Raw genomic sequence first — 72,089 nt, 5'->3', positions numbered from 1 at the left:
TAGTTTTTCTTTTTTTTAATTGACTCTGACAAATTCAAGAAAAAAGAACATGTGCACCAAAGTATTAAAGATGAGAGAGAACAAGCTCAAATTCAAGGAAAGAGGGCATAGCTGAGGAAAGACCTAGTGATTTAGACAGGAGAGTTAAAAAATATTGTCATAGGCCACCTCTGGGGTTTATCATAGGTCTTTCCCATCCTTGTGTGTTATTAGATATTGTATAGCGAACTGCAAAATTTGTGCCTTAAAACAAAAATATTTGTGTATCATGATATTTCAGGGTAACAGGTTGGGCTGGACGAGGCTAAAATTTCCTGCAGTTATGGGACAGGTATTGTTGGTCTCAGTTGGCCTCATTCACACATCATCTTCCATTAGTTGCCATGCAAATTGGGGACTGATCCATCTAAGATGGTCTAATTGGAGGATTTGTTGCTTGTCTATATGATTTCTCATCATCCAATAGGCTACCAAAAATTTGCATACATGACAATTGAGCAGGGATCCAAGAGTGGTGTAGAAGAATACCTGGTCTCTTGAGTTCCATGCTCAGGAACTGCACAGTGTCACTACTGCCAAATTCTATTGACCAAAGCAAGTTACAAGGCCAGCCCAGATTCAGTGGGTGTGAAATAGGCCTGTTGCACCATGTGGGTTAGCTCCCTTGCTGGGGGTCAAACTCATGGGACAGTGGCTTTTGATAGCTTGATAGACCTGAACCTTTAACCCTTGTGCTACCCAGAAGGGCCTAGATTCCAACTTTTGATGAGAGGAGCTGCACCATTCATATTTTAAAACAGCATGTGGGGGGCCTCCCCAACCGCTCAGCGGTTGAGCGCTGAGTTGCGAAGCTGCCTGCGGCCTCTGCGGCGCCGGTTCTATCCCCGGCTGCTCTCCGGCCACTGGAGGAGGGTCCCACATGGCGCGCAGACCTCTCCTGCCGCCCGCTGCTCCCCTCAGCAGTGTACCTCAGTCCTTCTGCCTGCTCTGCTCCCCGCTCTGGCTCTGGTGAATTCTCTCACCCTCCTCCACTTCTGACTGTACCCAGTGCTTGTATAAACAAAAAACAAACAAATAAATAAATAAATAAAACATGCCTCTATTAAAAAAAAAAGATATATTTAAAAATAAATAAATAAATAAATAAAACAGCATGTGGGGAAAAAGATTGTGACCATTTTTGTAGTTCACAAAAACTTGCTAGGAACATATCTACTTCTTGGGTAGAAGAAGGAAGTTCAATTTCATACTCTTCCAAAGAGTGAACACAATGTGGGAGAAGCTAGTTCCAAAAAAGAAATTAGAATGAAAAGGAGGGCACCTGAAAATTGACAGATGTGGTTTGAAACTCACTATATGAGCTAAATATGTGACCTCAGCAAAATATAGAATCTTTTGGAGACTACTTTCTCCCAAAGTGGATTTAGGAATACTTACAAAATTGAGTATTAGGTTTATAAAGTAAGGTACCCCTACCACATTTATATGTAGGAGGCAACTAGTAACTTTTCTAGTTTTCACTTTGAATTGACCTAGTGGAATGAAAGGGAAATTTTCATAGTCAGTTTTTCCTTTTGGTGCTTCAGAAAGTAATACATGAACATTTTTAGACCACAACTCAACCTATTTTTGTGTTAATACAATAGTTAGATGCATTAATCATTACGATCTTTTCACCATTCTCAGGAATGGCACTCAAGGATTGCTTTCAGCTGCTAAATAGTACAGTAGCTACATCATATTCTTCAGTTTCATCTTTTCTTATTAGTTAAATAATGGGGGAGCAGAAGGGGGTATGTCTCAGTATGTTTAGGCTGCTATAACAGAAATGCCATAGACTGGGAAGCTTGAACAATTCTGGAATCCAGGAATTCCAAGATAAAATCACCTGCTATTTCAATGTCTGGTGAGTTTCCACTACCTAGTTTATAATGGGCTATCTTGTAGAAGGGGTAAGGGGACTCCCTGGGGTCTCTGTTATAAAGCACTGATCTCATACATAATAGATCCACATTGATGACCTAATCATCTGTCAAAGTCCCCACCTCCAGACATCATCATATTGGGGATTAGGTTTCATCATATAAATTTTGAGATTCACACATACTGTATATAGAAGGGTGTCATTGTGATTTGTTGATGCCCATTCTATAACATTGTTAAATATTGTGAACTTCCTCTTGGGAATATTTAAGGAATAGCTCACGGGTTTAACAAACAGGCAATACATATAACCCATTTTCCTCTATTGGAAAAATACTGTGACTTTAAAGAGCCTGAAGTGCCATTTGTTTCCAAATGTGTGTTGAAAGATTATTTTAATTAATTGATAGGTAAATGAATGATTTGGTGAAATCTAGTTTCCTGGTGCCAGTTTTAAGAATAAGAAATACCTTAATTAAATTCATGCTCTGCATCTGAAAGATGCTAGAAGAGATATTTTAGGTACAGAATTGCAGATGTAAACTACAGCAAAATTGCATGCTTGCTTTAGATCTTTTTCTTGAATCTGTTATCTGTTTATCTCCTCAGTTTAAATGAGCTCTTAAGAGAAATAATACCAGGCTTTAGCTTTCCTATCTGGAATATAAATCTGAATTTCATTAACTTGTCCTAAAACTAGCCATTTCAAGCTTTTGAGATTGTGTGCAGTGAATGTACCTTATAGGTTTTTTTTAAAAATTTATTTATTTATACAAGCACTGGGTACAGTCAGAAGTACGGGAGCGTGAGAGAATTCGCCAGAACCAGAGTGGGGAACAGAACAGGCAGACTGACGAAACACACTACTGAGGGGAGCAGCGGGCGGCAGGAGAGGTCTGCACGCCATGTGGGACCCTCGCCTGCTGCTGGGGATCGAACCAGCACTGCAGAGGCTGTGGGCAGCTTCGCAGCCCAGCGCTCACACCTCTGTGCCACCGGGGAGGCCTTACCTTACAGTTTTTTAAACTGCAATTTGGTGAACAGGTGTTGAGTGACTTTGTCTTGGAAGTCCGCACTACAAATAGAATACAGGTAGATACTGCATTTGTGATGTTTGACCCTTCCCTGTCCCTGCTGCCACGCCTGCTAGCCTCATACTTCATGAATGCTTAAACAGCATTCATTACCCCTCTCACTTTGTTTTTCCAGACTAGAGGGCTCTGGTAGATTTTAGCCTGTTTATGTGTCTCTGTGTCCACTACTTTTCTCTTAGAATTTGGTGCTAACACCAGCTCTGGGAAAGGCAATGAATGGTCAGCAAAGGGCTCTCTGAGATTAAAGCAACTGAGGTTTAATCAGGGCACAGTAGATTCTGGATATATTCCTTTGATCTTCCTGAGGAAAGCTCCAAGAAGTTGTAACTATGAAAGGGCACAAAAGCAGAATGACTGTATTTACATATAAAATAGTTTCCAGTGGCATTTCTGCTTTATACCTGTAGTTATGTCATCTATACAGATTAACATTTGTCCCTGACATTTTCTTTTAGGTGAAGAATTATTATCAATATTTGTATCAAAACAATCTAGGACAGACCTATAAGATCTCTACATTATGCTTTCACTGATCCGATAGTCTGGCCTCCCAGTTTGTGAGGTGCATGTGGAGTAAAGAGGGTTCCATTTCAACAAGCAGTCAAATCTGAAAAGGAAGAGAACATCTCCCTTTCAAGGTCAGCATTCACAGTGCCTTCTGACAATACTCATGTCCTCTGGACATGGCAGTGGGAGAACTCAAGACTCTGCCCCTGCTGGACACTTGGTGTACTGCCTTCTTTAGCCATGGCCCTTGGGGTAGGCAGCAAGAACTTTCCAAAAGGATTCAGGAAGGAGATTTTGTTGATGGTTTGCATTTTTCCTCATTCAGTGCATGAATTTTTTTTTAAGGTATAACCATGGGTTTTATTAATTTTTTTTAAAGATTTGTTATTTTTTTTAATGCATAGAAGAACTGTGGTGTAGGCCAGAGGTGCAGGAGTAGGGTGGGGGAGGTTGGGAGGGGAGAGGAGGTGAGAGGATTCACCAGAGACAGAGTAGGTAGGGAGCAGAACAGGCAGATCTACTGAAATACACGGCTGAGGGGAGCAGTGGGCGAGACAGGAGAGGTCTGCTGCGCCATGTGGGTTAGCTCCTTGGTGGGGGGCTCATAATAGTGCTCGTGCTGAGATTTAACCCCTGTGCCACTAAGGAGGCCCATTCTAGTGAAGGTGAACTATATTTGCTTGTAAATGAGTTTTCTAATTTGGCTGCATCTTTTTCAAAACTAGTTGGAAATATTTAAATCAAAGTATTTAAAATTTTTATTTAAAGATTTCCAAATGAATGGCAGGTCTAGAAAATTTCAGCAGTTGAAACATCTGAGACCTGGAAATTATGGACAACAAGATTTGGCTGGGAGATATTTGCGTTTATTTCTACATCTTATATATGTTAAACAATGAGAGCTGAAATGGTGTGTGAAACTTCCATTTGTAACTCTGTAATTATGCTATGGGAAAACTCTTGTGGGAAGGGTCTGTTTATAAAGTTCCTATTTTTAACCAGATAAAGTTGTATTCTATGTGCTGAAATAAAAATGAAATTGAGAAGATTCTTGATCCTATAGCATCTAAGCTGGGCAAAACATTAAAAAATATCACAAATAAAATTAAGATTTTTAAAAATGTTTTCTTATAAAAATATTTGCTTGAGAAAAATACTTTGAAGAGAGCCAAAAAGTCAATACTTGTGGAAATATTTTGGCTGAAATAGTTGTATATTTTAACATACAAATGATGATGGCCTTTGCTAAAACTAAATTGTGTCTTCCCCTACTCCCCATTCATAAGTTGAAGTCCTATCGTCCAGCATGCGTGTATTTGGAGATAGGATCTATAAGGAGATAATTATGGTTAAATGAGGTCTTAAGGATCATAATAAATTTTATGTTTTTTAAAAAGAAAACAGATATGAATATACCATATGTTAAAATTTACAATATTTTTTCAAAAGTAGTTTTGACTAGAACTGTTATATTATTCTACCAATAAATTAAAATCAATATGTTGGTAAATTTAAAAACAAATCAAACATTATTTATTTAAATATTTGTATTTATATATTTTACATCATTATTCATTTTTGTGCAATGTTTGATTTCTCCACTCAGATGTAGTCCCCGTAAAATTCTCACTATCAGGGCCTCCCTGGTGGTGCAAGGGGTTAAGCATCAGCACTCTGAAACTATTTGTAACTACTACAGCATGAGTTCCATCCCCAGCCAGGGAGGTGACCCACTGGCACAGCAGACCTCTCCTGTCTCACGCACTGCTCCCCTTAGCAGTGTATTTCAGTCAGTCTGCCTGTTCTGCTCCCCACCCACTCTGTCTCTGGTGAATCTTCTCACCCCTCCCCCACCACCTCTGGCCTACACCTCAGTTCTTGTATGCAAAAATAAATAACTCTTTAAAAAAATAAATAAAAAAAATCCCCACTACCAAGTCACCTGTGACACAAGAGTCTATTCCCTTTATTTAATATCTTTTCTCCCTCTCCAAATGTCTCAGGTAGAATAACAAAACATGTTAATCCTTTGCAAATATGAAATATTCAATCTGGATAAGGCATTTTCAAAGACATTTGTAGCTGTTGTCCTTTCATTATTACACTGAGTTGATAGATATACAGTAAGTTTCTCTTACCCGAGGCAAAGATAGTGATACCCAAGTCTCTGAACACCAAGGACAACTACAGTTCTCAAAACCCTTCAAAGTAAATGTCAAGATAGCTAATTCTATCCAGTGGAATAGAGTTAGTGATTTATTTCATATTCAGAACTGGCCCCTAAAATCTTGCATCATCCTCCAATATTGTCTCTTTCCTTCTTATTGGTTGCATTGGAAATAGTCCAACTGAGGAATTGGGAGCCCTAACAGATGGTAAAGCCAGTTGACAGGTAAACCCTGGCCCCTGAATGACTGGAGGCAACTCCCTGTGGGTTTGCGTTGACTAACGACGTAAGCAATAACTATATTTTGTGTTAAGCCACTATGATATTTGTTACAACTGCAGAAGTGCTTTCTTTCATTAATATGCCAACTTTCTCCTGGGTCACTTCAACTCAGGCTTAGTTTCTCTGGCTGATTGGCTCAACTTCTATGTGACTTGGTAATGTCTTAGTCTAAAAGATCCCTAGTACTTAAAGAATGTGCTTATTCTCAAACCAATAAATGATGAAGATAATTTGTATCTTTACAAAGGTATAGACATTATTCCATTGGGCTAATTTTGGGTTATGTCCTTATAATAAAATTATATAGACAAGTAGTATTAATAATTCCTACCATATGATATGTAAAATATATATTGATACATAAGCACTGTTCTAAATGCACATGTAAGCACAATCCTCATATAATCCTTAATGCATTATTAAGATAGATCATTTATTAGCTCACTTTTACAGATGGGGCCAGCAGAAAACCTACAGAGGTTACAAATATGGAAACAGCAGGAAAGAGACTTGTAGGCAGATGTGCTTGACTCTGAAAGCTGGGCTCTGGATCATTACATTAGCCATAATGGAGACATTCATTGTTGTCCCTAAACCTCTTAAATCTCACCATGACTCATGATTTGTGATGGTGATAATGATGACTGACATTTCTGCACAGACTCTGTCAGACTTGGTGCTCTGTGCTTTACTTGTAAAATTTTATTAATCTTCACAGCCATCATATGAGACAGATATTATTACTGTCTGTTATGTGAATACCAAGTGTATCTAATAGCTACAGTAAACACTCAATAAATAGAAATCAATCTTTAGCTTACAGAAGAGAAAACTGCAGCTTAGACACTAAGTCACTAGCCACAGCAACTTGTGGGAACATTCTTTTAGTGAAAATGCCTTGGGCATCTTGTCTTTCTGCTTCAATTTTAACAGGTTGCCACCCTTCAGAGAAAAAAAAACTGGAAGAGTAGGGAAGAAAGTAAGGTGGAATCCTGTGACCCTCCAAGTTAATGCAACCCCCAAATTAAAGGGGAATGAGGACACTAAAGTTTCCTATGTTGGATGTTTTCCTTGCTTTAAGAAAGAGAGGTTTTAGGGCCTCCCCTGGTGGCGCAGCAGTTGAGCGCTGGGTTGCGAGGCTGCCCGCAGCATCTGTAGCGCCAGTTGGATCCCCGGCCACCGGCGAGGGTCCCACAAAAAAAAAAAAAAAAAAAGAAAGGTTTTCTATCCCCTCAACACCACCAACACACACATACGACCTTCACTTTCGTGAATCAACAGAAAACACAGTTCTACTTAAAAGGAGGTACACCCACTGTTAGCCTTTGTAAAACTGGTCACAGGAGGGGAAAAGCAGCAGACACAAGAATGGAGAGTTTGTAGTTACATAGTCTGGCCCTGCCTTCTCTAACACTGAAAATGATGGGGGAAAAATAAAGAAAGAAAAAGAAGCAGAAAAAACAAAACTGGAGACCGAACGTAGGAGGAGACACGGGTCGCTCCAGTGCCCAGCAAGCCGGCTCTGTTGCACTTCCTTTTGATTGTCCAGGAAGGCTAAGAAAAGGCAATGCAGGGCCCTGAGTGCGTGAAGGCAGCCCTGTGGAAACGTTATGTTAAACAATCGGTCTGTGGGTCAATTGTGAAGGGCGTTAATGTGCGAGACCCCGATAAAGAGATTTGCACGAATGGCCACAAAGCATTTCATATTGAAGTACAGATCCAAGTTTGTTCTTTACAACAGTATAAATATAACTAAGGTGGGGTGGAGAATGAGATTTGGAAATCAGCCGATTTGAAGAAAGCCAACACAAACACTCCAACGAAAGCGGTGTTTCGCACAGGGGTTTTGTGCTGGTTCCTAGCGGTTGACATGAGCTCATAAAAACAGAAAGACCATGAAACACAGTGGTTGAGATATTGCATGCCCTGGTGGCAATAAAGTATCCTGTTTATCTGAAAGCAACCTTGTCATGTACATTGCCTTTCCTGGAAGGTCTCCTATTATTTTGTTTTTGTTTGACGGTGGTAGTGAAAAGCTGGACAAGTGTACAGTATTTTGGGAGGGCTTCAGTTTCTTTGCAGTGGCTGACTTCTCATGAGATAAGCCAGAGGCCGAAAGTCCCTAACCTCGAAGCATTTTTAAATGAGCTTTTTAATATGAAGGAGTATATTTTCGCCTATTTTGCAAATTCATACTACTTGAAAGGGCATTTTATAATTGACTAAGCAGGTCATGTAAAATTAAGTAAAGCTGGATCTGGTGCCTAAAAATATTTGGCAGAATTCCCTGGAAAGCCACATTTGAGCATTTTTAATATATATTATGAGGCAGAAAAGAATAATTATCTTCTATTGAAGTTCCCAAGTGGGAGAAATGTATTTGTAAAGCCCTTTCAAAGAAAACCGTCTGTATTGCAACACCGTTGTGTTTTGGACATGTGCTCTCTGCCTTGGCTCCTAGCTATGGCTTGTGTCTCAAAGAAGAAGCAGCCCCAACCCAAACATTACTATTTCCTGACACTGCTACCTTGAGGTGTTTTTGCCAAGGGCCTTGAAATACTTGGCTAAGAAGTTTCCAGAAAAAATGACTTTTGAACCTTATAGGCCTGATAGCATGGAGAGTTTGGGAACTACCTTGAGTGGCTATCTCTCTATTTCTAATCTGGGCTCTTGATTTACAATAATTCACTTCTCTTTTCCTCTAATTCTTTTCAAAAAAGGATCACCTATCACTACAACATCCCTTTATGCCCCAACTGAGGACAACCTGTCTTTCAGTTTAGTTCCTTCAAACACAGACTCTCATAATTAATATAAGTAGATTAGTTGGGTGTGGCTCCCAGGGAGCATTTTGAGGGCATGGGAAAAGTGAGGGAGAGAGGAAGGGTGTGAAGGAACAGAATACCTCTGTACAGTCCAGTCCTGCTGGTGACCCTCTGGGTCACTAGGTAGAACTCAATGGAAAATTATCGCTTGGCAGATGAAGCAGCTCAGACATTTATCTAATAGCTCCGGTCTCTCTTGTGTAACCTGTTACTTTTGAGTTATTGACCTTCTGTGACCTTTGGCCTACCTTAGTTTGAGAGAGCTTTCCTCCACAGCCAGAGCCAGGAGATCTAGGTCCATCTAGATGGTACCTCTTTGCAGTCTCCCTTGGGGATGGATCAGGTGGATGGATCAGGTGGATTTGGGTGGGAATCTGGATGCATCAGCTATGCCACCACATTGCTGGTCATAACTTTTCCTTGCAAAGGAAAAGGCTCTTAGTTTTAATGGGTACCCCGTCCTATTTTTTTCTTTTTCCTTAATGTGATTCTTCCTAATCTTTTTCAATAATGGAATAGCTATGACCTTTCACATCTAATTACTAATAAAATCGATGATTGTAGGATTTATCATTTGACTGTCCACCCTGTATTAATTGCTATAACTTGTTTCAGCTCTTATATATAAAAATAAGGTCTGAGAGGGGTTAAGATGTAGCACTATGAAGCTATCTGCAGCCACTGTAGCACGAGTTTGATCCCCGGTCAGGAAGATGACCCACCTCAGAGGCGCAGCAGACCTTTCCTGTCTCGTCCTCTGCTCCACTCAGCAGTGCATTTCAGTCAGTCTGCCTGTTCTGCTCCCCACTCTGTCTCTAGGTGAATCCTCTCACCCTCTGCATCCTTGGCCTGTACCCCAGCTCTTCTATGTATGAATAAATAAATCTTTAAAAAACAAAACATGGGGGGAAAAAGCTCCAATTGAGTTCTAGACCCAACCACAACCTGGGATTACTAAATATTTCTGAGCTCTGGCTCAAAAGTACTAATTCTAAAAGGAAAAAAGCAATTAAATATATATAATCAAATTTAAAACTTATTTTCCTCAAATGATATCAAAAGGCATATTCTGAGGCATTCTGAGGCATATTCTGATATCAATAAGGCATATCATAGGCATATTCATTTGCAATGAATTTGTTTTATTAAGGACTTTCATCTAAAATTTATAAATAACTTACAATTCAATCATAAGACTCAGAACCCAATACAAAAATAGGCAAGAGGCTGATAGAATGGCAAATTTTAAGAACTGAATATTTGTATCCTTCCAAAATTCCTGAAGAGTCTATGGTGTTGGATTCTGGGTTCTTTGGTGGTGGGCGCCCTAAGGCAACTGTATACTTCTAATATGGAAACAGTGATGTTATATCAGTAATAACTCAATAAAAACATATATTGAAAAATCAAAAAATTCCTGTAAAGTCCTAATATCCAATGTGATAGTGTTTGGATCTGGAGCTTTGGGGGAGATAACACAGGTTAAGTGAAGTCAGAGGGTAGGGCTTTGTTCTGATGTGATTAATGTTCTTATAAAAGGGATAGCAAAGTGCTTTCTCTTATCCCTCCCATACCGGCCATCCTACCCGCTTCCCCACTGTGAGGACACAGGAAGCAGGTGGCGATCTCCAAGTGAAAGGGGGTTCTCCTACACCCAGCCATGCTATACCCTCATCTCAGTCTTGCAGCCTCTACAAAATAAAGTTCTGAGTTAACAAAGCAAAAATGGACAATTTTAAATCAGAGACATCCTTCAGGGGATGAGGAGGGAGAGGGATCAGAGGGAGAGAGGGAGGAGCACAGGGGACTGAGGTGATGGTGCACAGGTGCATTGGTAAAGGAAACTCTATGGGGACTACACCTGAGGGGTTGGGGGGGAAGCAAATATTGTTAAAAAAATGAACAATGTTGTAAAAAGAAATTAAAATGAGAGATTAAAAGAAATTAAAAAAAAAAAGTTTTGTGTTTAATTTACCAGCCTTTGGTTTCGTTATGGCAGCCTGAGTTGACTAATATAGCTACTAAGCCCATGCGGAGAGTTCAACATCATTAGTCATGAAGAAAATGTAAATTAAATACATAATGAGGTATCACTATATTCTCATAGAATGAAAATTATTAAAAATGGGTATCGTACATTTCTGGTGTTGAGTGTGAAAGTTTACAACTACTTAGGAAAACCATTTAATGGTTTCTTATAAAGTCAAACATCCATCTATGCTCTGAACCTGCAATTCATTTTCTCATGAAAAATGAAAGAAAAACATATCTTCAGAAACATTTGTGCATATTTATGGCAGCTTTATTCACAAGTCAAACACTGGAAACAAAGAGAATTAAATAAAGAAATTATGGCACCTTCATGCAAAGGAATACAAGTCAGCAATAAAATCAGTAAAATTCTGAAACATACAGCACATGGATGAAACTTATAGACTTGTATTGAGCAAAGGAAGCCAGAGACAAAATAGTACATACTGTAGTTTCCATTTAATTGAATTTCTAGAACAGGCTCAGTTAGAATCAGAACAGTGCTTATTAGGAGTTGACCGAATGCAAAGGTGCGTGACAGAGTATTTTGGGGCGCTGGAAATACTTTATATTTTGATTGGAGTGGGTTGGTACACAGATGTGCACATTTATCAAAATTCAGTCAGACATAAAATATGTGCATTTCCTGTATGTAATTACACCTCAGTAAAGTTGATGAGACAACAGTAAGAGTCTGGATTGGGTGTTTGCTATATTATTCTTGCAGTAGTCTGCATTTTTAAAAAGAATATTTCTTTTTCTTGTGGGAATGTGTGAGTGATGAATGCAAAAGAAGGAAACCCCCATGTTCTATCTTTTTTTTAAAAAGATGCATTTATTTATGCATACAAGAACAGGGGTGTAGGTCAGAGGTGTGGGAGGTAAAGGGATTCACCAGAGACAGAATGGGAAGCAGAACAGGTGGATCTACTGAAATACACTGCTGAGGGGAGCAGCAGGCAAGACAGGAAAGGTCTGCTGTACCATGTGGGTTATCTCCCTGACCGGGGATTGAACTCATGTTCAGTGATTGGAGATAGCTTGATACAGCTGAGACTTTAACCTCTGCGCCACCAGAGAAGCCCCCCATGTTCTATCTCTGAAGGAAGAAAACCTGAGTCCCAGAATTTTAGTTGGATAGGGAAATTGTCAATTCCAGTCATGTTTACCCTTGGGTATGGCATTAGCAGAATTCATTCCAGAACCTAATTAAATTTCTCAAATATCCTTTTTCAAGGATGTGGGGGATAAAACTATCCCAAAGTTCATATGTAGACTAATATCCTACCCTCTCATATTCCCAAATAATCTCTTGTTTCTTGGTACAAAAGTTCCCAACACCCAGGGAGATCAAACCTTCTGGATTAAAATTTTAATCAAAGGTAGAAAACCTCAGTTATCCCTTTCATTTGAGGGTTGCTGATAGTAAGAATTATTTCTCCTTCAGGATAGGAACCTTACTGGTCCCGTTTGTTCACTTCTGAGAATACTAAGGATAATTGCGTTAATAAACACTTCTAAAAAAATGAAATAATAGAAGCTGAGAAAGATTTAAATGACTTTCTTTCAGCCCCATGTTAATGACTCAATAGTTCCATTTCTGGATACATGCCCAAGGAACTGAGAACAGTGTCTCAAGAGATATATGTATTCTGAGGTTCATAGCAGTGTTGTTCACAATATAGACCAAAGGTCTTTATTTTGATAGCAACCCAAGTATCCATCAGTGGACTGATGGAGAAATAAAATGTGGTATGTAGGGTTGACCCTTGAACAATATAGGTTTGAATCATGCAGGTCCACTTATACACAGATTTTCTTGTAAACAGATGATGTATACTTATGATATCAAACAATACTGTAATTACTGCAAATGTATTTTCTCTTCCTTATGATTTTCTCAATTACATTTTAGTTTCTCTAGTTTATGCTATCATTAGAATATAGTATATATAATGCATACAATACACAAAGTATAAATTTATGGATTATTTTATTGGCAAGGCTTCCTGTGAATAGCAAACTTTTAGTAGTTAAGTTTTTGGGGATTCAGAAGTTAAGTGTGAATTTTCAATTGTGTGGGGGTTGACACTTCTAACCCCCAAGCTGTTCGAGGGTACAGTGCATACAATGCTTTATTATTCAGCCTTAAAAAGGAAGGAAATTCTGACTTGGGTACAACGTCAATGAAATGAGGATATCATGCTAAATGAAATAAGTCAATCATAAGAGGTCAAATCTGTATGATCCCACTTACATGAGGTGCGTAGTCAGACTTAGAGACAGAAGGTAGAATGGTGGCTGCCAGGTGCTGTAAGTGGAAGGAATGTCAAGTTGACATTTAATGGGTGTTGAGTTTTAGTTTTATATGACATGGATGGTAGTAGTGGTTGTACAACTGTGTGAATGTGATTAATACCACTGAGCTGTGCACTTAAAATGGTTAATATTGTAAATGTCACAGTATATGTATTTTACCATAATTAAAAAAAAGTCACATAGCTAAAAAGTGACAGACCAATAAAACCTAAACCCTGGTCTTATAGATTCTGAGTTCAAAATGCTTTTCTGTATAATCACCTGCCATTTTGGATACTGTTAGACAGATTTTTTCCCAAATGATTTGATATAGAGGAACAGTATGAATTTTTTTTTTTTTTAATAGAGGCATGCTTATTTATTTATTTGTTTGTTTGTTTTTGTTTTATACAAGCACTGGGTACAGTCAGAAGCACGGGAGGGTGAGAGAATTCACCAGAGCCAGAGCGGGGAGCAGAGCAGGCAGAAGGACCGAAGTACACTGCTGAGGGGAGCAGCGGGCGGCAGGAGAGGTCTGCGTGCCATGTGGGACCCTCCTCCCGTGGCCGGGGAGCAGCCGGGGGATCGAACCGGCGCCGCAGACGCCGCGGGCAGCTTCGCAACCCAGCGCTCAACCGCTGCGCCACCGGGGAGGCCCAACAGTATGAATTTGACCATGATTTCAGAGGTACTGAGATGTCTCTGAATATCTCAGAACCCTGCCACCTATAAAAAAGAGCTTTCCTAATTTGTTGGATGTTTCCTGACATTTCACCATTTCAGTGAATTTTGGCCTCAGTAGCACATTGGAAACACCAGGAGAGATTTTTAAAAAATATTGATACCTGGGTTCTACCCCCAGGGTTTTCTCATTTAATCAGATGGGGGTGTGGCCTGGGCATCAAGCTTATTAAAGATGCCAAGTATAAATGCAGACAAGACTGGAAATGACTTCTCTGTTACAAGCCATGGTGTCTTGATTGCTGATGGGCTGGATATCCTGTGCAGCGGAATTCTGAATATTCTCATATTCCAATCACTTGAGCCAAAATATAGGCTTGCGCTTCTTATTCTCATCTCTGGGAAGGTTTATCAGACCCTGTTCTGAACTTTTGAAAGAAGTTAACATGTTTAAAGCAGGAACTTTTAAGTCTGCCTGACAGGATTGAAATCCTAGCTGCAATATTTACTAGCTGTGCAACTTCAGTCTAATTGCTTAACTTCTCTGAATCCCCAAATGGATACCATGTGATTCCTCACTCACAGAATTATTTGATAAATGGATGAACTAATTCCTCTAAAGCACAGTACCTGGTAAAACTGAAGACAATCAGTATATGAAGAACTCATATACTAGATGTCTGATATCTTTTTAAAAAGTATTTTTTCTCGTTTTATGATGAAACATTTCTTTAGCATAATATATAAATCTTTTCTAGATTTTCCTAGATTTCTAAAGATCAAGAGAGGAACGGAAGGAAGTAACTAGGTAGGGGGAGAAGAGAAAATGGGACAATGATGAGGTGAGGTGTGTGTGTTTGTGTGTGTCTACAAAAATGGAGAAAATAGAGTGAAGATGAATGGACAGCCTGCCAAAAGGTATTTACTAAAAGATGAGAATTGGGGAAAATTTTTTGACTTCCTGAACTTGACAGCAGAAAGAAAGAGAAGCTTTGTGAGGAGACCAGAGACAGATTTAAAGTATCCTCAGAAGGGAGAGGGCTGCTACCCAGGGATGACAAGAACCTTGGCAGGAGAGATGGAGAGAAAAAGAAAGAATGAGCCTTGGAGTCAGCCAAAAAGAGACTTCAGAGAAAGACTGTGAAGGCCAACACTTCAAATATTTATTTTTTTATGCAATTACATGAAAAGTTAAACTTGGAGGAAAAACCCATATTTGGATTTATACTCTGACACATTTCTGTAAAGGAAAAAGCCCATCTTTGAACTGTGTTTAGGAGCCACAGAAAATGGAGGCTGCCTGGTAATGGATCTCAATTCACTACCAAATCTTCTTCCCTTCTTTTGGGCGGTCCCCAACTCTTGAAGTACTGACCATCCGGGGTTGAGCTCTACTCTGGAGAGCTTGTGAGCCTGCTTACCACACTGCTTATGTCCTAAGTCATACCTCCTGCGGTGAGGAGGAGGGACCCAGCTGCAGAAGGCTCAGATGAGGGAGGGAGGCCCCTGCCCAGGGGAATCAGCTCAGATCCTCTGCTGATGGTGCAGCTGGAGACCTGGCAGATGACCAGAGGGGTCACTCTGCGTGGTCTCTGTCCCGCAGGAGGGCGTGTTGTCCATGCACCTCAGGGTGGGTGCTGGGAATGCTCATAGCTCATTCCCTATTGTGTTCATTCCATCACTGACTAATTCTTTTGAGACTTAGTCAGAGGGAAGGGTTTTGGCTCTTCCCTTTTGTGCACAAAACATGGGCCTCCACTCTCACGAGTTGGGAGGTCAGTCCTATTTGCCATCATCTGGCAAATTGACAAATCTCGGCTGTAAGATTGGTGACCCCAGCTGTCTACTCCCTCAAAGTTCCTCTGTGCCTGGGCTGGGATGGTCTGAGTATGTGGTGTGGAAATGTGGGGATTCCTCCTTCTTGCCCTTTTCTCCCTGCTCAGCATGCCACCCCACACAGAGGTATGAAAAGCAGTTTGGGCTCCTTCTTGCTTACTTCCTACCCACCCACCACTTGGTGGCTCCCCGTGGAATTAGCTCAGAGAAAAGCAAATCTCCAAGGAGTTCTCACAAGCCAAGGGCTTGGCTCCCTCCCTGGTGCCATTGGGTCGGCTAGCCTACATTTTTTAAGTTGTATATATATTTTTTTAATATGACAGTTCAGGCTTGAAAACCAGTACGTTTGGAAATAAAAACTAGATGAAAACAAGCTATAATGAAAGTGAAAAAAAAAAAAAAAAAACATATCAGTTTACTGCCTATTGAAAATCAGGACCAGATGAAACTGTGAGGCTCTGGGCATTTAATTCACTGGAGGAGGTCACTCCTTGGCGAAAACCAGGCCCAGCCTGCATTGGCTCCCCCTCAGCAATATTGTGTTTATTTGTTTGTGCCCTTCCCTCATTTGTGGAGGGGAATAATGAGCCAGTTTGTTTGAAGTTCTTTCTGCCTTTCAATAGCACGGTGTATTTCATTTCATTTCATTTGGAGAGAGGCATAGGGAAAGGGCATGACCAACCTGGCTATTTAGATGGTCTCTCCTAAAGTGCTGGGGGTCAGAAGAGATCAAAGAGTTCTCAGTGGGCAGGTGGATGTTCAATGATAGAGAAGGAATAGGCTGCTCTTTTTCTGATTATGAAATATTGGACTTTACACTGTCACCCCATAGGGTGGAGAGAAGCAAAATGGAGGAGGAGAGGGCAGGAGTCCTCCAAATGTGGTCACAGATCAACAGCAGCATCCAGAAACTTGTCAGAAATACAACCTCTCAGTTTTGTGTCTGATATCTTAGCAGGGCTACCATGATAGCTGCTGCTCTCCGAGTTTCATGATGCCAGCCAGGGATAAGAAGATGCCAGAATGTTGGCCAAGAAAGGCAAAGACCCAGTTAACAAATCTGGGGTGAAGCTAAAGAAGTGATCCAAAGGCAAAGTTCGGAACAAGTTCAATAACCTAGTCTGGTTTGACAAAGTCACATATGACAAACTCTGTAACGAAGTTCCCATCTCTTAGCTCATAACCCCAGCTGTTGTGTCTGAGAAACTGAAGATTCATGGTTCCTTGGCTAGGGTGGCCCTTCAGGAGCTCCCTAGTAAGGGGCTTCTCCTTTTTTATTTTTTAAAGATTTATTTTATTTATACAAGAACTGGGGTACAGGTCAGATGCGTGGGAGGGTGAGAGGATTCACCAGAGACAGAGCAGGGAACAGAACAGGCAGACTGATGAAATACACAGCTGAGGGGAGCAGCGGGCGAGACAGGAGAGGTCTGCTCGCTATATGGGTTGCTCCGAGGCTGGCGGGCATGGAACCGGCACTGCAAAGGCTGTGGACAGTTTCACAATGCGGTGCTCAACCGCCTGTGCCACCAGGGAGGCCCCTGTCTCAAACTATCTTCAAACCACAGAGCCCAAATCATTTACACCAGAAATACCAAGGGTGGAGATGTTTCAGCTGCTGGCCAAGATGCATAAAAAGGTCCCACAAACTATACATTTTGAAAAATAAAACTTTATTAAATAAAAAAATTAAAGAAATACAAACTCTCAGCTGTCATATCAGACCAATGGATTGGCATCTCTGTGATGCTTTTTGTTCAAAGAGTACACACTAGCATCCAAAGACAACTTTTAGTCAATAGACTTGTTTTGCTCAAGCTATAGAGTCTGAAATGTATTTTTCAAAATTAGATTTGTGCCAACACATATAAATTTGGATGGAGAAAAATCAGATTTCTGGCTGGTCATGACAGAACTGAATGGTAAGGCTCGCACTCCTGTGTATCACAGTCTTTGGGAGCAAAGCTGAGCTTTTCCTGGGCTCAGGTGCACTTTCTTTTTTTTTTTTTTTTCTTTTATAGAGGCATGTTTTATTTATTTATTTATTTGTTTGTTCGTTTGTTTTTTTTGTTTGTACATGCACTGGGTACAGGCAGAAGCGCGGGAGGGTGAGAGAATTCACCAGAGCCAGAGCGGGGAGCAGAGCAGGCAGAAGGACTGAAGTACACTGCTGAGGGGAGCAGCGGGCGGCAGGAGAGGTCTGCGCGCCATGTGGGACCCTCCTCCGGTGGCCGGGGAGCAGCCGGGGATCGAACCGGCGCCGCAGAGGCAGCGGGCAGCCTCGCAACCCAGCGCTCAACCGCTGCGCCACCGGGGAGGCCCTCAGGTGCACTTTCAACATGTTCTGGCTTCTTTTCAACCTGAGGTCAGATACCTGTTGTCATTTAGCATGGCTGGAAGATCTTTGGTGAGTTGATCAGGAATGGGCATGTGACCCAATCTATGCACCAACAAAACAGGGAAATTGACAGAGGGCTTCTAGAAAACATGTTTTTTTTTTTTTTTCTTTGAAGAAATCTTTTTCCTTTTGCTGCTGTCATGTGGAATGTGATGCCTGTGCCCATCTTCTAGCCTGTGAATGAAACCAGCACTGAGGGGACAAATGCAAACATGAAAAGAAGCTAGATCCTGACTACCTGTTGAGCTGTTGACTCTACCCTGGGTCCGGCCCCTCATCTGCAATTCCTGTTTGGGGCTATGAGGCAGTTTCTTATTGTTTAAGCCATTTTGCTACTTGCAACCAAAAACATCCTAATTGATCCAGTGGAAAAGCAATTTGGCAGCAGAAAAGACTTGTTATCTTGACTTCTATTATCCTTTGGGCCTGACTTTAAATTTCTGCGTTGGATATCAGGGTAATAAACCCTCCTGATTTTGGGTGATGCAGATATAATCCTTGCACAAGGAAGTGTCTCATACCCCATGTAAAAGGTTGTAATCCTGCACAGCATGTGCCTCAGACAGTAGACTCTGGTTCTAATGCTGTTACCTTGATGATCTTGGCAAGTACCTCAACCTTGCTGAGCCTTAGTATCCTCCTTTATGAACTGCTGTCCTGCCAGTGAGAGTCATATTGTGTATTAAATGAAGGGATTGCAATAGTCTGACAACTTTTTAAAAAAGATTTATTTATGCATCCAAGAACTGGGGTACAGGCCAGAGATCGGCAGGGCAAGAGGAGTGAGAGGATTCACCAGAGACAGAATGGGGAACAGAACAGACAGATCTACTGAAATACACTCCTGAGGGGAGCAGGGGGCTAGACAGGAGAGGTCTGCTGCACCATGTGGGTTAGCTCCTTGGCTGGCGATCAAATTTGTGCTGCAGGGGCTGCTAATAGCTTCATTGTGCTGAGACTTAACCCCTTGAGCCACCAGGGAGGCTCCTGACACTGTTTTTTGATGTTCAATTGCTGGTAGCTTTTAAATATCACCATTCCTCTTTTTCTTGCTCCCGACATCTGGGAACACTAAGAAGAAAGCTGGATGCTCTTCCTTTTGGAGCTGGTGGGAGATTCAAGCCCCTCTCTGCACATGGATACCCTTATCTACCTGCCCCCGTGCAATAAAAACACAAAGCCATTGTCAGACCAACTTGAGGGCCCTGCTTTGCTCTCCCCTAAAAGTCTTGTGATACAGGTAATAAAACTTTTCATATTTTTTGGTGGGTGACTAGCATCATCATTCTTGGCATCAGAACCAAATTTCGGGTAGGGTTTGTCTTGTTCCTATGAAGTGGCCATAGTAACGATCTAAGTAGGGCATCTGCCATAGCAAAGTGCTCAAAAATATTAATTGCTAATTTCATACCAATGAAGTATGGCATTATTATTATTATTTACATTTAAGGATATTTTCCAACACACAAGGACATAGAAAAAAATAGCATAGTGAATCCTTTGTGCCTATTCAGTTATAACAATAGCCTTTTCTGCCATCTTTGTTTCCTCTGGCTATACTCCTTTTTGTTGCAAGAAAGTGTTTAAGAAAATCCTAATAAATTCACTTACATGAACTTCCATATGTGTTTCTAATAGACATATCTTTGTGTTTAGTTTTCCTCAACTGATTTAAATATGTGTTTTATAATCAGAATCCAAGTAAAATCCACATATCTTTAGTTTTGTACATAACACTTGATGCCATTTGGTATATTTTTGTTTAGCTTTGTTTTATAACCTTTATGATTTGTCTTTTTATGGGTAATTTTTACTTTTTTTTTTTTACATAACTTAGCTACCATTTAGTTATGAAAGATGTTGGGTCATTTGTCCTGCAAAATCTCCCACCTCCTGGATTATAATTGCTGATTGCACCCCAGGGAAGAGTTTAACATGTTTCTGTGAATTGGTAGTTAGATTTAGAGGCCTGATACTAAACTTTAGAGATTTAGAGAACAGATTCAAACTCAATTTTCAAAGGAACACTTTATGTGAAGCTGGTGACACAGTATCTGGTTGTCTTGTTTTCTGTGACAACGGCACAGTGAGCTCATGTGGTTTCTATCCTAGTTTTGCTTCTTCCAAGAGAAGTCTGAAGCCAGAAGTCTTATTTTTAAGGTGATACAAGGAAGCAACAGTGAATGAATAAGGCCAATGATGCAGAAAAGGAAGAAAAGCAATAAAAGTGTGCATAAGCAATTCCACTGAGATATCCTAAGAAGCTTGGAGAAGACCTTAAAAATTGTCCACCTGAAAAATAGAAGGCAGGAATGTTTATCCTTTAGCATTTGACCTTTCTTGGTGGAGAGTTGCTCTTAGGGACACATGAGCTCTTCCATAGCCAGGGCTAACTCTGAATGCAGGATTCAAGAAAGAGGTAACCCAGAAAGCTCTGGAACAGAAAACAAAACAAAACAAAACAAAAAAACCTCCTATGCATGAAAAGTATTGGCAGTCAGAGAGTAATCTGAGTGCAACAAGACTACCTCTGATTTTAGCCTCTTTTGGTGTATTTCTTATTATTCACTGACTTGTTAATTAGTTAATCTTCTCTTATCCACCCTTTAAAAGTCCATTGAAATGGAAGCTATTGGAACACATGGCTCTGTCAATTTTTGTGCACCAAATCTCCTAGCATCTAGTTGAACTCTACAAAACGTCTGTGTGGGGAGTTCATTCAGCACATACTGTTCTTTCAACAGAGTCTCAGTAAATATCTGCTGAAAGAATACATGAATAAAGAAGAGTACAATTATGTAAATTAGTCTGTCCACACATGAATTTGTGCATATTTACAATCTCCTTTTGGGGACCACAAGACTTATGACTTGATTCTTCTTTTCCTGTAGCTCAAGAAAAGAAGAAAGACTGAAAACTGAACTAAAAGTCCTAACATTATCCCAAGGAACTCCTCAAGCTATAGTAAATAATAATGCATTCTGACAAGATTGAATATTATATATACAGAGAAAACCTTTTTTATTTTTATTATTTTTTTTAAATAATAAATTTTATTTTTATATTCCCCCATACAACTGCACATGCCCCATTCTGACCCCAATCCCTCCCCTCCCGGCTCCCACCCCCCAAAAAGTGTCTCTGGTTCATAGAAAACCTTTTTTAAAGTGAATTAACAAAGTTGAAAAACTTTACTCAGAGGAATTTACCCAGTAAAAGCACACATAATTTGGAAAGGAATTAAACATGTATTTTCTTCCATGATTCCTTATTATTCCTTATTCCTCATTATTAGCATTTATCATCAGAACCCTAGATTCTTTTGAGCTGGACCTTAGTTAAATTCACATAGGATTATAAAGTAGAAATATTTTTCTCAATAGCTACAAATTCTACATGAGTGACTGCTTTGAAGCAGTAGACAGTTTTAAATCTAATCTGTAGGGACACGAAGAAATGTCCTTGAGATCTCAATATCATGCACCCTGTCATGATTCCAGAAATAATATATTTGCATCACTTTTTTGTAAATTCAAGAACAAAATCCACAGAATTCCTTCCATGAAAGCAAATGACTTGAAATCATTTAGACTCATGAAGAACTGACACAGTGATTTAAAGATGCAAATTTGGGTGTAAAGAACAATTGGGATACTTCGGATTTTGGATTTGGCTCTGGAACCTGCAAATGGCCTAGAATATTAGAAAAGATTAAAAAGGAAAAGTGAAAAATAGAAAAGGTCATTTATTTGGGGCTCAGAAACAAAAGTTGGAAACATCTTGATTCATCTTACTCAATTTTCAAGAGATATTGAACTATGAATGACCAATTTAATTTAGCATTATCTTACCTATGTACACATGCATTACTTTTAAGATGTTAAGTCGATCTGGGAAAAGCAGCAGCACTTTTTCCCAGTTTTTTCACCCAGGTGTTGTATGTTGTCCTTTGTCCTTGGCAGTAAAATATAAAAGGAGATCAGGAATATCGAAGTCACCAAGACCACATAGATACTGGTATTTCTGATGATCTGAAAATTTTTAACGATCACACACATAGATCTGAGAGATCCAGTGGCACACAGCTGTGGCTTTCTAGCCCCTACTATATTTACCATCTGTCTGTGAGCACTGTGAATCTTGGCTGAGAGCTGTTTTCAGATCTGAGAATTTTGTCTTTTCTTCCAAGCACCCTGGGCTAGGCTTTCCAGAGGATTAATGGAACCGAAGAAAAATTACTGTTTTCCTCCTCCCCAAACTTGAGGCAAATTGAGAGGTTATTAACTTGAAGACAGTTGTGAGACTTTTCATATGTTGTTGTTTGTAACTCCATGGTAGAAACATTAGTCGCTTACCTTTCATAAGGCGAGTCATTTCAAATAGATGCTCAAGCAGTTCCACGTCCAAATAGGGCCATTGCTGAATTTGGTCGGAGAAAAAAAGACTTTATTTTTGCTGGCTAATACAGCATTTCTAGATGTTCATTAAGCTGTTAAAAAATGTGAAATGATGACTCACTGTGAACCCCTCCCAACCCCCTCCCTGCTCTAATTTGCCTGTGGGTTGAAGGAATGTATACTGACTTGAGTTAAAGAAGAAACTTGTGGTTTCCATTATAGTCTGTAAACATCGATTGCTGAAAGCCTCAAGCGAGCTATCATCTCCTGCCACACACATGCTTTATATACAGATCATCTCGGAAAACAGATTGGGAGAGCACCGTGTTTACAACTCTGGAGGAACCCAACTAATGGGGGACCGGTCTGCCTCGGGTCTCCGGGCTGACACTATTCACAGCTAAGTGGAGGTCCCCTCTGATGTCTTCGAAGCCAAAGCACCAAGAGAGAAGCCAACGCCAATTCTTAAAGAAAGTCCTTACTGGTAACTGTAGTGGCCTGTTACCACCCCATTGTCAACAAAAGAGGTTTTGAATCTCTCAATAAAAAATGCTGTTTGTTATTCTTTTAGGTTCTAACATGAGGTCTTATTGCTAAAGTGATTTGGAAAGTTGGTTTATCATTTCCAAAATCATTAGCAATGCTGTCATTTTGGATAAGAGATTAATCTAATTATATGAGGGTGGGAGCAGAGTACAAGCCATCCATGGAATGGAGCTCATCATTATAATTATAATGGGTTTAAAGAACACTCCAGAGAGATTGCAGAGAGTACCTGATGATGTGATGATTTGCTTGACATGCTGACCATGGTTGATAAGAGCTAAATAGGGACGAGTTTCTTCTGGAAAGAGGCATCTGGGTGGGTGTGGGATGGGTGGAAAACATGTGGGATGTCATATCAGAAGGTTTGAATTTGCCTTCTGATTTGGATACTGAGTGGCTTTGTGACCTAGAGTCCTGCCTCTTAAACTTTGTAACAGGGCCTGAATCTCCTGGGGTTTGTTAAAATGAAGATTTGGAGGTAGTTGTGGGTGGGGCCTGAACAGATTCTCCAGCTGTGAATAACAGGGAATACAGCACATTTTGGAATCGATGTCTTAGTTGACTGTCTAGTAACACAGTGTTTAGAATGATGCCAACCTTCCAGGATAAGTATTGGGACCCAACACTGGTAAGAGTGACTGACCTAGAGACAGCAAATGTGAGATGTTGGCTTTCAGGTACCAGAATGTTAGTGACAGAAGACATCTGAGGAAGAACTAGTTTTTAACCCTTCATTTTATAGATGGAAAATGGGGTACAAAAGAGCTCATCATTCTTTTAGGGCTCAGTATGTCACCACACTGGCATCTGCTCTTTGAGCATACAGGGAGGTCCAGTGGACAGAGGTGTCTGATTTCTTTCTACCTAAGGGTGGGTGTGGCCTGCATCCCCAGCATCATTTGACTTGTGATTTGATATAAAATGAGTCATTGTTACAAATATTTCACTTCCCTACTCTCCCTCTTCCCCCTTACTCATTTTTAAAATTTTTTAAAAACATTTTTAAAAAAGATTTATTTATTTACACATACAAGAGCTGGGGTACAGGCCAGAGATGCGGGGGGTGAGAGGATTCACCAGAGACAGAGTGGGGAACAGAACAGGCAGACTGAATGAAGTACCCTGCTGAGGGGAGCAGCAGGCGAGACAGGAGGGGTCTGCTGTGCCATGTGGGCGGCTCCGTGGCCAGCCAGGGATCGAACTTATGCTGCAGAGGCTAAGGACTGCTTCATAGTGCGGTGCTTAACCCCTTGCACCAGCTGGGAGACCCTTTACTCATTTTTTTAAAATAAACTAAGGAGGTTCCATCACAGCCCATGGTAATGTCTTTTTATTCAAAATAGAATGGGGCAAAGAATCTGTGATTTTATTCACGTTCACCTAAAAGTGTTTGCCTTTCCTTGACGTCCAACTGTAACCAGCGGCTGAAGCCAAAGACTGTTACAGGTGGTGTCTCCTGGAGGGGGTTGCTGGTGAGGACAGGTAGCCCCAGGGAAAAGGCAAAGTATCAGTCAGGATGGAGACTCTGATAAGAAATACAAGGGATTACAGAAGCAGCTCCGAGGATTCAGTGCTGGGGATTTCAGCGTTTTCAGACCTTAAGCAATTCCGGGGTCAGTCATTTCTTTCCCCGCCATGCCCATCTTCCAGAAGGCTGTTTTGGACCTCTGAAGGACATGAAGAGGCTTCCAGCAGCCAGCCTCAGAGAAGAAAATTTGGAGGCTTTGCAGGTAGCCAAGCAATACAATGGTTCCCGGCTTTGCTGCTGCTATAGCCTAGAAGGAAAAGGCGAAGACCCGGAGCTGGGCACCTCGCTGAGCTATGTGAGTGTGGCCATTTTTCAGATTTTTCAGCTGCTGCAGCTGCTGTTTTGAGTGTTGCTTGTCTGATGCTGTGCTGGGGCATCTTGGGCAGCTCTGGTGAACATTTCCTATTGTGTCTTCTGCTGTCTTCATGAGTTCTATCCTGGTCTATAGTCTGGCTGCCATATGCTCCTCAGTGGCAGGAAGATGACATTTTGGGAACGTTTGTGTATAGGACTTTAAAACCCTGGACACTGCTTAATGTGAGGTAAACGGCCATTTGTAGCCTCAGTGACTCTTTTTTCCCCCTTATTTGTTAAATAAACCCCATTATTGTTGTTTTGTGAAACTGAGTACTCTTGAAATTATGCATGTGGGTGAGGAGTTCAGACAGTGACTGGTAAACTTATTTGGGCACTGTCCTTGGCTAGTTTTTTTTTTTTTAAGATTTATTTACTTATGCATACAAGAGCTGGGTTACAGGCCAGAGATGCGGGGGGTGAGAGGATTCACCAGAGACAGTGGGGAACAGTACAGGCAGACTGACCAGAGTACACTGCTGAAGGGAGCAGCAGGTGAGTCAGGAGAGGTCTGCTGCGCCATATGGGTTTCTCCCTGGCAGGCTGGGGATCGAACTCATGCTGCAGAGGCTGCGGATTGCTTCATAGTGTGGCGCTTAACCCCTTGCACCACCAGGGAGTTGGCCAGTTTTAGTGCCCCTTGCTGCCCTCTATCACAGCCTCTTACTTCTCCTAACCCCTCCACCTAATCACCCTCTTCTCAGCTCTTAGGAATGTTAGACAGGATTAGTTGTCATCTTTAATCATGTAACTTGATCAGTAAACACCATAAAATTATACCTTTCTGCCCTTTCTGCATTACAGTAATGGGGAAGGTACTAATGATGTAATGAAAAGGCTAATTAAAAACTAATAAATCTCATAGTCACTGAGTTTGGTAAGTGGCTAACAAGAAAGACTTGATTCCATAGTTTGCTTAGTAATAACTCAATGATCTATCTTAGGAAGTAATTTTTAACTGTCTGCTTCTCTTTATTGACCTGATAACTAACAGTTGTTGAAAGGCCCACCCCATGGCTTGGTTTTGAAGAAAATGATACTTGGTTCTCTTTCTATCAGAAAGTTGGGTTTGCCATTGGCCTGTTGATAGTTGTCTGAGCCAGTGGTGCTAATGATGTTGGGGTTTCACTGCAGACGTGTTTTAGGAATACAAAGAGCCCCAAAGCTGTCTGAATATGAGGAAGACCAGGAGACGGTAGATGGCTGACTTGATGAACCTTGAAATCTGCTGTGCAGAGGGAAGGCTTGGGCTCTGGGAACTATGAGTTAGTGATTACAAAAGCTAAAAGGCAAGCAATAAATCTTCAAGAGGTACCGAGAAAAAGGTTGTATTGGGAGACCTATGAGTTTAAGGCAAGTCAATGTATTGTATGACTAGAAAGGCTGGGGATAATAGAACCCCCAGCTTGAGTGTGAATAGTAATAACTGCACTTCCTGATTACTGCCTTGGGATGAAAATTACCAACTTTCCATGCCTGAGACCTCACTGAATGCTTATATGGCCCTTAAAGTATCATCCCTTTCTTTTGGGGTCTGAGGACTTCTAGATGTAGAAAGTGCTATGTGTTGTGACTGATGTAAGTGACCAAAATTATTTGAGTCTCTAAGTCTCATTGTAGAGGCCTCAATGCTTTGTGGTAACAATGATAAACAACCAGCAAGGTGGGTATGGTAGATTGCAAAAATGGTTTCAATTTTTTACTCTTACTGTTTATATCCCCACCCTTGAATCTAGGCTGGTCTTATGAGTTATTTTGATAAATAGTCTGCAGTGAAAATGATATGTGATGTTTCCAAGCCAAGAAATCAAACATGTGCTTCTACATGGGATTCCCGTGACCATTATGAGAACAAACCCTAGTAGCTGGCTGAAGGATAAAGTATGGGGGAGATGGGGCTTCCCTGGCAGCACAGGGGTTGACTTCTCCACGCTGTCAAGCTATCACCAGCCACTGTGGCCTGAGTTCAATCCCTGGCCAGGGGGCTAACCCACATGGCATAGCAGACCTCTCTTGTCTCACCCACTGCTCCGCTCAGCAGTGTATTTCAGTTAATCTGCCTGTTCTGTTCCCCACTCTGTCTCTGGTGAATCATCTCACCACCACCCCCACCCTGTACCTCTGGTCTATACCCCAGATCTTGTATGCATAAATAAATAAAATACATCTTTTTTTTTAAAAAAAAAAAAGCTTTGAGAGGTTTTTGATATACTCAATATCATTCATTTTTAAGGCTGACTTAAGATTCAATCCCTGACCTTAGTGTTGTAAATTTCAGCGTTCTTTCTACCATAGTTCAAATCACTTTTTTTTTTGTTGTTATTAAAAGTATTAGAAGGATGGAAAGTGAAATTAGGAATAAGATAGGGAAAAAGAAAACAGGCATGTGGCTGGGGTGCATGATTGATTTATTCTGACTTGCTCCACTCAGAAATTTTTATTACACCTCCTTCCAAATACACAGTGCTGTGCTAGGTGCACCATGTGGCAGCTAGTCAGGGAAAACAACCTCTGTCCTGAAAAATCTGAAGTCCAAGTTGGTGAGCTGGACACAGAACAAATTCCTTTGGTGTTGGTGTCATAGATTAATCGCCTACCTTTGATTTCTGCCCACATGTGAGATACAATTCCACGAACTAAAGGCTCCACTCCAGCTGTCAGCATCTCCCTTCAAGTGTGTACTGTGTGGCTTTCTCTGCCGTGCTCCAGGGCCTTTTGCCCAGCCATGGGAGCTTGTGCATATTTGACTCATAAATGCCGCTCAGAAGAGTTGGGAAATCAATCCATGGGAGATAAGTTTTGTGGATAAATGTCTCAATCTCCCACCTTGCAGTTGGACAATTCCACGAGATGCTTAGTGCACTTCTTGGAACTGAGCCTTACTCTTTTCAGCAGCAACCTGGATAATACACATTTGTAGTAGCGTTTTCTCTTCCCTCTTCTGGTTGCAGGATCCCTTCCCTCAGAAGCCACTTAAATCAACATCATCAGGGCCTCCCTGGTGGCATAGCGGGTTGAGCGCAGTGCAGTGAAGCCATCTGCAGCCTCAGCAGTGTGGGTTCTATTCCTGGCTGGCCAAGGATCAACCCACCTGGTGCAGCAGACCTCTTCTGACTCACCTGCTGCTCCCCTCAGCAGTGTACTTCGGTCAATCTGCCTGTTCTGCTCACCACTCTGTCTCTGGTGAATCCTCTCAGCCCCCCTGCCCCCCACACACACCTCTGGCCTGTACTCTGGTTCTTGTATGTGTAAATAAATAAATCTTTAAAAAAATCTATATCATCATCACAAAACATGCATTCACAATAAAATCATAAATAATGTAATGATATAATACTGTAGACTATGTTATATGAAATACATACATACATATATATATATATATACACACACACACATGTATGTATATGGGTGAATAGATAATACATGGGTTGTAAGGAACAAGAAGAAATCCCTGAAAACTGGGGTTGCTAGTCTCAAGTGTTTAAGTGAGAATATGATTTCAATACATTGTTAAATGGAATCTGGGCATGGGAATCCGTGGGAGAGAATTTTTCTGGGATTCTATAAACCTCTGTTTTTCTTTGCTTTACTAAATGTCAGCCATTAACAGTTCTAGAGTATCCAGTGGAAACTTTGATCACCAAGTGCCCACCATGAAATAACAACTTGTTGACTGCTAATGCTATTTGAAATCCAAGTTGTCTCCATCTTTCCTATCTTTGATTGTGCTATAATTTTATTAGGGTCGACCTCTTACATTTTAGGCATGATAATGTAGCTCCATTGCCTGGTAGATTTTAGGAATCTTGCAGTGCCAAAATTACTTATCTAAAGTCCCACGAACAAGTAGAACTGCAAAGCCAAGGCTGGTTTGCGATCGAACTTGTCAGTCAAGAAGTGCAAATGCCATGTGGTTGGTTTGTAAATCAAATCCAGATGGCAAACACTATTTGGTGGGTCTTGGTTATACTCCAGTTATCTACCACTTAGAAGTCTGACGAAAAGTAGAGATATTTTTGCCACAGTGAAATTCTGACCTTGGGAGCCAGCTGCCTTGATTTCCACCACAGAGGGCCTGTTCTGAAGCGTGGCTCATAGAAGAAGCAATGAGGAAAGTCTAGAGCCAGGTGGTTGTTCTTTTGGGTCAGGATCAGATTTAAGAAAGGGCAGGGAGGCGTAGTTGGGATTGCAGCTTCTTAGGTAGTGCCTGATCTTGTTTAAAGCAGGCAGCTTTATTTTGTAGGGCTAATTTCTGTCTTTCTCATCATCAGCTCTAGGCCTGCAAGACAAAGGAGTCTCAAAGGGGAAGCTAAAAGGAGGAAATTCAAAAGGGAAAGAAAATATCTGCACATCGTGGAGAGCATAAACAAAATGTAAACCTTTAATAATAGGCGCCCATAGGCAGATGAAAGGAGATGAAGCAAAACCCCCTTCCCAAGTTACCACAGCTGCACAACTGTCTGTTGAAAACACTTGAAAAGCTCCAAACATTAACTATTTTGTTCTTTGCAAAGTTTATAACCTTTTCCCTTTTTGCTCAGCTGTGTTCTAATGACAATTTTTTTCGCTATTAAAGAGAATTGGTTTATGAGAACAGGATGTTTGTATTAAATATTAAATCGTCAAGGCTTCCTTCAGCCGAAGGTCCCAGCTTGGCTTCAGTTTTGATTGAAATAGACAAACCTACATTCCTACAGAACTACAGCAAGTACAAAGAGTTTGTCAAATCTTGATAGTGTAACCCGGCAGAGGGCCAAGAACAGAATAATTGGTTAATGTCTGCATAGTTCTTTGAAGATAGAAAGTACTGTGTAAGTTCTAAGTTGTATTGAGAGCTGAGCCAGCCCTGGAGGGCCTGATTCTAGGGGTCAGTAGACTACACTCTTCTCCAATTGACTTTCCAGGAGCAAAGTCACTGGGTCATGTGGATAAACTGGATTCTTTGTGGGAGCCATTTAGGTTGTAGAAATTAGCCTTCAGCTATGGGATGCCTACTCTCACCCTTTTACTTGGTAGCTAAATTATGGATTTAGCTATATCATTTTTGGCCTTCAGCAGCTCTGTGGTATCCTAGAAGGTGTCCTTCACTTGTGAAAACCTTCTGGCTTTAGGAGGTAGAACTTTGAGGAAATAGAAAAATCAATCTTTGGAGGATTTCCTGACTCTGCAAGAGGGGATTATGTGATCACAACAATGAAAGGAACCAAGTCATAAAATAACTAAGTATATTGATTTTTCAAGAAAACAATAGCTTAAGGTGGTCAATAGAATTTAATATAGAAATTGAATTAGATTAATATGTTGGAAGATCTGAAAACCAGGGAAGGTGAAGTGATTTAAAGATAAACAATACAGAAAACATCGTTCCTGCATTTTACCTTATCTACAATCATGGGGAACCAAGCAGAGTTGGTGCAGAAGCTTTGGGGACCTGGCTCTGAGGAGGAAAGCCACTGGCATGAGCTGGAGTCATAGAAGAGAGGCAACCTCTGAGAAACTACTTGAAGAATACAGAGGACAAATACTCTGACTTCTTTCTCTTGCCTAAGAGCAGTGCTTCCTATTGACCCAACCTAATTTGAAACCAAATGCACAAGGAGATCTGGGATATTTACCCAGCACAGGTTAGCTCTGTGGTACCAAACAGCAGGAAAAGAGTAGGGGCTAGATTGGAAGGTCAAGAGACAAGGAAACAGGCACCCCTATAAACACCACAGAGAAGCCCTATAGCCAGAAGTTCTGTTTAACCTTGCCTGACCCCACAGGTCAGTCTCAATTATCTGACAGTGGTGCAGTCAGGCTCCTCCACCACACACCTTTTATCTGCAGGGAATATGTCCCAAGACATCCAGTGGATGCCTGAAACCTCGGATAGTATTTAACTATACGTATACTATGTCTTTTGCCATATGTGCATACCAGTGTAAATTTTATTTTATAAAGGTACATAAGAGATTAACAACAATAACTAACAGTAAAATGGAAGAATGATAATGATATACTGTAATGAAGGTTATGTGAATGTGGTCTCTCTTTTCCTCTCCATATTTATGAATAATACAGTATCTTTGGACCTTACTTGACTGCTGGGGACCGAAACCATGGAAATGAAACTACAGATATGCGGGGACTATTGTGTTTTTTATTTTTTAATTCCTTTGCCCCTGTATGGCCATCTTGCATGAAGTTTCAATAGGATTTCAAATGGCTAATGAAGGCATGTTAATGTTTCACTGCTATAGTTTTACACTGAGGTTAATCAGTGTGTATTTGAAGATAGAAAGTACTGTGTAAGCTCTAAGTTGTACTGAGAGCTGTGTGCATTTCCCCTACTACTGTATAACAAATTACGATATAGAACTGACAGGGACTTGTGACTCTTGGAAGTGGCTTTATTTCTGCTCCCTTCTTCACTCACATTGTGGAAGCAAGCTTTCAGGCCTCAGCCCCTACCTTGGGTGAGCCTGTTAGGCTGGGCATTTGCCCACAAGGGGATAAGTTTTTCAGAGATTAATCAGGAGTTTTTTATTTGAAATCTTCTCTCCTTCTCTCCCCTCTCACCAGTTAAAGATCTTTCACATTGAGAGTCTGTTTTGTTTGCCTTTGTGCATGCAGATGGCTGACCCCTTTTAGAACATGCAAAATGGATTCTCCCCTTAACAATTTGGGGCCTCAGGTACCCTTCATAGACATGGTTTCAAATCCAATAATACGACATGAGACATATTAAAAGGTGAGAGGAGAGGGAAGGAAAAACTAGGCACAAGACTATTTCTTACATAGTCGAAGAAATGATGTCTCTCACCACTGCAGTGAAAACTCTTGAGAGCCTACCCTAATGACACTTCCCACAACACTTACTTTGAACACTGTGTGTCCTGTGTGCTACTTTTTTCTGCTTGATTCTAGCTGGGACGGTAAGTGGGAGCAGCGTAAACCACGAGAGAGGCTGTGCTAGCCATATTGCCAGCCTGACTGGAAACAGGAAATACCAGGAATCTTATAATAAATGTGGAGACTTCCAGACTAATTTCACAGTCTCAGAAGTTTGAATAGAGGTTAGGCTAGGCTGCAAATCTTGGGCGTACATTTCATCAACACTTCCGGTCTCATGGTGACCTGCCCCTTGTCAGAGAAATGACTGCTAAATTCAGCGTTGATTATCTAAATTCTGAGATGGACAGTTCCCAATGCCCTTTTACTTTTTGAATGGATCATGAATAGAAGGGCTTTGGCTATGTGCTCATAATGGGAAGGAGATAGTATCACCTTGATAAGCTTCTAAAGGAAACAGTTTGCTGTGGTTTAGATAAAGCCCTATTAGTAAAAAGGGGAAGGATCTGGACAATCACTATTCACAGTAACAGTTTTGGCATCCATGGGGAGTTTGGTAGAAATGCAGAGTCTCAGGCCCCAAAACCACTTTCAGAATTAGCCTGTGTTTCCGTAAGATATTCCAGGGGTTTGTGTGCATAGTGAGGCATCACAAGCACTGGTCTGGAGAAATCCTGATAGTTCTTTGGAAGTTCAATGATTTCTACAAATAGTAATATAATATTGTCCATGTGGTATATAGATGATATAGTTTCTGTATAACCTGGAGGCTCCCATAAATCTTGTCTACAATTAACTCTCTCAAATTCCTTGACATTGTGTTTGAGTATATGTGTATGTGTGTTGCATATATATTTATGTTGTATATGTAAATAAGTAGACAGAAAAATATGTGTGTATTTCCCCTACTACTGTATAATGAATTACAATAAACTTGGCAGTTTAAAGTCACACAAACTCACTATCACGATTTCTGTGGGTCAGAAGTCTGGCTATGACTTAGCTGGACCCTCTGCTTGGGATCTTAGCAGATGAAAGGAAGTTGTCAGCTAGGACTGGGGCCTCATCTGAAACGCAGGCTCCTCTTCAAGCAAGCTCTCTGATTCTCAGCAGTCTAATTGATTTTGTCTGTAAGACTTGGCTCTATGCTTCCTTGCCGGCTGATAGCTGTAGACAGCTCTCAGCTCCCGGCTCTCAGATCTGTGTTACGTGGTCTGCTACTTTCATAGGTTTCTTCTTAGCCAGCAGGGAAGCATCTGTTGCTGTGTTATGTCTCGTCAGTGGACTTACCTGATTAAGTCGGGCCCACCCAAGATAACGTTCCTTTTGGATAACTTGACATCAACTGATAGGGACCTAAATCATGTCTGAAATTCCTTTTCCTATGTAACATAATCATGGGAATACTGTCTCATGGTATTACAGGTTTTGTCTGCACCCAAGGGAAAGGAATCATACAGCATGTATGCCAGGAGATATTGGGGGCCTGGTTAGAATTCTGACTGCCATTACAAATACACAAACACACAAGCAAACACACACACACACACATACACGGTTATAATTTGAATACAAGTAAATTGTAGGATTGTAGATAAAGCCCTTTGGAAGAAAGTTGTGTTTCCCAAACTACATTGCTTTACCTTATTATTTTTACATAAAATTAAAAAAAATCTTACTCGTATTTTACATATATTTTTCTTTTAATTGTTTGATTTAATTAACATACTGAAGGTCATCATCAAGGCTATACCTTCTTTATATAATGGAAGTTAACACAAAATATAAATTCAAGAGAAATATAATGTTACCCAATTAAATCTATCAACCATTGCCTGAACTTGAAGTGTATGCCTCATGCTTGCTTCTGTTTGTTAAAAAGGGAGAGTAGCAAGTGGTTAAAGAGGGGATTAAGAGGTCCTAAGTCCAGATAGAACCTTTCTCCCTAATGTAATCATCTGTTGAGATAAATGTCGAAAGAATCAACTTTCTCACCATGTGATCAAATATTCTTTATATGTGATTGCTGCTTAATTAAGACAACTCCTATCCTTTGGATTAGGTCATTATTAAAAATAAAATTGTTTGCCTTAAGTGGGATTGCATATAAAATTCCATTGTTTGCCCTTGTTGCCTATTCATGTTATTATGTCAAATATTCTGACAGCACCAGAGAAACAATTTCTGAGAACTCTTTTAGCTCCTGATCTAGGATTAGATAATTTGTGTGGAGTTATTTATTAGATTGGCCATCTCAACACCTAGTGTGGCATAGCTTTCTTTGAATGATTAAGATCTAGAAAGAAGTGAAATAGAAATATAAGGGCTAAGTCCATCTGAAATATGGTTTATGACTCAAGGAATACAAATCTGTGTGGTGGATAAATGTGGGCTCTGGAGGCAGCACAAGATGAGGAAATCCTGCTAGTGGCAGCAGAGCAGCCGTAGACTAGGAAGAGAAAACTATCATAGGCCAAGGGTATCAGTCATACCCATTTGCCTCAACTTTGTCTCGGGCAGAACATACCATTGCAAAGCATGCTGGGTAATATCCATCTGCCCCTTTAGATCCTCTGCCATTATGCCTCTTACTCTCATCACTGTGAATCTTGTCTGACTGCGATCTGGGTTGGCCAGGGAAGACACAAAATGGTGATGGGAGGCGTGGTAATGATGGGAGGAGTAGAGAATGATAATGGGATGTTTTCCCCTAGTTCCCTCCCTGTCTTCTAACTGTGGATGGATTAGATCCTGCCGTGGAAGACCACAGCTCTTATAAGGCAGTGCTCTGCTGTAGCAATCCTTCAGCATTCTAATAGCTGCCTCCAACTTTTATTCTTTCTGGTTTACGAACAACAAACAGACACCCTGTCTTGCTGTTTCTTATTGAAAGTCTAAACTCTGCCCACCCACTGTAATAATCCCTTCCTTAATATCTCCTGTTCGTGTGTGCCACTTTTACCTTCTGGGATTTACTGATACATATTGGTAAATTTAATACTTACATGCTGTCCTGCTAAGAGTCACTTTCCACCTTGGATTGTGAAGTGGAAGGCACAGAGCACTCTTCTTTAAGAGCCATCCACACTCAGTTGCCTCTGAGTCTCCCTCCATACCACAGAACTGAGTATTGGGGGGACCTCCCTGGTGGCGCCAGGGGTTAAGCACAGCACTATGAAGCTATCCGCAGCCACTACAGCATGAGTTAGATCCCTGGCCAGGGAGCTACCCACATGGAGCAGCAGACCTCTCCTGTCTCACCTGCCGCTCCGCTCAGCAATGTATTTTAGTCAGTCTGCCTGTTCTGTTCCCCACTCCGTCTCTAGTGAATCCTCTCATCCCCCGCACCTCTGGCCTGTACTCCAGTTCTTGTATGCATAAATAAACAAATCTTTAAAAAAGGGTATTGGGAATGATAATGTGTTATGATTTTATTTAAAAACAATCTTCTGAAGGTGTAAGTAATAGGTTTACTCTGCTAAAGTACAGTTAAGTCTGATCTATTTTTAATTTAATCTCAAAATGACAGAAATGTTTTTGAACTTGGAAATACAGTGTGATGACTCCTTCCCCTTATTATTATAAAGACTTGACTTGAAATGAGACACTTAGACTCATTGAACCTTCTCAATTTTGTCTATGAAAAGGATCAAAGTAGTGGGTATAATCCTGAGACAGGACTCTGAGTGTCTCATAAAGGAAAGAGAAATGAGGCGGGATACCAATTATCCTAGAATTCAGTGGTTTCAATTTCAAACAGAATAGGGATCGAACTTTTTTTTTAATTGAACAATTATCATATTCTAACAAAAGATTAAGTAGGATGAACCTGAATCTGAAGACAAGAAGACATGGGTATTTCTTTAAAAAGAGTAACACTAAGAGAGTTATATATTACTCTGGTATGAAGAGCTCACCCTATTTTTGTGACTCAAACTTTCTTTAGCCAAAGTAGGCTTAAAGACTGTCAACAGGGGCATTTCAACCAGAAATTTCAATGACATTTGTTCTCTATGTACGTAATAAGTGAAAGAGTGTGAACAGATGATCATAAGCTCCTTTGTGTATAAAAGTGAAACAGTCTAGGCTTGTATCAACAGCTTCTCTTTTGAAGGATTTGTCTTCCTAATAAGAACAATGGCCACTTTTCATTTACTGAGTTTAAGAGTTGAAAATATGGCGATGAACCATTGGTGCTGTGGCAAATGGTTGCAGGTGACTCATAGACAACACAATAAAACACACATTTTGTGACAGTTTACTTTTTCAATCATCTCTCAGACCTTCAGATTATATATGTTTTTCATTTTTTAAGTAACTTCTTTTTTTCTTAATCACTGTTAATTTGGGGTCAGCATTTGATTTCTTTCCTCAGTTGTAGTCTCTGTAATTCTCCTATCATCATAGCACCCACACTTCAGATTATATTAAGAATTAGTCTCAGTTTGTTGATGTAATGTTTCATTGATTCTAAGACACATAATTTTGGAAGTCATTGATTTTGATGCATGTCAAAATTGTCATTCATATGACAGTCAAAATAATTGGATTGTCATTACATGCTTGAGTGTCAACTTGGTTGCTATTCATATTATCATTTCTATGTATAAATACATATAAAATAGTCCTTTCCACCCATACAAATTACAGATTATAATGAATAGAGAACATTGTATTTTAGTTTAATTGGCAGCAGTTTCTTCTTCTTTGCATAAAATCACAAGAATGAGTCTTGTTTTACTGGCTCCTTAGATCATATGAGAAGCATGCTCTGAGACCTGGTGAGCGACGGAGTGGTTTTGCCAAACTGAGGAGCAGCCTGGACAGAAGTGACGCAGCTACAAGTAGGGCAAAGAGACTTTGCCATGAGAGATCTTGGCCAAGCTGTTTAACTTCTCGAAGCCTCAACTGACAGTTTTACTAAATCAAAAGAGTAATAACACCCTCTCAGCACTCTGAAAATTAGATGAGCAAATGTTCATGAAAATGCACTTTTTAAACAATTATGGCTAGAAGCTTCTTTATATTGCTATTATTCATACAAATATGCTAGAATCAACCTAAATGTCCAACAGAAGGAAGATGGTTTAATTATTGTGTTTTTATAATGGAATACTACTCAGCAATCACAAAAGATAAGCTCATGCCATTTGTTGGAACATGGATGGAGCTAGAAGGAATTATACTAAGTAAAATAAGTCAGAAGGAAAAAGAAAAATATTGGATGGTTTCACTTACATGTGAAGCAGAAAAACTGAACACAGGGTCAGGAAAATGACAAAACTTGAAAGCTGACCATTGATCTGAGGCATCCAACAGAGGAAGGGCAGTGAGGGGGGTCAAAACAGGGGAGGGAAGAGCACAAGGGACAGTTGAGATGCTATGGGGGTGGGAGCTGTACGGGAACTATACCTGAGAGGAGAAATCAAATACTGTCGGAAAATTAACAATGATGTAAGAAAATAAATACATTTAATAAATTTTAAAAATACTGTGTTTTATATAATGGACCTTTATTCAATGCTTGAACACAAGTTAGTGGTATTTAATGGTATAGGAGAGATGCACAAGATAAAATATTAACCATTAAGAAGAGGGTATAAGGGACCTCCCAGTGGCACAAGGGGTTAAGACGCAGCACTCTGAAGCTATCCGCAGCCACTGCAGCAGGAGTTCAATCCCCAGCCCTGGAGCTACCCACATGGCGCCACAGACCTCTCCTGACTCATCCGATGCTCCGCTCAGCAATGTATGTCAGTCAGTCTGCCTGTTCTGTTCCTCACTTTGTCTCTGGTGAATCGTCTCGCCACCCCTCCCCCCCCCCACACACCCCCACCTCTGGCCTGTACCCCAGTTCTTGTATGCATAAATAAATAAATCTTTTTTTTTAAAGAATAAGGTATAAAAATAAATATAAAGAAAAGGAGTAACTTAAAAAATGTTTTGCAAGTTCTATAGGTGAGCTATTACTTTTAAGATACAAACAACAATAACAAAAGTATGTTTCCCATTGCAGTCTATCAAGTGGGTGCACCCTCATTTCCCCATTAAACTCACTCATTAAAATTTTGTAAGGTGCCAAGTACACTACCAGAAAATGACACACAAATTTGCCAGAAGTCCACAGCAGCTGCTTTCAGCTGCCTCTTCCTCCATCATGATGGATACATTCATGTGCAGGTCCATGGGGAGATAAATGGGGAGATAAATTGATGCCTGTCAGGCATCAATACCATGTTTCTCATTCTGGCTCTGGCCATAGGTGTTCTATCACGTGCTTTAGATTTTAAACTAGTCATTCTGAGTCTGAGGTAAATCAAGTCAGAAAAGGAGCAGAAAACATTGTGAGTTACTTGAAAGTAAATCTGACACTATTCAACTTAGGAATCTAGAAATTCTAGTGCCCCTTTACGACTCCCACACCCTCCCTCCTCCAGCCAAAGTGCTAGGTTATTCTTTAACTTTTTCCCTTTGCTTCAACTCCCACATCTGTATATTGGGACTCTCTTCCCTACTGCTCACAGTTATACTTTCATCCCCCTTCCTACTACCTAGGACAGAGTTTCAACTCAAACATGGAAATTGGTAATTCACCTTGACTTCTTAAAACTACTGAAGGTGGTTATCGTCTGGATTCTATTCACAGCACTTTACCACTGCTGTTCATTTTTTCTCTGGTAGTAGTTTATTAAATCTCAATTTCTTTGGTATTTTTGATGCTGCCATCATATTGGTTCATTGTTCCTGCTCACCTCATTCCCACAAATACTCCATTTGTTATCTCCATGGTTATCCTGTGCATTTTCCTCTCTACCATCTTTGACCAAGAGTGTTTTCTCTTCTGTCTGCTACAAACTCATACCACACTCATTTTCCAAAATGTACAGCAAGCATCAAAATCCCCAGCCTCTCTTAATGCTTATAAAATTGAGCAACCAATTCTGCTCTCCCCTAGTTATTGTCCTATAATGGATAATCTTATTTTTGCTAATTTAGTTTCATGAGAAATTAGCCATTTGTCTACTTTAGTCCAAGATCTCTTATTTGTCATGAATGGATAATAATGCTTCAAGGTCATCTATCACACATGGTGTTTTGTAAATCAAGTAGTAAAGATGTGAGAGAACACTCTTTGTAAAGTTAAAGCTTCATCTGTCTTATTCCTCACTTGGTCGGCAGAAGCACACAGCTTCTAGATCACTTCTGGAGGCTTCATCATGATCCTGAGCAGATCCCCTTGCATCCCAGCAACTGTGTGGTTTGCTTTTCGTACTATGATCATCAGTCTTGCTTCCCTACCTTCCCCCCACCACACACACACACGTCAATGCAGCTCATACTCGATAACTGATGAGCAAAGGAGATTAAAAGTCTAGCTCCTTTCTCTGAGGACAACTCTTAGGGGTTGTCTGTGCTCCAGAGCTCCTCCCAGGATCAAGCTGAGGCTGAGTTGTCTCCTGACATTACACTTTTGTTTGGTATGTTCTATTCCCTACCTGATTGTCCCACTCACTTACCAGTTTCTCTCTGCAGAAATCAACCAGACATTGGTCTTCAAAGCTTGTTCAGAAATGTGATTTCCTCACAACAAGTTATTCATGGAGTCAGTCATTCAGGCACATAGTCATAATCACACACTTATTGAGTACCTATTTTTATAGCAGGCACTATCCTAGGCACAGAGCTGCAAATGAATGGTGGGAGTTCCTTCCCTTATGGACATATAGACACACAATGAAAAAGTGACAGAGCCAGGATTTGAATCTGGATCTTGTCTCTGGATTAATGTTCTTTTCTCTGTTTTCTGTCCATGGATACAAAATTCCTGAATGTGCTTCCCTGATGAATCTTGAAATCGTAGGTCATTTGTTGATTATAAGGATCGTCCTGATGCATATACTGGTTTGTGTACCCCATAAGCAAAGAGGCATAAAAACAATGTACACATTATCTTGGTTTTTAGCTTTGCTCCAGTTATTTGGGGAAAAACCTGTTTGTTTGATCAGCAATATTGTATATACTTCTTGAGTTGATTTAGATGTTAGAGAAAGGGTTTAGAAGAGCCAGACTTGGTCTCCCAGCAGTTGGAAGATGCATTCTGCTTGTGGTAGAGATATCAGACAATGGCAAAACCTATGGGATTTTTGATAAAAATTCTTCACATCAAGGTGATACCTCAGGAAGGGAAGGCAGTCTAGAGAAAGTTGTAAGACATGTCCTTTAAAATCGGAACCACTTATTCCCAGCCCAGATATTATATCTGCTGATATTTTGAAGTTTGAGGGGAGGGAGGGCCTGCAGATGGAAAGCTAAAGAGTTTTCCCATGATGTCAACCTCATCACTGTGATGGCTTCAAATAGGACAGACATGAATTTTGGTCGCTGGTGGGGAATTCAGGATGTCTTCTTGCCAACTGAATCCAGGTTTTTAGTTTCTGGATGATTAGTCAGAACAGTAGTTTCATGTCTGGGAAGTGTAAGAAGAGTGGAGGGGAAACATCATGACCTCTACATTGATTTTAAAACACTCATGCTTAGTGTAATTTATATTTTCACTGACCAGTTTAGCACTCCTCTGGGATGAATCATTTAATTAGAAAGAATTAAAAAATCTGTTGTTTGATGTATGTGTCTTAATTATTTCCAAGTGGCAGAATTGATTCTCCTGTTATGAATTTGCCTCCATTTATGAGACTAATGAAGCACCATTAAAGGGAATGGAAGGTCAGAGGTCATCCTTTCTTTATATTTAATGTCCTTAAACCAATAGATTATTTATGAGGGTTAGTATGTCTTGAGTAATGTTTCCAGATTTTCAGAAGAGCTATATCGATATGTAATGATGAGATACAATGCATTTCGACTTCACTTGAGCTCCAGGTGTCACCTGGAAAGAAGTAGAAGTGGAATATGTTTTATTGCCATAGACAGTGGCAGCAGTCAGTATGGATTTTATAATTTTGGAAATAGTGATTTGGCTACTGTAGACTACAAAGCTTGTTATTAGTGTTATAGTGTTGCAGATAATTTCTTTTATCCTAAAGAGATAAATAGTACTTCTTTACTAAGAAACCTCATATACTGGATTCTGAGATTTTTTTTCTGTTGGATTTCAAGCAAAATTTCAACTCAAAATATATAGCTCCCCAACATGCATGCACAGAGAATAACTGCAGATGGTTATGAGTATTAGTTCCTAAACCATACTGCCTGGGTTCAAATACCAACTTTGCCACTTATGATTTGTGAAATCTTGGTCCAATTACTTAATATCCCCATGCCTCAGTTTCCTCATCTATAAAACGGGCATAAGTGACAATGTTAAGAATTGAATGAATGATATTACACAAAAATGCTTAGCTGTTTCTGGCACATATTAAACACTCAGTATGTGTTACTAGATTTTAGTGTGAAGATTTAAAGTTGACCTTCAGGTTAGTTTCTTCATTTCTGCCCCATGGCTTAATTCCTAGGCCACTGAGTTGATGCTTGTGTGGACTGTTTATTTACTTGTTCCAACTTTTCCAGCTCCATACTCTGTCAATTTCTCTCTCTGTGCCTGACTAGGATTTCCATGACCTCATCTAGGTGAGCAGTGATTTGCCACAGGCCAGTTCTCATCAAGACAGGACATGGAAAGTCACTGTGTGATTTTGTGTATGTGCAAGAGGATGTGGTGGGGTCATGGTTAGAGCATAGATTCTGTAGCAGATGAATCAGGTTTTTAGTGTATAAATGGGTTTAATAGTGTATGACCTTCACAGTGACATGGTCGATGCACAGTCCATGCCAATCTTGAAATCAGGCCTAGAATGTTTACAGTTGCAAGAGGTAGAGCAGAAAGAACCCTAGTAGATTCCCATGAGTACATCTGACACAGCAGTAACTCCTCGTCTCTGTTCCATAGGAACTGAGGCAGGTTTGCCCTACTACCTCTTGAGACTTTGAGGCATGGCATATATATGCATCAGCGACTGTTCCTATGCTGGAAACTGCAATGGAATTATTTCAGGGGGGAGGGGGAGTAGTGTCAATGGTATTTTACCTAAAATATCCTAAGATAAAGGGAGTGATTTGTGGTGATGGTGGTTCAATGTCATATGAAATAGCTGGAAAAGAGCAGAGTCATGCAGAGACCTAGATTACCTCATCTTTAAAGTGACCATAGAGCTTATTGTCCAAGTGAGGACTTTTTACCTATTTATCTATTTATTTACTTATGCATACAAGAGCTGAGGTATAAGCCAGAAGTGCAGGAGTGGGGAGACTGAGAGAATTCACAAGAGACAGAGTGGGGAGCAAAACAGGCAGATTGACTGAAATACACTGCTGAGGGGAGCAGCGGGCGAGACAGGAGAGGTCTGCCATGCCATATGGGATTCTTGCCAGCCGGCCAGGATCCAACCCGCAATGCAGAGGCTGCCAATAGTTTCATAGTGCTTAGACTTAACCCCTTTTGCCATCAGGGATGCCCAAAGTGAGGACGTTTTTGAGAGTGAAAAAGGATACTATCATTTATGACACTGCTTTGTATCATTTTGACTTACCAAAGGTTCCATAGAACAGTCTACTTTCAAATAGTAGAGTACACCTGTATGTACTTTGTATGTCTAATTGGATGTTATTTTTTTCTCTTTCTTTTTCTTATATGTCCTGTGCTCATCACCACTCACCTCCATTTCAGCTCCCAAGGATACTCCCAAAGTCTTTTGAAAATCAACATTGGAAACATTGCTTTTCAACATCTAGGCAAGACAAGTGTCTTCACCTATTAAGTCCCTTTGTCACCAATGATCCTGTCATAAGATAAATCAGATAAATATCTGAAGTCCTCGCAAATCAGGTTAATTTACACTTAGCTTTCAGGAAAGAAGATGTGGGTTGAATAATCTGAATTAAAAATTGATTAATAAAAAGTTTCAGATTATGAAGAAAAAGAAAGTCGAATAGGAAACATTCTGATCATCTCCTTAAGACATGTTCCAGAACACAGGAAGATATGATCAGCCTAGTTGTGCCAAATACTGATAAGCAATGGCTTTTAGTTAAATATTCATGAAAAGGATGTTTACTTTTGCCCAGGAGCATAAGGTCTTCTCTGTTTGGGGTAGGTGATGCCATTCATACTTTCTTGGAATAAACACAGATGACCCTACAATGGATCATCTGGGACTGGTGCATTGATAGTCTATACAGACTTTTGTTTGTTTGAGCATTGCTGCCCCAAGAGAAAATGATTTGGACTTCTTAAAGGGCCTGTTTGTATAAGAGGGTCCACCATAGGGCTTTGAGGGGCTAACCTATCCCACAGTTTGGATGTTCTGGTCTATGAACAAATCAGATGAAGGGTGCCTGGTACTCCATGTTGGTGCACGGTCTAGTTGAAAGATTTTAATAGCAGTCCTGACCAAGACTGGCCTTAAGGTAGCCTTATTCTAGGGCTTTCCTAGTGGTGCAAGGAGTAAAGCACCGCATTATGAAGCAATCTGCAGCCTCTGCAGCACGAGTTCGATCACCAGCCGGCCAGGGAGAAACGCACGTGACAAGGCAGACCTCTCCTGTCTCGCCTGATGCTCCCTCAGCAGTGTGTTTCAGTCAATCTGCCTGTTCTGTTCCCCACTCTGTCTCTGGTGGATCCTCTCACCCCCTGCATCTTTGGCCTGTGCCCCAGCTCTTGTATGCATAAATAAATAAATCTTTAAAAAAAAAATAGGTAGCCTGATTCTCTTACTGTCTTTATTTATAAAGGTTAGTGGTCACTGCTGCCTGCCAAGGGAGGAATGAAGCCTGTGACTATGTATGCTTGACTTATTTATTAAAAATTTTTAACTAGTTAACATGAAGTCATTGGAAGACTTTGTATACATGTTTGGATTTTTCATTTCTTGGAAATATTGGAAGTTCTAGTGAGAGTTGTTTACTTGTCAGAGCAGATACTGTCCACATGGATGGGAAATAGGTCCCTAGATTCCCTACAGGATCACTTCCAAGAGCTGATCGCAGAAACTGCTTCCCTTGCCTAGAGGCTACTGAGTTTGCTGTCCCTTGAACAGACCTTTATACTTTTCAGGGAGCTTCTCTGTGATTTTATTTCACCAACTGTCTCTTTGTTAGGTAATCAAAGCATGCATTTCTTTTCTTAATAGACCCCCAAAAAAAGGAGTTATGACCTAGAAAAATGAACTGCTTGGACAGGTCTACTCAGACATTACTGGGAAAGTTAAAGTCAGGCAGGAAGTCTTCTAATCTTTAGTCTAGCATTTCCCCTACCTGCCGAGTCATGCTCATATACGCAGGATTGGGTCACTGGTGCCTTAGACAGACAATCCTGGATCTGACTGGAAACAGGCACCAGATAATTGATTCTCCTACAAATTTTGACTTTAGAGGGCAACTGCCTGTATAAAAGGAGCCAAACAGTCCTGCAATGTTTTTGTTGATGCTGCTGCTCCTCTTCTTCCTCTGCTTCCTCTTCCCTCTCTTCCTTCTCCCCTTCTTCCTTTCCTTTTTTTTTTCAAATTATACTTTATTTTTTTCATTCTTTTTGCTTTTTTTATTTTATATAATTTTTACATCATTTTTCATTTTTGGAAAATTCCCCGCACCCCCTCCATTTTGATCCTACTCCCTCCTCCCCTCTCCCACCAGTATGTCTCTGGTTTATAGTTGCTTGTTGATTTTGATTTTTACTTTATTATAATTAGTCTTTTTCCTGGTCCCTTATTTAGGTTTTCTAAATTCCTGCTATGAGTGAGACCATCCGGTATTTTTCTTTTTCTTTCTGGCTTATTTTGCTGAGCATGATCCGTTCCAGCTCCATCCATGTTGCTGCAAATGGCATGAGTTTGTCTTTTTTGATTGCTGAGTAATATTCCATTGTGTGTATGTACCACATCTTCTTGAAAGTTTGTTCAATAAATGGTGCTGGGAAAACTGGGTCACTACATGCAAAAGAATGAAGCTTGACTACTACCTCACAGCATGCACAAAAATCAATGCAAAATGGATTAAAGAACTAGACATAAGACCTGAAACCATAAAGTATATAGAAGGAAATATGGGCGAAACACTACATGACATGCACCTCAGTAACATCTTTACAGACACATCACCCAAAGCAGTGATAGTGAAGGCAAAGATAAACAGCTGGGACTACATCAAATTAAAGAGCTTCTGTACAGCAGCAAAAGAGACAGTAACCTTCTTCCTTTTCACTACCATCATATATTACTTTCTCCCTCCTTTTTATCTCCCACTCCTCGTTTTTTCACCTCCTCACTCCCTTTCTAATCATATCACATTTAACCAAATTTTTCACTGCATTAGTCCTGTAGGAACAAAGGCAAAAGCCTTTCTAGATGACACAAATCGTCTCCAAGCAGTCTGTCTCTGGTTGGAGTCCTCCAGAAGCTAATCTTGAGTCAAGAATTTGCATAAAAGTTTTTATTTAAGAGGAGGGTAATTTTAGGGAACACCAACAAGGGCATGGAGAAGTAAGATAAGAGAGTGAAGAAAATCAGTACATGGTGTGTCATCAAGCACATAACTGTGGGACCATAAATTCCATCTCCCGGTATACCCAGAGGCAGTAGTGTATGTGGGTCTCAGAGTTACCCTGCCAAGAGGCAAGGGTCATGGGGTATTTATCCACTAATCCTGATAGCCTCTACGGGATGCTCCTTTTATTATAATATATTAATTCCCTGGTGTTTGTAGCTTGTATTGCACATGGGAAGAGTGGGTTCCAAGCAGTCAGAGAGAGTTCTCAGGCAAAGAATCCAGAAACTGGCAATTGGGAGTCAGCCAGTGTTCATGGATATGGCAAGTATAAATGAGATATGGATGGGGTGTTGACAACATGTATTACATAATCCTTTGCAGTGAGGAAAGGTGAAGATAGGAGGAAAAGTGTTTGATGTAGGAGGGAGAGTTTCTTAAAAACTCAGGTCTACCTATACCCACGTCTATAAGAGCCCCTCACAGTTATTCCCAAGTTGTATGTCCCTCCAGTTAAATGATGTTAAGTAACCCAGAGTTATTGAATATTAATTTTTTTAAAGATTTATTTATTTATGCATACAAGAACTGGGGTATAGACCAGAGGTGTGGAGGGTGAGAGGATTCACCAGAGAGTGGGGAGCAGAACTGGCAGATCTACTAAAATACACTGTTCAGGGGAGCAGCAGGTGATACAGGAGAGGTCTGCTGTGGCCATATGGGTTGCTCCCTGGCCAGCTGTGGATGGAATTCATGCTGCAGTGACTGGGGATAGCTTGATAGCACTGTCTTTTAACACTTGCACCACCAGGGAGGCCCTCAATATCAATTAGGAGCAATTATATAAAGTGAAAAAATCCCATCATTGAGCATAATGGTCATCAATGGAATTTCTGTATGCTAACAGTGGTGTGACTATTCCTGTGCTTATTTTTAATCATCTTTTTTATTCTTTGAATGTACAGTAATGGCAAACTAAGTTAAAAGCTACAATTTTAGAATATACAGATCAAATTCCAATGGGCTTGTTTTATTTCAACTTCTTTGAAATTTGATACTACTCAATTTAATAATTTTTGTTAAAAAATCATTTTGTTCAAAAAAATCCTTTTTCAAGGATTCTTTCATTTGTATTTTTCATTTCCTTCCAATTTCTATGTAGCTATTTTAACTGAACATGTATCTGGTTTCCAATATAATGTAATGGCTCCAAAGGTGAAGAAAAAGACAGATTTCTAAAAAAAAAATTGGTAGCTGTTATATATATATATCAGTGGGGTTTTCTGATACAAATATTTGGAAATAAATTGGGTTCTGTTATTATCTTTAGATTTTACATCTCAAAGTTCTAGGGACTACTGGTGTTTTACACCAAATTCTAACCTTTTTCCAGAAATAATAATGTGAACATTTTATTTTCTTGTTCAGAAAGAAACCAGGTTGCCATTGGTTACATAGATAACACATAATCAAGTTTATCTTACCAAGAAGTGACACATTCTGGTCCAAGAGAGAGAAGAGTCAAATACTTATAAATTCTACTCATAAGTTAATGCTGCATTATTTTATTTATTTACAAAATATTCAACAAGTACCTTATGTTCTAAGCACCATGATAGGTGTTAAATCTGAATAACTTTATTCCTCCTCCCTTAATTTACCTTATGGTAATTATAGCCTTGACTGTCTTCTTCCTGCCTTCTCTTTTCTTTGCCTCCAGGTGGGCAGGCATGTATACACTAGTTAATTATTTGCCTAGGCCTTGAACTCTTGAGGGAAATATTCTAACTATGGAAAGAATTCTGCTAAGAATTACCTATTGATTGTGTACCCTTAGAAGGCCAGTTTTACTTGGCCACATAATTCTCCAAAGACTACAGCTATTCTAATGGAAAGCTTGAAAAGCAGTGAGATGGTTCAATGATTCATTTTTGTGCTGAAGTAAGTCATAAACCAGAGGTGGTTAAGGTCCAGCAGAATGATGGCGTTGAAGGGTTAGGGCTCTTGCTTCAATCATCTTTCAGCTTTGGAGCAAGTTCCATTCTTAGCTTGAGCAACCAGGGCTGCTGGACTGGGCTCTGTGCCCTAATAAACCTGGTTCTCCTTCGTTGCATTTCTTCCCAGGGGGCAAGACATTCACAGGGGATAGACCTACATAGAATCCAAGAAGTCCTTTTTAGACTCTTTAAAATGTGGTCCTGGCAATCTGGATCAGGATTCCCTGTCAAACTGCCCTGAGTCTTTTCCAGGGCTGGCAGGGGCCTCTTTTCCCATTGTGTCCTCTGCAGGATGAATGACAATGCACATGCCTGTTCTTTTAGATCCAAGGACTGCCCCAAAGCAGCTGTTTGCAGCATGGCAGGGTTCAGGGAAAGCTGGGCGATCTGCATTGTCTACATGTTGTATGCTCAGCCCCTTTTGACTGTGCGTGGCCTTGATCTTGTGAGTAGAAGGTGGCATGTCTCATTTATGTCCTTGACCTGACCCAACAGGTACTAGAGCAGGCTTTTTTCAAACAACGAGCAATTACGTACCCTAAAAGGCACTGTTCACTTTTATTAAAAGTTGTTTTTTTAACACTGTAATTTGTTTTTAAAGCACAGTTATGACTACAGAAATAGCACACTATACCACTAATCAGATAAAATTTCTAAAGGGAAAATTTCCAACTATATATATTTTATGGGAGTAGAATGATCAATATAGCATTGGATGGAATCCTAGGATATAAAGTTTTCTCATCTGTAAAAAATTGCATAAAAAAACAGTTCCTGACTTGTAAGATAGTTGTTTTGTTTGCACAAAGTAACAGATGCAAAACAGTTAGAACATTCCTCACATAGAAGGTGCTCAGTACACATTAGCTACCAGAGTATGATTCTTAGAGTAAAAACGGAGCCAACATTCATAAACGTTGAGTGTGTTCATTTCTATGTCTGATGAAAAGAGAGAAAACAATTAGCATGAAATTTGAGTGACAGCGATTGAACACATTTATTGAATGATAGGAGATAGATCTCCTTCTGCATAGATGTTTAACTAGTTATGTGCTAAGGAGCATGATACTTATTTTCATTTTATGTATTTTTTTCAGTTTTTCCATCCCCAGAGTATTTAATAGAGGTACACCTCTATACAAAGGAAGAAAATATACGGGGAGCAGAAGAAAAGGGTATAGTGTGTTTCTGAAGGCATACAGGGGGAGATGATAAGAAAATATTTGACATATTATGCCCTTCGGAGATAGCTTATCATAGCCTTGGTCAGCTTCATTGGTTTCACAAAATGGTCTTGTTATGGAGAAATTTTCCAGAGCCAGCCAATCCTTTGACAGTTGTCTATGGGTTTCAAGTTCAAAAGAGATTATTGTCTCCAGAGCATCATTTTTAACGATCTTTTTTTTCTGGCACAGAGTGGGTAATCTAATCTATACATTGTAATAAAGAAGGACTAAAGAGGGCAAATACGTTTTGAGTTTCTAGAGAAGTGTGTCAGGGTATTCAAGCAAAAGGAATCAATTTCGCTGCCTACATGAGTGACAGAGGCTAAGGTAGAGACTGGAGAGCATGCCTAGTCAATAGCAAATGCTTTCAACATGCAATGTGCTGTGGTGAGTTACTTTAAAAGTTAGATGTGGAATTAGGCCAAGAACTACTATTTTAGGGTCTTAGTTACTGAATATTTTCACGATCAGTATTTAGGTGCTGTTTCATATTGGGGTCCCTAGAAGCAGAGACTGAGAAAGGGATTCAATACACATGACTGATAGAATGAGCTGCTCTCTGGAGAAAGGGAGTGAAGGAAACAGAATGGCCCAGGGAAGTCACTTAGTTTGGGGGTGGGGGTGGGAGGGTGTCTCACCTAGAGCTGTGCTTAAGACATGCCCTAGGGAACTCTCAACCATAAATTATACTAAGATTATCTCTATCTTGAGGCAAAACAACTGTTTTTTTTTATTATTATTATTTTAACTAACTATATGCTGATCATTAGCTGTGTCTCCATAGTTTCCAGGAGCTGAAAGTGCAGTCTTCTAGGCAAGATTGATCTGGTGTGGCCAAGGGTAATTTTCCAAATAAGAGAATGAGTAAAAAATATAGTAGCTGGTGGCTGGGTTCGCTAACCTGTTACAGGGAATTGATCTAGGAAATCAGAAGTGCTCACTACAAACGAAGTGATATGTATGTATATGGGTAAGCGTGCATTGAGTTTGGAATCTGATGGTTATGCTTTCAGAGCACCTTTCTAGGAATCATAAGTGCATGTTACACATGTGAGTACTTCTTTTTTAAATATGATATTTAAGTCCAATTATGAGTATTAAAAAGATTTAGATAAGAACTGGGGTCTTTTAGGGGGTGTCAAATTCCTACTCTACTTTGTACAAAACTTCATGTACTCTGGTCAGCATTGAGGCCTGACTGCATAAACCTTAATACTTAATCCATGAGGTGTTGCTTCATCTTCCTTCTAGAATGGAGAGTGGAGGGGGCCTCCCTGGTGGTGCAAGGGGTTAAGCACAGCACTGTGAAGCTATCTGAAGCCACTGCAACATGAGTTTGAGCACCAGCCAGGGAGGTGACCCACATGGCACAGCAGACCTTTCCTGTCCCATCTGCTGTTCCCCTCAGCAGTGTATTTCAGTCATTCCTCCTTTTCTGTTCCCCGCTCTGTCTCTGGTGAATCCTATCACCCCCTACACCTCTGGCCTGTACCTCAGTTCTTATATGCATCAATAAATAAAATCTTTAAAAAAAATAGAATGGAGAGTGGGGAAAAGATTTGCATTGAATCTTTGGAGTCAGACTAGGGAAGAGATTCTTCCACTAACTTACCTAGAATTAGATCAAAAGAGGGAGACTCCTTTCTTGACTGTTTCTTATACGTGGTAAACTGGGCCGAGGATGCTGGAGGCTTGGCTCTGTGTCATCTGTTGTCCTTGGTTTGAATTTCAGAAGTTTTACTGCCAGGATTCTCAATATTTGGGATTGTGGTAACAGAACAAGGCCAATGTGAATGGGATCCCGTGATTCCTGTCTTCATGATTTCAATTCTACTGCCTGAAAAAGGGGTGGTTCCATGATATTAACAAACTGTCTCTGAACTTGCAGATTTTTGTTTGTGAGTTACTGCTGCATTTGTACATCAGATGAAAGCAAAATAGCTGTAACATTTCCAATTAACTTCACAAGCTTCCTGGTGTGGGTAAACAAACTAGAAAATAGGTACATTGCATTCTATGGTAGAAACCAGTATAGCTCCCCTCTCAGCATTTCATATATTTATCTAACACAATAAGGTAATTGTGGAGATTTTTTAAGAGGAAAAAAAATGTTTATCCAACAAGTTCATTTTACTTTACTCCTGAAGTATATTCAAGGAGTGGCTGGTAACATATATCTGAAGGGGTGTGGTTTTACACCTGTGAATCACATAGAGAGCTGTAAAATAATATTTACCTCAATAAAATAAAATTAAAAAAAAAGCAGGCACCAATTTTCTATTCCATGAAACAATTTTGTCTCGCCAGAAAAAATTTTCCATTGGTCATCTGGGGGAAAATAAGAAAAGAGAGACATTTGAGTAATATTGTAGAAAGCTAAAGAGTTCTTTATTATAGTCTTCCTGACACACAGGTCAACAGGAGATATAGAAAGAACAGACCTTGATGAAGCAATATAACTTTTACACTGCAATTACATGAATATCCTAACTTTATTTCCTCCGGTGTGGGTTTCTTAATTTACTTGTTATTTGTCTTTTTATTACAGTTTTTTATAAGCTTGTGCTTTTGATTTTGTTACATGTCCTATTTTAATTCTATTCCTGTTTGGGGCATGTATTTATGGGATGTTTTTGATATGTTCATTTTAAAAAATCAAAGACATAAATAAGGTGTGATTTATCTACCCCTGCCCCCATTTCAGAACATTCTCTCCACCATCATGCTATGAGAAGTTGTAAGTGCTCTGCTGACAGTACTGAACAACCCCTGAAATATCCTAGGTGAAAAGAAGAGGAAATGGCTGGCCAGGGTTTATAGCCTAGAACTGTCTCTGACTTTAGCTATATGATTTGCTCTGCCTAAAGGGACAGTTGCAAATATGATTCAGAGACTTGAAACATTGCAGCTGCCTCTTTCTTGCTGCTTTTTGGAACACTGAAACCATTGAAAGATGCAAGTTGGGCTGTCTGCTGGAGTGGTAGAGCTCAGTGAGAGAGTCTCTCTTGACCTAGCCAAAAACCAGCAGCCACTGGACATCTGAAGAGGCTATCCCAGATTAACGAGCAACCAGCTGACCACAGGAACTTGCACCTGAGAATCCAGAAATGTCAGTCAAAGTGACCCAACCCAGAACTGTCATTTGACCTGCAGAATAGCAAGCTAAATAAATGATTGCTGTTTTAAGTCTTTAAGTCTATAAGTTTTGAACTGGTTTAAAGAATATGGATATAGCCTTTAAAAGATATTAGTCCATGTTATTTCTAAGGTTGTTTTGTGCCTACAAAGTTGCATTTATCGCCAGGTTACTAGAAAGGTGGATGAATTTTTTTTTTTTTTTAATCTTATGGTGCTCTAAGTATTTTTCACTTGCAGGTAGTATATAGAACTTAGAATTAGAACTTAGAATGCCTGGTGCCCCATTAGAGGCAAAACCTATACAAGCTGGAGGTACCCACTATGCACCATTCTGTGGTACACAGGTCTTACTCTCCCGCTCCCTCTACCCAAAAGGTATCTTAGTGTGGGAAGTTCTTCTCTTGCAACAACTTCCAGATCCCACCTGTGGGATAAAGGCCATGAGAAGACTTTATGTCAGACTGGCTCTGCTCATGGATTTCTGTCACACAGCCCACACTGGACTGGGCTTGGTGGTTAGTGATGTGACCTAACGAAAAGCAAGGTCACTGCAAAGCAAGGGCCAGAGAGTTGGGCCTGGTACAAAGGAAACAAATTACTTAATGAGAGATTCCAGGTCCTTGATCCAACGGATGTGGGTCTTTACCTGCTTGACACGAGTGTTAACTTGTTAACTAACACATTCCACATGCAGGAGTCAGCAGGGAAACCCCAATCCTGGCCTGGCTCTGCCTAAGAGAATTCCTGACACACACCAGCTACTGAATAATGAAGCAAAGCTTGCAAACAGAGGAGACATTTTGATCTTAAGCCACTGGTTCCAGATATTTACTTTTAAAATGTTCTCTGCAGATGAAAAGGATTTGCTGAGTGTAAAGTGCATAAAGAGTCAAGTGCCCAAGATCTGCCCAAATTCTTCTTGTCTGAGCTCTGCCCACCCCTGGCTACATGACTGTGGTCAAAGCACTGTCCTTCCAAGGGTCTCTCTTCATCATTGGTAAAATATGGAAGCTGAACTATATCATCTTGTTTGTCCATTGAGAGCTGTAGTATACATTTCAGTGGCCTTGGATTTTTATTTATTTATTTATTTTAAGATTTATTTTATTTATGCATACAAGAGCTGGGGTGTAGACCAGAGATGTGGAGAGGGGTGAGAGAATTCACCAGAGACAGAGTGGGGAGCAGAATAGGCAGATTGACTGGAATACACTGCTAAGGGGATAAGCAGGCAAGGCAGGAAAGGTCTGCTGTGCCATGTGGGTAACTCCCTGGCTGGGATTGAACTTGTGATGCGGTAGCTGCCGATAGCGTCATTGTGCTGAGACTTAACCCCTTGCACCACCAGGAAGGCACATGGCACAGTAGACCTCTCCTGTCTCGTCCCCTGCTTCCCTCAGCAGTGTATTTCAGTAGATCTGCTTATTCTGCTCCCCACTCTGTCTCAGGTGAATCCTCTCACCCCCCGCATCTCTGGCCTACACCCCAGCTCTTGTATGAATAAATAAATCTTTTTTAAAAATAAAATTAAAAACAAACATGAAAAAAAACATACCTCTATTCTTTTTTTTTTTTTTTTTTTAATTTAAAGAGCAGGTTTATTAGGAGAGGGACAGAAAAGCAAAATACACTTGCATAGACACAAGCAGGTGGGAAGAGCTGCCCACACCTCTATTCTTAACCTGGGCACTCTTTATGATTTGGGCTAGTTGATTTTTTGTTGCAGAGGGATGTCCTTCATCTTTTGTCTTTGACCTTTAACTTGTGGAAACTAGTATCAACTTCCTGAATGATACCTTGCCCCCATAGTGACAATCTAAAATGTTTACAGATATTGCCAAGTATCTCCCGGGAGAGAATCACCCTCTGTTAAGATCAGTCTTCTGGATGAAGATTTATGATAATGATTCTGAAATATGGCAGTACTTTGGAATCAGCTAGAAAGCTCTAAAAAATACTGATGCCTAAAAGAATTCACCAGGTGGGGCCTCCCTGGTGGCACAAGGGGTTAAGAGTAATATGAAACTATTGGCAGCCACTGCAGCACAAGTTCGATCCCCAGCCAGGGAGTTGACCCACATGGCACTCCATTCAGTTTCTTCCTGGTGCTTATTGTAACTTATCCTTTATTTATTCATATATTTACTTATTTATTATCTAATGTATCCCACCCAAATACAAGTCCCTTAAGTAAGGGGATTTTTCATGTCTTATTTATTGCTATGTCTTCAATTTCAGCATTTAGAAGCTACTTAATAAATACCTTTGGAAAAAAAAATGAATGACTATATCATCCTCTGTGTCCTGAGCTATGCAAACTTCAGTCTACTTAAATCTTCTCAGGAAATGCTTAAGATGACAGTGATATTGGAATAAAATCTCAGAATGCACAGTCTGGAGTTCAAAGTTCAGTCAAAGGATGTTGTTTAATACACCTACCAGATGAGGAGTCTGCCATGACTTGTCCTGTTTTGTTTCCATGTCGTTGGTTTTGGTAAATGTAAAGAAATCATCCTAGCTATTCAAAGAAGTGAGAACTCAAGGAAAGAAGGGATCTTCATGCCTTCAAGCAGTATTTAAGCTGTGATAAACCTGAGTCACCCAAGGATCTTGTTAAAATGCAACATTCTAATTCAGGAATGCAGCGGTGGGGCCTGTGAATCTGCATTTCTGTGGAACTCATGATGCTGATGCTACATGCTTTTTGTTTGTTTTGTGTGGAAGAACTGGGGTGCAGGCCAGAGGTGCAGGGGGTGAGAGAATTCACCAGAGACAGAGTGGGGAGTAGACCAGGTGTATCTACTGAAACACTGTTGAGGGGAGCAGCCAGCAGACATGGCAGACAGGAAATGTCTGCTGCGCCATATGTGGGTTAACTCCCTGGTTGGTGATCGAATTCAGGCTGTAGCAGAGATAGTGCTGAGACTTAACCATCACACTACCAGGGAGGCCCACTACATGCTTTGATTTGAAACACGCTACACAATATTTTTATCATGTTAACTTCTCAAATCTATGTAGACCAGGAATGTTGATTGCAGGTTAATATGAACAAAAGACTTGAAAGATACAAATCATTTAAATTTATTGTTTTTTGAGTATTCATAACATGAGGGACTAAAGGATAAATTTTCTCATAATTTTTTAAGTGTTTAAAGCTAAATGTATTTCTCTTAGCCCTTTCTGATTTTTCTGAGTGCTTTCTGTCAAGATCTTCCTTTTGACTGCTGTGATTTAAAGTGTACTTCTAGAGATGAATATCTTTAGAGTCCTCTGATGTCTCTTATGTAGAACTATATATTTCACAATTGAAACTTATTTCAGAATGACAAAAATAATCACCAAATCCAGAAGGACAACTAGAAGCTGGAATTAAAGTCACCAAATATCAAGAATAATTAGATAACTTAAAAAATCTGCAGTGTCTGGTGATAAAAAGACAAATATTTAAAAAGAATATTATTCTTTTTTATGTAATATCTTATATCTCTATGCCTTAAAAAATCTCCCAACTAAAGCATTAAGTTCTTGAGGGATGGCAGTACGCCTTGCAAAGTTGATTTCTGTCTTGTTGTTAAGACTTTAAGAAGTAATTTGAGATTTATAGAAAATTTGCAGGAGCATAATGGAAAAAATGTCCCATAATCTTTTCACCCAAATGCATGTATGCAAGCCTGTGTATCTGTGTATGTCTCCTTATAAGTAGATATGTTTAACTATATGAGGATAATGTTTTCTGAATTGCTTGAGAATAACTTGCCGATATAATGTCTCTTTTACTCCTAAATTCTTCACTGGGAAGTTCCTAAAATCAAGGGCTTTTTCTTCCATGACCATAGAATCACGATCAAAATCAAAACACTGAGAGTCATAAAAGTCTATGTTTTCTAATCTGCATATTTTTGTTCCAATTTTCCAACTGGTCTACATATTTTCATGATGGCAAAAAAAAAAAAAAAAAAAGGAATTCTGGGTTAGGATCCAATCTTGGGTAACTTGACATACTTGACATACTTGCCAAGTCTTTATGTTTCCTTTAACCAGTCTTTCTTTTCTTTTACACTTTGGTATTTTTAGAGCACAAATTATTAATTTTGTAGACTGTCCATCAACTTGAATTTTTCTAAAATTTTCTCATGATTAAATTCAAGTGTTTTATGTTATATTTACACACATGTGTGTACACATGTATGTGTGTATACATGTATACATATTTATATATAGATACATATGCACACAGATCTATATATGTATGTATACAAATATATTTATAATATGTATATGTATATATTCAAGAATACCACAACAATGATGATAATTCCTTCTCAGTGCATATAAGGAGATATTTGAATTTTATTTGTTTCATTAATGGTGATATTAATGTTGGTCATTTGCTGAAGGTGGTATCTGCCAGATTTCTCTACTACAAATTTATTAATTTTTCCTTTTATAGTTAATTATCTTATAGAGAGACATTTTCATGCCATATAAAAAACATCTTTTCCTTTTTGGGGAAAAATATTTTAGACTTGACAGAAAGTTGCAAAAGTCCTACAGAGTTCTCATATACCCTATATCTAGCATCCTCTTATGTTAGAAATTTACAGAAATATAGTGCAATTATCAAAATCAGGAAATTAATATTAGTGTAACACTCTATACTATCTACACTATAGATAAAAGAATATCACTATTTTTCCCCCCTACTGTTCTTTTTCTATTCCAATCCAGGATTCCACATTTTTATTTTTGTGTCTTCTTAATCTCCTCCACTCTATGATTATTCTTCAGTCTTTCCTTGTCTTTCATGACCTTCAATTTTTAATAAATGGTGATTATTTATTTTTAGATTCTCACTAGGGTTGGTCTGCTATATTCTCCAGATAAGAATGGGTTATGCATTTTTGGTAAGAATGCCACAGAACTGTTATTACATCCTTCTTGGTGCATGATGTCACTGGGAATGTGTTAATCTTTGGTACATGTTAGTCTTGACAACTTGGTTAAGAGTTTCTTAGTGTAAAATGACTATTTTTACCCTTCTTAACTGATCAGTACTGTAGGGGAGATACTTGGAGACTATGTGAATATACTGCTTCTCCTTGAACTTTCACCACTGATTTTAGCATTTGTTGGTGGATTTTGCCTGCAGTCATCATTGGTGGTCTTTGCCTAATGGTGATTTTGTGTGTTTGTATCTCAATAACTTTTACTCACTAGTTTTTAGCCTCCTTTAATGAGTCTTGACAGGAATAATTATTACTAAGGTGATTGTGGAATGGTGATATGGTACGCCCCCAGTCTTGTTTCTTAATGATAAGCAGGAATTTTTCAGGAGCATAAACTAGAAGCGATAAATTCCTATTGTCAAATGTGAGCTCACCAATTCTATTTAGTGCAATCTTAATGATAGTCTGATGGTCCTTGAAACGAGGGCTACTTCAGGAAAAACTGTGACCTCAGAGGAATTATTAAGACAATTCCATGGGACTATGCTATATCTTTGTAATTTAGGAAGTGATTTTCCCCTTAATTGGGTGGTAGGCATAATAATAGCAATCACCGACATTTGTTTAGCACCTTATAATTTTCAAAGCAGTATTTAAAACTCTTTGAAATATATTATTTGGTGTGTCCACAGGCTAGAGTTGGCTTGCTAGAACTTGCAAATATCTTTTTATGAACATTTTTTCCCTATCTTCTAGTCCTTAATTGGGGGAGGGTTGGTCAGAGTAGGGAACACTAACTTGTTATAACAAAGATCACCAAAATCCCATTCTCGGCAACTTTACACAACAAAATTTAGACTTTTTTCCACAGTAAGTGCAATGTAGATGTTTCTGACCAGTGTCGGGTTGTTCAGAGACTCAGTTTCTTGCTATAGTTGTGACTTACTCTCTCCTAGGCCTCCTAGTTCTTGGCTGGATTCTCTATATTATAATGGCAGAAGGATTTGGAGAATTGCTTGGGAGGTTCTTACGGTCAAACTGCAAATGATATATAGCATCTCTACTTGGTTTTCATTGACTAGAACTGGGTCACATGGCCACTCACATTACCAAGAGAGACTGGGAGATGTAGTTTTGTCTGTATGCCCAAGAGGCAGAGGAAATAATTTTATTGAAATTTAGCAGTTTAGGTCACTTTGAAACATTGAGATTAACACAAGGCAGAAGTGATGAATCAATGTGTTGTGCTGAATGTACCAGGTGTATGACCACATCTGTGAAACTAGATATCTGCCTAATTTATAGAAAGAGGACTTCTTGTCTTTTTAATTCCTGTGGGCTTGGCAGGAACCTTTCTATTTCCATTAATGGCATTCCTTCCCTTGAATATACTGTCTCTAAGAATTTTTTAATTTAAAAATTTAAATCAATTTGCCCTTTTGCCTAAGTAATATACTCACACCTCCAAGATAGAGTCATTAATTGCTATTCAATCCCAAGACAGTGTAGAATAATCTGTAAGAGCTAAAGAATCAGAAACTTTTCTAAGGTAGAAATGCAGAATCAACACAGGGTGTACAGAGAGGGCCTTTAAGAGAAAAGCCTCTTTTTTGCCTATTTTCTACTAGAAAAAGATACCAAAGGTGAATCAACTTTGAATCCTATGATCTGATGGGATAAAGTGAAATTTTTGAATGATAAATTTAAGCTTATTCGTAAGTCATCCCTCTCTAGCCTAAACAGAAGTGTACTCTCTTTGAATTTATATCTTTGTAAAAATTAAGTATCTACATCACTAACCACAGAGTAAGAAATTACTGGTAATTTTTATTATACATTGAAAGAGGCCAAATCCCTAGCAGCTTGGACCACAAACTTCACCACTCATTGGGGAAGCTTATTAGAGACACATATTGAAAGGAGGGTGTAGGAAAATTCTTATTAATAACTCTTGATGCTTCATTTGAAAGGAGTAAAGTTTCACTGGGATTGCATAAGATTGTACCCTAGGAAGAACTTTAGAAAATTAATAACTCTAGGGCCTCCCTAGAGGTGACGCAGTGGGTTGAGCGCAGCACTGTGAAGCTGTCTGCAGCCTCTGCAATGCGGGTTCGATTCCCAGCTGGCCAGGAAGATTCCCACATGGTGCAGCAGCCCTCTTCTGTTGCACCAGCTGCTCCCCTCAGCAGTGTATTTCAGTTGTCTGCCTGTTCTGCTCCCCGCTCTGTCTCTGGTGAATCCTCTCACCCTCGCATGCCCCTGGCCTGTACCCCAGCTCTTGTATAAAAATAAATAAATCTTTTAAAAAGAAAAAGAAAATTAATAACTCCAGGTGGAGTTTTCTTTATTGGAATAGGGACATTACCCCCAAAACTAAAATACAAACCCACCACCAACCAAAAAAAACCCCAAGACAGAGTCATTTCAAACCCTGTATTGTTGGTAAAACGAGCTATTTGTGAGTTAGAAGGATGTTAAGGTAATGTGACAGGGAAAATGTTTTCAGCTGAACATAATTCTCTATGATTGATCCAGGCTCCAAAGTTTTCTGATGAATTTATGGCAAAGTTGGCACTCTCAGCCTCACTTTAGTGTGCTGTCACCCCCACTGTCTTGACAGGCACTAACACACCGGGACACCATGCTTTCTCTTCTGAGGTATCAAAGCGTCAGCATATTGTTAAAAAGAAGAAAGTGGGGCCTCCCTTCTTGTCCAATCTACATCCAGTTCTGTAATTGATGTTAAATGTGAGTTTTGCAGTTGGGGGTCACTTGCCACATGACCTCTCAGCTTCCACTGAATCAAGCCATCAAACTGCCCTTTCTCATTATTTTTATTTATTGTTCCTTGAACTCAGCAAGCAAAAGTGGCTCATACAATAACTCTGGTAGTGCCAAAACAAATAGACGCACTCCTGCCCTGAGCTCTGTAGGATTTGAAGACACAACTGATACTGTGCAAAAGAAAACTGTAAAAAAAAAAAAAGGGGGGGGGATGTATAATTTTCCTGTTGTCTCATTTTTTATGCCATCAGCTCCACAGTTTTTTGACTCAATGAAGAGAAACATACTTGAAATATATATCTTCATTTCTATTTGATTGTTTAAATTGGAGATTTAGATAATTTAATAAGAGATTTAGATAATTTCAGTAACTCTTACAAAAAGTATTTTAAAAAATCCCACAGATTTAGAATTTTAATGCTTGACAGAAAAGTAATTGAACGTAGTTTTGGGGGTGTTTCTTTAAAAGAGAATAATACCAAATGCTACAGTTAAATCTAAGTGTGTGGTCAAGAAGGGATGAGGACACTGAATATTGAACCAGAACACTCATCCTTAATACTTGTAATTCACAATTTTAACTTAAAATTCTAACTTTTATTGCATGTTAACTGTGGGTTGGAAGCTGCCCCTGGAATAAGTTGGAAAGGTAAAGCACTTCTAAGCACAAAGGAGTCAGGTCTTAGAAGAGACTCCAATAAATGACTTCATGAATGAATGAAGAGCTAAATGAGTGAATGAATCCCTTTTAGTTTTTATTCATCAACACTCTTTTCCTGACTTCATTTTTTAAGAAATTGGCTTTTAGTAGTGAAAATAATGTATGCATAGATGTTGATTTATTATGATGCACATCTGAAAATGTTATAAAGTTATAATGCAGTTACTTAACTTAAAAAACAAGTTAGATGTTTTTTAGGTTTCTATGTTTTATGTTTTTATGTTTCTATGGCTTCCTCTCCCATTTATTTTAAAAAATGTTTATGTCCATCACAGCATTTCCTGTTGTTTTCCTGTCCAGTATCTCTCCTTTCTTCTGGTAACAGCATTCACATTTTCATTGATGACCTTTCTTCCTCCACAATCGGGTCATATGGTTTGGGCAGAGATGTCTCCGCCCCCATATTACAGAGTATACACATGACCCAGGCTCTTTAAGATGAACATGTGACCCACAACTGTCCAGTCATAGTAAATCCTAGCACTTTTGCTGCAGATATAGATATGGAAGGAGAAAATGAGGAAGAGTGTCTTGGGGTCTTCCCTGTCTGCTAGCATTCCTAAGAGGGTAAAAATCTGTTCTAGCACATCAAATGCCATCTTGAGTCATTTTTGAAAGGAGTCAATTTTGAAAGGAATTCACAAAGAAGGACTGTGATTCCAGAATGTTCTGTGACATTGTTCGAATGTTTAGATGTAACAGGCTCGTGACTGGTTTCAGTCACTAGCCATTGAATCAGAATAATTTTTTACTATTTTTATTACAGTTGAGTGGGGTTTGTTGTTTGCCAAAAGGGTTTGTATGAGTGTTTCCCCCCCAAACACTCCAGCATCTTTATTTGAGAGATGATCTTAAACTAGAATCACAGCAAGTTTTTTCCCAGATAGCTTGATTTGTTTATATTATTTTCACTTTTTTTTTTTTTTTGGTATCTTCCTCGATATTTTCATGAAGAGTTGATACTGGATAAATTTCTCGTACATTATTGTACACATTCCAAGAACAGAAGAAGTTGTCGGCTCTACATTAGGTGATTAGAATATCATTGTTAAGGCTATGGGTTAAATTGTGTGGCGGTGACCGTGCTTTGGCTGGATCCTGTCTCCAGGGAGAGGAAATGTCTCTGTCACTCTCCCTCTTCCTGAGGAAGCATGTTTCCAGTCTTGCAAAGTCATCATGCCTGAAAAAAAAAAATCACCAGCAGGCTGTGATAACACAACAGATCCCTCCTGTGTTGCTAATTATGCTATCTCCCCTTGAAGCCACTCTCCTTTGCAAAGTCCCCACATGGAGTGATTGGCTTTTCCTGGAACAAACACGCAAAGTGTGTGCTATAAATGCAGACAACCAGACAAACTTCAGGGAAAAAAAAAAAAAAAGATAAAAGAGATGTGCTGTTTTATGTTTTATTATTTTTAACATGATAGTTTTTATTACCTCTTCATTTCTTCTTGGTTTTATTCACTTTCAAAAGGTTATAATCTTTTTTTTTTTCCAAAAGGTTATAATCTTATCTCAAATTCTGGCTCCTGTGTTCATAAAATATACAATCTTGGTGAAATAACAAACTTTTTGTTTTCTGTTCTCTGAGTTAAAAAAAATATGAATAATATATATCCCATGGTAATGTTAGGGAGAAATGATGTCCTGAGCTAATCCCATACAGGCTTTGTGGACTGCACTCCCAGTCCAGACTAAAGCCATCAAGACATTGGGAAAGACAAATCCCATCACCACCAAAGGGAAGGTGGCTGGGACCGAGGGTGGAGTTGGGCAGCCAGGTTGGGTATAAAAACCAAACACGTGGGCCTTGGGGGGGCTCGCTGTCGCTTGCCTCCTGGCTTCACGGCTCCTGGCTTGCAGCGAGCTCTCAGAGCGCCATTTGGGATACCAGATCGGCAGATCGGGTAGGACTCATTTAAAACTTTGTCTCCCACTTTTCTCCCTGAGCTATACATTTCCTCATTTCCCCTTCCCTTGTAAATAAACCTTTTATTAACCTTTCACATGTGCCTGCAGTAGAGCATTGATAAGTCCTTTTAAGCACGCAGGTGAGGACCCACAGTCAGGCACCCCGTTTTATATCGGGGTTGCTCTACAACAGTAATGTCAGAATTAAGTGAGATAGTACACAGAAAAGATTGAGGTAATGCCTTTATGCAGTAAGCACTCAATTAAGGTCAGCTGTTTAGTGATGGGATAATTCTCTCTATCCTCTTGCCCTCCAGTGTTGCTCCCCTAAGCAACACTCATCACCTTTGCTTACTAGAATATAAAACTTCTTGCAGGCTATTACGTGATGTGAAGTGCCTCAGAAAGTTTTCTTTGTACTAAAATGTTTATTCCTTTGCCTCTGCCAAAAATTCCCTAATTATTTTACTGTGTTTAATTTTGAAGGCTTTGATTAAAATGGAACAGCATTAGTCCTTATATATTTTTAATTTATTTACCTATTCCTAGCAGAGATCAGATTCTGGGATTATAAAAAACAGGATAAGTCAGTGGAAGAATACAGGGGAAATATCAATACTGTGTATTGTTTCTGATGTCAGAGTTTTGGGAGAGATAAGGATGGGGTGCTAAATCAAGGTGGGGCCCCTGCATTGCTAACCAGATAGCTAGAGTCCACTGGTGAACAGCAGGTGTCATATGTGAAGGTGAGGTCACACCACTTTTTGGTTGGATGCTGTGCGGGGAACCGAGAGGCTTATACCCACTTAGACGGCATATAGTTGCTCTAAGAGGCAGAGGTCCATCAGCAGAGCAGAAGCTCATCAGTGGAAACAGGAATTCAAGCACACAGTTGCCGGAAGCTCTGACTTGTCAAATAAAAGCTGGCAAAGAAATGTGAAGATGCATAAAAGCCAGAGCCTCTATCCTTCCTGAGGATAAAAGTTCAAGGGAAGGGGTGCTGTACCTGAGAACAGGAGTTGAAGCCACCTAGCAAAATCAGGGACCCTGGTGGGCTCCCTAGCAGGTACCATAGTCCTTGAAAAGGCACAGTTGCTGACCGAGACACAGCCTATGAAAGAGAAAGATGAAGACATATCCTGTCCTCTCCCCTCCTTCTGCCCACTAACCTCCTGTACAGTCTCCCATGGGGTAAGCCTGGCTGGCAATGAGCTGATAGAAAAGCCTGGAAGCCAGACTGCAGGGCTTCCCTCAATGTTATATAAAACAGATAAGGAGATGAAGCAGAGAAGGATCTAAGAACAATGAAATGATAACTATAGTACTGAGAAAGAGAACCACATTCCTATGCCCATATAAGAAGGTGACACTGAAGAATTCGAGCTAAAAAGGTCTTCTTTGTGTTTGCCATGGTTTTTAGGGATGTCAGCTTGGTTTTGAGGTCTGGACTTAGATGAGGATCTCATCCATCTTGATTTTTTTTTTTTACATGATCGTCTGTTATAGTTTTGCATTATAAATTGTACTGCTGGTTCAAGGTGCTAATTCCTCAACCTCACATTAGATCTCCTCAATGCCATTTCCCTTACTGTGGGACCCACTGGCTTGTCTACTTCTTTCTGTGTTGTTACTGAGGTTTGTGATTGTAAAGCCATTTGAATTTTTTTTTTTAAAGATTTATTTTTATTTATTTATTTATTTATTTAATTTATTTATTTATACATGCACTGGGTGTAGTCAGAAGCGCGGGAGGGTGAGAGAATTCACCAGAGCCAGAGCGGGGAGCAGAGCAGGCAGAAGGACCGAAGTACCCTGCTGAGGGGAGCAACACAGCGCTCACCCGCTGTGCCACCGGGGAGGCCCAAGCCATTTGAATTTAACATTGGGACAATAACTCATTGACACACTTTACTTCTCCCCCTTGTCCAGTCACCATTATGAAGCTCTAGTTCACTGACCTGTTTAATATCCACCCAAACATTCCACCCAGGACTGAGATCACTAGTGAGAAATGTCTCTTGTCCAAAGATTGATGACTTAACTCCAGAGAAGGGCAGTGAATTCTCAAGCATGTTAACATATCTCCCATCCCAGAAACAGGGTTGTGTAATAAAAAAAAGTTAGAAATAGAAACCAGAGAAATTCCTTGGTGCAAAAGGTCAGCAAAATAGACTCCTCAGCTAGATTATAGAGAATGCTACTCACTGGCCCCAAGAAACCATTTCAGAATGGTTTGGAAAGCCATGTATTTCCCACAGTGTTGTTGTAAATGGTTTGGTTTTCATTGCGGTAACTGGTGGTGTGTTGATGCAGGTGAAGTGGGCACAGGCCTGAACACCGATGCTTGGGTTAAGGACTTATAAATAAGCTAATACTGCACCCTCTCTTACCCCATTTTCCACTGTCAAATTGGAAATATTTGGAGTGCTTCCCTTAGCCAGGAAGAACGAACAATTAGTAATTGATAAGGATTCATTTATTGAGTACCCCCATATTGCTAAATCTCATGTTAGAAATAAAAGGTCACACTGCTTGCCTTCAGGGCATTGCAGTTTCCAAAAATGAGAATCTCTGTGTAAAAGCAGTATACACTTTGCTTTGTTCTATTGAGTTAAAAAGGTATTTCAGTGCTAGTATCGCTACATCTGTAGTTAAGACCGGGAAGTATTAGTTTCATACTTAATGGGACCTGAAGGGGATTTGGAATGTCAAATTCTCAAATGTGAGGACCTTTAAAGCACAGGCAACATGTCTGGGATGCTATTGGCGGGACTAAATCCTCACTAAGGGAGGAAGAAGAAAGCCGAAGTTGGATGATTAAAAGATGAGGGGGGATGGAAAGTGAGGGGGGCAGGGAGCTGGAATGAAAAGCAAGGAGGAGCAGCATCCCTACTGTTGTAAGCGCAGCTGCCCCTCAGGGCACCTCCTTGCCAAGTAATCCATCCCTGTTTTCACTTTATGAAGTAGTTACAAGTAAAGGTAATAGACATGAGCAAAAATCTGGTTTCAAGAGAAAAACAAAAACTTGCCTTTCACGTTTTGGGATTCATTTCTTTTTCCTTATTACTCCCATTTTGCTTTGTAGTGTTTTTCTTCTAAGTGTAGGAGTGCCATTTAATAAGGTTACAATGTATGCCCCCACCCCTTGCCTAGCCAGAAGGTTTGGGAGGCTTGAATAGATAAAAGACATTGATAAGGTTGCTATGGGAACCAGGCCACAGAACTGATCACTTTGACCCTGAATGCAGAAGCAGGGCTGGGACACATTCTGTGTCAAAGGTCAACACCCAAGACCAGACATCCCAGAACTAACTGGTCCAAACTGACTCCCCCAGTCATTAAAAGCCTGCAAGAACAGCTTATAAAAGGGAGTCCCAAATCCTACTTAGGAGTGGATCTCTCTGGCTCACTGCTTCTCTTTGCAATGAATTTCAAGAAAATCATCTTTTCTGTTCTCCACCTTGTCTCCGGTGAATTCTTTCACCTCCATGCATCTGGCCTCACTTCGATGTTAGCCGACCACACTAAGAATAAAAGGTAATCTTTCTTTTATTCCTTCAAGTAACTTTCTTTTAAAGCACATGTATACTGTGCTTTAAGCACTTAATAATATTTTGTCTAATGTTTTATTTATTTTAACATAGTTATTTTCAAACTTTAGCTATATCAGAATTACCTGGAGGTTAAAAGGGTAAACCCCACCTCCAGAGTATCTGGTTTTGTTCCTTTTCTTTGGGATGGGGTTGGATAAGCTGCAGTTGTTTTTATAAATTCACAGGTGATAATGCTGCTTCTGGCTCTAATGTTAGAAAATTTTCTCCGATGGACCTCTATTTTCCTGTGTTTTGTAATCTCTCTTCTATGGTTACTATATAGATTCGTTGTAGAGCATCTTCATGTAAAAATATTATATGTTAACTTAGCCCATAGTGTTTTGTGCAGTTCTTATGCAGGAAGTTTGTTTTTTTTTTTTTTAAAGATTTATTTATTTATGCATACAAGAGCTGGGGTACAAGCCAGAGGTGTAGGGGGTGAGAGGATTCACCAGAGTCAGAGTGGGGAACAGAACAGGCAGAATGACTGAAGCACACTGCTGAGGGGAGCAGCGGGGGCGAGTCAGCAGAGGTCTGCTGCACCATGTGAGTTGCTCCCCGGCTGGCTGGGAATCGAACTCATGCTACAGTGGCTGTGGTTAGCTTCATAGGTTGCATCCTAATGCCTGCGCCACCAGGGAGGCTCAGGAAATTTATTTTTTAAAGATTTATTTAATTTATTTATGCATACAAAAGCTGGGGTATAGGCCAGAGTTGGGGACAGGGTGTGAGAAAATTCACCAGAGACAGAGTAGGGAGCAGAACAGGCAGAACTACTGAAATACACTGCTAGGCGGAGCAGCAGGCGAGACAGGAGAGGTCTGCTGCGCCACGTGGGTCAGCTCCCTGGCTACAGTGGCTGCCCATAGCTTCCTAGTGCTGAGATTTACCCCTTGTCCCACCAGGGAGGCCCCATGAAGTTTATATTCCAAATTATTTGGGGATTCCTCTCAATGAATGATTCTGTTTTCACGTAGCCCAGTAAGAAAAGTAGGGCCTTGCTTAGGTAAACAGAAAAGCTACATCTCCAGGGTCTCAAGTCTTCTGTTCAAAAATAGAAACAAGAAAAGGTGGTGTGGATGGGAAGACTAAATTAGTCACAGGGATATGGTGAAGAATCATCGCTGGTGTTCAACAGAGATGAGATTCCTATGCTGGCTCATAAGAGGTCTAGCAATAGAAAGACAATGGAGAAGGCTGTCATTGGCTGTGGGCTCTGAACCAAATTATGTGAGTCTTCTGTTGTGTGACAGGCTAAATCCATGATCCTGTTTACTCAGTTGGGAAATGGGGAAAAATGCACATTTCTGAGAGTCATGGGTTTGCTGTGAGGTTTAAAGGCTGCTAAATGTGGAAAATTCTCATGGATACATTGGCAGCTTCTCATTGTGTCCAAGTTTGCTTCTTTTCCTTCGGTGTTGCTTGAAGCTGGGATGTCTCCACATGGCCTAAGTATTGGATGTGACAACAGGTTGCTATGCTGCATTGCACGGAAAATGTTCTGCCCAGGGGATCTTTGCATGATAAGGAGTCATCATATTATAAGGAACATTCCCCTACAGCCCTGAAGCAGCCTCAGACCTGCTAGTTTCACGCTGTTTGGCTGACAGCACGGTGGGTGAGCTGTCAACATCTCCAACATCCAGGGCTGCAATTGCTGGATTTTGGTGTAGAAGTAGACTTAGGGAAAGGAAAGATATATAATCATGTTTTCTCTGCTCTTTTGCTGTTCTTCAGAAGTTGTTTACGTATCAGTCTTAGATGGACTTGCAGTTACCAAAGAGAAATTGGAGTAGATTATACTGAATTAGATGTATTCCAGTATTAGAAAATCATTTTTACATAAACTTTTTATTACAGTAAACTGATATGCACATTGTATAACTATATAGCTAGTTACATGATATGTAGTCTTTTATATAAGGTCTTAATTTTAACAAGATTATGAGGCACATTCCAGTCACTATGTATGATTTGACATTCATTCTAATTGTTGTGTAGTATTCTATTGCATAAATTTTTTTATTGATCCAAATGTTCCTTTCCTCTAGGTTTAGAGAGGATGGGGCTTAGGAAGGAGGCTATCTCTCACATGAAGGTTTTATGACCTGTTTAAGATAAAACAGAGAGGAAAAGAAGAGGTCAGGGTTACCTTCCTGTTCCTGCCATTTTCTCAAACATTTTCAGCTTAATATACTCAACATGCAAAGGTGCCATATTTTGGTGTAGTGTGTTCTGAACCCCATCATGATTTTTGTATTTAAAGTTATATTTGAATTAAAGAGCTCCTTTAATTATTTTTTATTTTCTTGCACAGAGACCTTTCCATATTTCATACATTCTTGGTTCCTTTTTTTAAACCATAGGAGGGAAAGAGTGACTCTTGAGATCCAGTCTAATATGACAATGTAGGGCCTCCCTGCGCTGTGAAGCTGTCTGCAGCCTCTGCAGCGTGGGTTCGATTCCTGGCCGGCCAGGGAGATTCCCACATGGTGCGGCAGACCTCTCCTGTCTTGCCCGTTGCTCCCCTCAGCAGTATATTTCAGTCATCTGCTTGTTCTGCTCCCCATTCTGTCTCTGGTGAATTCTCTCACCCTCCTGTGCCTCTGGCCTGTGCCCCAGCTCTTGTATAAAAAAATAAATAAATCTTAAAAAAAAAATATATATGACAGTGTAATCCCATGAATAATGCCCAATCACCTATGCTATGTTCTCTTGGTTAGAAGCAAGTCACAGGTTCCACCCATACTCAAAAGGAGGGAATGAAAGAAAACCATGAACACCCAGATGTGAGACTCATTGGTCTTCACTTTTGGGTCTATCTGCCTAGCCTATCAAGCCGAGCTGGCTTGCTCATATGTTCTGGGATCCATTGACTCTCCCCAAATCTAGGGTGGTCTAGGGTGGTGTGTGCACATGGCAAAGGCAGAGATTCAAGAGTGGGAGTTGAAATGCATAAGCGAGTTTCATCTCTCTGCTGGTATAGCGTCTGTCAAATGAAATTACATCACTCAATCACTCAGCAAGCTTTCATGATAGAGTGTAGATACAGGAGTCATGAAGAAATGTGGCCACAGATACCATACTTACCCTTATCTGCAGGATCCAAAAATTCAAACCTATGCCCATTTCATTTCTATCTTCTTTTTTTAAAATTTTTTTATGTATGCATACAAGAACTGGGGTACAGGCCAGAGGTGTGGGGGAGGTGAGAGGATTCACCAGAGACAGAGTGGGGAACAGAACAGACAAACTGACTGAAATATACTGCTGAGGGAAGCAGCAGGCGAGACAGGAAAGGTCTGCTGTGCCATGTGGGTAGCTCCCTGGCCGGGGATCAAACTCGTGCTGCAGTGGCTGCAGACAGCTTCATATGCTGCGTCTAGGCCCCTTGCGCCACCAGGGAGGTCCTCATTTCTATCTTCTTCCCAGCAGCATTTGAAAAGAACAAAGTGTTCCAGTTGGTGTCTCACAGATGCTTGTAATCCCAGTTTCTCTGGCTCTTGCAAACCCGCTAGAATGTTTTCCATTTGCTAAATCCCATTAGATGGGACTTTATCTAAATACCCACCCCAGCCATCACCCCTCATGAGAACCCTAATATCTGCACAGATGTGCTTTCTCCAGGACTCCTGAAGCTAAATAACTTTTCTGCTTCCTACCAGAAGAGGGGAGAATTTTGTTATTACCACTTTGTGTCCTATTCCTTGCCTCAGAGGATCAGTTTTGAAATTATTGTAGTTTCTGCCAACCACCCCTCTCTTTTCAGGATTGAGGCCAAAACTCCTCATTCACTCTACTGTATATTCAGACACCTACAGAACTAACCACTCCTGTGTTCATCTCTGACTTAAAGAATGGTCTGGTGTATTACAGGCCAATGATTCTCAACACTGGCTGCACATTAGAGTCACCTGGGGAGCTTTTAAAAACTCCAATGCCTGAGACGCACCCAAGGGCAATCTTGGGGAGTTGGTTCCATACATGGGCAGTTTTAAAAGTCCCTCAGATGATTCTGATGTGTAGCCAAGATTGAGGAGCCCTATAATAAATAGACATACGGAACAGGAAGTCTCAAGATACAATTGCCTTAAGATTTTAGAGCTCAGTGTAGGTAGAAGCATTTATTTCTATTTGACTCTGCTAAAAAAAAATGTCTCTTTCAAGGGATTTTCTCATGTGAAGCTTCTCTTTGCCTCTATATTTGGATAGAATCACATTTGCTTTGAAATATCCTTTCATTCTGTGCCATGCACCACAGATGAGAAAAAACAAAAGCCCAGAGAGATTTATTTGCTTGCCTAACATCATATAATTAATGAAAGCATAGCTCAGACTGGGTCATGAGACTTCTGTCTTTTCCCTTCTTCGACATCAATTTATTTTCAAAACATGAATTTAAAAGTTTGTGCAGGGTGGAGGGAACAACAAGTTGGGTTCTATAATCTTCTCAATATACATAAAACTACCCACAGCTTCTGTTGTTGACCAAACATAGAAGCAGGTCTTTCAAGAGTATATGGAAAATTCTAGAAAAACAAATTACTTGAAGCTTTCAAGGGTGTAACTCCAAGAGGCTCTCTATTGCCCTCATACCTAAAACTACCTTTAAGAGCATTCTGAAGATTAAACATGAAGTTTTAAAGAGAAAACTGGAATATCTCTGTGTCCTGCTTATTATCTAAAATGTTAGTTGCCTTTATTCCAATTTTAGACACTGATATTTTTGTGACATAAAGAAATAGACGGTATTACCCGAAGTCCTTCTGTATACTTAATGTTTTAAGATCGTTTCTTCAAATGGTCTTTGGGTATATATATTTAAGCAACACTTAGAGTTGCTTAGTTTGGAGAAAAAGATTGATGGCAGTACTATATACTTATGCTCCTTGTTCTATCTGGTACATGGGGTGTACATCCTAAAATGATGGATCTTAAACTGTAATATCCACCAGAGTCATCTGTGAGAGATTCTGAATCAGTAAGTATACAGTGGTGTAGTAACCATGTTTTATATTTTAGTGTTCTGTTCCTTTGACATCTTAGGTCTTACTGATACTGATGGTACTACCCCTTCCAGAGCTACAACCCCCTGAAAAGAATAAACAAACTCTTCTTGAGAATGCTTTTTTTTTTTTTTTTTTAAGATTTATTTATTTATACAAGAACTGGGGTACAGGTCAGAGGTACGTGAGGGTGAGAGAATTCACCAGAGACAGAGTGGGGAGCAGAACAGGCAGATGGACCAAAGACACTGTTGAAGGGAGCAGCAGGCAAGGCAGGAGAGGTCTGCCTCGTCATGTGAGTATCTCCCTGGCCAGCTGGGAATCGAACACGCACTGCAGAGGCTGCTCACTGCTTCACAGCACAGCACTCAACCCACTGCACCACCAGGGAGGCCCTCCTTGAGAATGCTTTTCAAATAAATAGCACTCAATCGATCACCTTATTTTTTTTCCAGTTTTATCAAGATTTAATTAATATGCAGGAGTATATAAGATATATAGCACAATGATTTAACTTATATGTATTGTTAAATGACTGCCACAAAAAGTTTTGTTTTTTTTTTTTTTTAGAGGCATGTTTTTCTTTATTTATTTGTTTGCTTGTTTGTTTGTTTTGTTTATACATGCACTGGGTACAGTCAGCAGCGCGGGAGGGTGAGAGAATTCACCAGAGCCAGAGCGGGGAGCAGAGCAGGCAGAAGGACCGAAGTACACTGCTGAGGGGAGCAGCGGGTGGCAGGAGAGGTCTGCGTGCCATGTGGGACCCTCCACTGGTGGCCGGGGAGCAGCCGGGGATTGAACCGGCGCCGCAGAGGCTGCGGGCAGCTTCGCAACCCAGCGCTCTACCGCTGCGCCACCGGGGAGGCCCTGCCACAAAAAGTTTAATTAACATCTATCATCTCATAGAAACAAAAGAAGGAAGGATTATTTCCTTACCATGAGAACTCTGAGAGCTGACTCTTAACAACTTTCGAATATAGCATACAACAGTATGAGGGATAATCATCATGTTGTACATTATACTCATGGTAATTATTTTACAACTGAAATTTTGTAACTTATTTTACTTAGCATAATGTCCTCAAGTCTATTCATGTTGTTGCAGATAGGATTTTATTTTGTTAATGGCTGGGTACTATTCCATTATATGTACACATATCTGTGTGTGTATGCATGTCTGTCAATGGACACTGAGTTGTTTCCATACAAAAGTCCCGACTTTTGTAAGTAACTGCTATGAATATAGGGGTGCAGATATCTGCTTGGACTAGTGTTTTCATTTTATTTGGATCTATTGCCAGAAGTGCTGGATCATATACTAGTTCTATTTTTAATTTTATGAGGAATGTCCATGCTGTTTTCCATAGTGGTTGTACCAATTTACAACTGCAACAAAAGTGCAAAAGTGTTTCCTTTTCTCCATATTCTTGCCAGCATTTATTCTCGCTTGTCTTTTTGATGAGAGTTATTCTAATAGACATAAGGAGATATCTCATTATGATTTTGACAGCAACCTTATTTTATTGGGCTCTCAACTCTGCCACTATCCTCCTGCCATAATCA

Source organism: Talpa occidentalis, unplaced genomic scaffold (genome assembly GCF_014898055.3).
Source record: "Talpa occidentalis isolate TD23 unplaced genomic scaffold, MPIMG_talOcc4v2.1 talOcc4.10, whole genome shotgun sequence".
NCBI classification, from domain to species: domain Eukaryota; kingdom Metazoa; phylum Chordata; class Mammalia; order Eulipotyphla; family Talpidae; genus Talpa; species Talpa occidentalis.
This window is presented reverse-complemented; position numbering follows the sequence as displayed.